This window comes from Chiloscyllium plagiosum, unplaced genomic scaffold (assembly GCF_037043375.1).
Source record: "Chiloscyllium plagiosum isolate Xiang-an unplaced genomic scaffold, Cpla_swu_hap1 HiC_scaffold_11, whole genome shotgun sequence".
NCBI lineage: Eukaryota > Metazoa > Chordata > Chondrichthyes > Orectolobiformes > Hemiscylliidae > Chiloscyllium > Chiloscyllium plagiosum.
In genome coordinates this window covers 74,000,155-74,072,243 of record NW_028270149.1, presented here as the reverse complement: position 1 = coordinate 74,072,243, position 72,089 = coordinate 74,000,155, and the positions used below count along the sequence as shown (strand labels likewise).

The 72,089-nt window shown below is 39.8% G+C and overlaps 1 protein-coding gene across 1 annotated transcript; it reads left to right on the top strand.

Annotated features, from left to right (window-relative positions):
• The first annotated feature begins 32,926 nt into the window (after positions 1–32,926).
• LOC122557117 (integral membrane protein 2A-like) lies at positions 32,927–62,038 on the top strand. Its single transcript, XM_043704443.2, has 6 exons — positions 32,927–33,097; positions 45,406–45,540; positions 50,137–50,334; positions 55,067–55,177; positions 59,099–59,249; positions 59,406–62,038. The coding sequence occupies exons 1-6, from the start codon at positions 33,026–33,028 to the stop codon at positions 59,501–59,503; spliced, it is 765 nt and encodes a 254-aa protein (XP_043560378.1). The 5' UTR covers positions 32,927–33,025; the 3' UTR covers positions 59,504–62,038.
• Positions 62,039–72,089: the final 10,051 nt, after the last annotated feature.

The following is a 72,089-nucleotide window of genomic DNA, read 5'->3' as shown; positions in this document are numbered from 1 at the left end:
AATGCTGGATGACTAAAGAAATTGAGGGTTTGGTTAAGAAAAAGAAGGAAGCATATGTCAGGTATAGACAGGATAGATCGAGTGAGTCCTTAGAAGAGTATAAAGGAAGTATGAGTATACTTAAGAGGGAAATCGGGAGGGCATAAAGGGAACATGACATAGTGTTGGCAAATAGAATTAAGGAGAATCCAAAGGGTTTTTACAAATATATTAAGGACAAAAGGGTAACTAGGGAGAGAATAGGACCCTTCAAAGATCGGCAAGGCAGCCTTTGTGTAGAGCCACAGAAAATGGGGGAGATGCTAAATGAATATTTTGCATCAGTATTTACTGTGGAAAAGGTTATGGAAGATATAGACTGTAGGGAAATAGATGGTGACATCTTGCAAAATGTCCATATTACAGAGGAGGAAATGCTTGATGTCTTGAAACGGTTAAAGGTGGATAAATCCCCAGGACCTAATCAGGTGTACCCAAGAACTCTGTGGGAAGCTAGAGAGGTAATTGCTGGGCCTCTTGCTGAGATATTTGTATCATCAATAGTCATAGGTGAGGTGCTGGAAGACTGGAGATTGGCAAACGTGGTGCCACTGTTTAAGAAGGGCGGTAAAGACAAGCCAGGGAAATATAGACCGGTGAGCCTGACCTCAGTGGTGGGCAAGTTGTTGGAGGGAATCCTGAGGGACAGGATGTACGTGTATTTGGAAAGGCAAGGACTGATTAGGGATAGTCAACATGGCTTTGTGCGTGGGAAATCATGTCTCACAAACTTGATTGAGTTTTTTGAAGAAGTAACAAGGAAGATTGATGAGGGCAGAGCAGCAGATGTGATCTATATGGACTTCAGTAAGGTGTTCGACAATGTTCCCCATGGGAGACTGATTAGCAAGGTTAGATCTCATGGAATAAAGGAGAACTAGCCATTTGGATACAGAACTGGCTCAAAGGTAGAAGACAGAGGGTGGTGGAGGGTTGTTTTTCAGACTGGAGGCCTGTGACCAGTGGAGTGCCACAAGGATCGGAGCTGGGCCCTCTACTTTTTGTCATTTACATAAATGATTTGGATGCGAGCATAAGAGGTACAGTTAGTAAGTTTGCAGATGACACCAAAATTGGAGGTGTAGTGGACAGCGAAGAGGGTTACCTCAGGTTACAACAGGATCTGGACCAGATGGGCCAATGGGCTGAGAAGTGGCAGATGGAGTTTAATTCAGATAAATGTGAGGTGCTGCATTTTGGGAAAGCAAATCTTAGCAGGACTTATACACTTAATGGTAAGGTCCTAGGGAGTGTTGCTGAACAAAGAGACCTTGGAGTGCAAGTTCATAGCTCCTTGAAAGTGGAGTTGCAGGTAGATAGGATAGTGAAGAAGGCGTTTGGTATACTTTCCTTTATTGGTCAAAGTATTAAGTACAATAGTTGGGAGGTCATGTTGTGGCTGTACAGGACATTGGTTAGGCCATTGTTGAAATATTGCGTGCAATTCTGGTCTCCTTCCTATCGGAAAGATGTTGTGAAACTTGAAAGGGTTCAGAAAAGATTTACAAGGATGTTGCCAGGGTTGGAGGATTGGAGCTATAGGGAGAGGCTGAACAGGCTGGGGCTGTTTTCCTTGGATCGTCGGAGGCTGAGGGGTGACCTTATAGAGGTTTACAAAATTATGTGGGGCATGGATAGGATAAATAGACAAAGTCTTTTCCCTGGGATCGGGGAGTCCAGAACTAGAGGGCATAGGTTTAGGGTGAGAGGGGAAAGACATAAGGGGCAACTTTTCACGCAGAGGGTGGTGCGTGTATGGAATGAGCTGATACAATTGCAACGTTTAAGAGGCATTTGGATGGGTATATGAATAGGAAGGGTTTAGAGGGATATGGGCCGGGTGCTGGCAGGTGGGACTAGATTGGGTTGGGATATCTGGTCGGCGCGGACAGGTTGGACCAAAGGGTCTGTTTCCATGCTTTACATCTCTATGACTCTATAATATCATGGATCTACCTATACTAGATAGGATGCAACGATTCAAGATTGCAGTTCATCACTATCTTCTCAACAGCAACTCGGAACAGGCAATAAATGCTGGCCCTGTTTATGATGTCCGTATCCCATGAATGAATAAAGCAAAAGAGACCTAAGATGGAATGTGGTAATTGAAGTGCCAGTGCTTAACATTTTTGGAATGCTTCGAGTCTTGTTTCTGCCAAAATCCAACACCTTCCGTCAGAAACTTGGCACTACTTTTTCTAACCCTTTAGCATTAACTTTGGAATTAAGAAGGGAAGGTAGTGAATTATCATACTTATGATTCTAGGAGCACTGTCAAATCAGGTCTCACCACTAATAGGTTGTGGGCATCGTATAGGACTGTTAACCTGTGAAACCATTAGCAGAAAGAAAGGAATGTGATCTTAAAGTCTTCCCAACTAATATTTTTTATGATTTGTTCCACTGTTGCACTGGGGCATACAAAGTTAAAAATCACACAACACCAGGTTATAGTCCAACAGGTTCAATTGGAAGCACTAGCTTTCGGAGCGCTGCTCCTTCATCAGGTGGTTGTGGAGTACACAATTGTAAGGTACAGAATTTATCACAAAAGTTTATAGTGTGATGTAACTGAAATTATATACAGTAGCACCTCGACTTACGAACTTAATCCGTTCCGGGACCCGTTTCGCAAACCGAAAAGTTTGCGAACTGAATCAATTTTTCCCATTTGAATTAATGTAATTCCAATTGATCCATTTCGCCATGTTGTACTGCTTAGCGAGATCAGATACGCGAGCACCATTCTCGTGTTTAGCTATTATTTCCTTCTTCGTTTCCACAGTAATACATTTAGGCTTCTTAACACCACTTTTCACTTTCTTGGGAGCCATAGTGAGGGCTAATTTAATGCAAAAAACAAAAAAAAGCGTAAGAATGCTTGGACGTAACAATGAACGATGTTCACAGCGCGCGCGCCAAAGACGAACTTAATGAGATCACGCGGGGCCCGAGAGCTTTTGCGTTCAAAGCGCGCGTAGCAAAGCAGAACAATGAAACCACATGGTCGCACACGGGCTTTTTGCATTCATATCTTCGTTCAAACCTTGAATTTCGTACGTACGTTGAAGCAAAATTTTATGTACAATCCTGTTCGTGAACGGGGTCGTTCATATGTTGAGGCGCTACTGTATTGAAAAAGACCATGATTGTTTGTTAAGTCTCTCATCTGTTAGAATGACCATGTTAGTTTTACTTCTTTCATATGTAAATCACAACACCTTTTTTCAAAAGTCACATTCTCAGGTTAACTTTAACAGTTAGTGTCAGCCCAGATAATGGGTTGAAGCTATTAGCCCCCTGTGTGCTGTTGTCTGTGCCATAATGTTTAGACTGATTCTAATTTAAAACATGAATTAACAAGATCTTACATGGATTCATGCAGTTTTTGAGGAAAGTACCATGTAATTCTGCAAGTACAAATTCACCCCACAAACATATACACATGTGTGTGTGTGTGTCTGGGGTGGGGGGTTGTGACCGTCTGTGAGAGAGTGTGTATATTTGTGTGTGTGAGTGTAAAGGGTTACATGTGTGAGTGTGTGTATCTGAAGGAGTTGTGTGTGTACGTCTGGGGTGGGGGGTTGTGAGTGTCTGTGAGAGTGTATATATGTGTGTGTGTGTATATGAGTGTAAAGGGGTTTAAGTCTGTGAGAGGGTGCATGTGAGAGTATGGGAGTGTGTGTGTCTGTAGAGGTGTGTGTGCATGCCTGTGTATAGGATTGTCTGTGTGTGTGTGTGTGTCCAGGACATTCGACCACAGACCTTCGGGTGACCATCCTCCAAGGTGGACTTCAGGACAGGCAGCAGCGAAAAGTGGCCGAGCAGAGGCTGATAGCTAAGTTTGGTACCTATAGGGAGAGCCTCAACTGGGACCTTGGGTTCATGTCACACTATTGGTGACCACCATCACACAATGCACACACACAGGCACTCCTACTCACACACACACATATACACACATACATAGACACTCCTATACACAGACACTCACACATACTTATACAGACACACACACTGCCAAACTCACATATGCACTCTCTTACAGACTTAGACCCCTTTACACTCACACACACACATATACACACTCTCTCACAAACACACACGCACATACATATATGTTTGTGGGGAGAATTTGTACTTGCAGAGTTACATTGTATTTTGCTCAAAGACTGCAAGAATCCATGTAAAACTCTGTTAGCTCATGTTTAAGATTAGAATCAATTTAAACATTATGGCACAGACAACAGCACACAGGGGGCTAAGAGCTTCAACACATTATCTGGGCTGATACCAATTGTTAATGTTAACCTGAGAATGTAACTTTTAAAAAAGGTTTTGTGATTTACATATGAAAGAAACAAAACTAACATGGTCATTCCAACAGATGATGGACTTAACAAACAATCATGGTCTTTTTCAATGTATAATTTCAGTTACATTACACTGTAAACTTTTGCTATAAATTCTGTGTCTTACAATTGTGTCATCCGCAACCACCTGAAGGAGCGGCACTCCGAAAGCTAGTGCTTTCAATTACACCTGTTGGACTATAACCTGGTGTCGTGTGATTTTTAATATTTTTACATTTGTGAGGACAGTTTGTTTCTTTCTAATGATATTGGTGAACATTTCACTATCAAGTGATTGTCACATTGATTGGCTAGTCACTCCTGGTGCTTCATGTAAACTCACAGATAAAAGATGTCTCTCCTCCTTTCAAAACCTTCCAGAAGTAGTAACATGTTATTAAAGGAGGGACCTCAATGCAGGAGTACAGGTTGGTGTTCATTGCGAGCAGCAGCCAAAAATAACCTGCACTGTCAAAAAATCCACAAAAGCCATCCAAAAGGAAAAACCCCTTCAGAGCTTCAACAACATTCTTAAGTACAGCACAAGACAGCAGAAAGCCAGCACAGTCTTTAACACTGCGGTGCAGGAACTTGAGTGCTGGCCTCGATAAGATCTACGCCCTTATTTCTTCACCAGCACAGCAGAATGCTTGAACCATGTTGTAATGCACTTTGCCTAATTTTCATGTGAGACTGCACAGTTCTTTCACAAGAATAATTAAAAAGTTAAGCGACGCATGCATTTTAAAAAGTTTAAATCAAATTTGGTAATAATCATATCAACCTGCTCAATCTTCTGTTCTGTTCTTCACAATTGATAAGTTATTGGAACATCGCTGCTGGTGTTTAGATGCCCATAGATTAAATAAGACCGTGGGTCTCCCTTAGCTTTATCAAGTCAATTTTTAAAGACTATGTTGAATGACTAAAATGAGACAAGAATACTCATACTGAAGGCCTTGAAAGATAACTAAATATGCTTAAGATCAATTGGCAATTTGATGCTTTCTGACATCCCAAGAACACAGGAAAGGGAGTATATAAATGCAAACAACATTCTTTTCTACCCTTAATTTATCTATCATCTTATAAAATTTGCTTAAGTGCAAGTAATCTTGTTCTTCAAAAGCAAAACACAACAGATGTTGGAAATCTGAAGTAAGGGTCTAAACTTCAAAGCGTTCCAAGGCATGGCCTGGGCCTGACAGATTCTGGCCACCATCAACTCCCTTTGATCCACGGTCTATTATCAGTCTTCACTCAGCAAATATTCACCCAGACAATATCTTTAACACTGTACTTTTTTATTTAACAATATAAACTACATTTAATGCTCTACACACAAGGTCAATGCATTGAAAGGAACTGTTACTAGTTTTTGCTTTGTTGTTTCTTTGCCTTCCAGCAAACTAAAATGACATTTGGTTCATAATTTGGCACTGAAGGCATTTCAACCAACTAGCAGGTTAAGTAAACAAATTGTGGTCATTTGTGCCAATCATGATCCCTTCTCTAGAATGCAGTGCATAACAATTTTGTGAGGTAAGTTTGAAGTATATTAGATCAGAAAATTAGGGCACCCCATGAATGGATAGTCAAACACAAGAATTGAAAATCAATCATGTGATGCTTCTATTGATTTTTACGTAAATTAAAAAAAAATAAGTTTCAGTTTAATTGCCATAATTTCCTTTAACATTTGATATTGTAAACTTGTAAAGTGTTGATCAAAACAGTGCAGAACGTTATCTTGACACTTTTCCTGAACTTTTACAGCATATTTAAAGTTATCTTCTTTAACACATTGCACCAAGTTTGAGCAGTCATTGCTGTTTAACAGAAAAAAAATTACAGCAATATTCATAGTAGAATAATTGCTGAACTCTGATCAGTGCCCTGTTAAATCACTTGTGTGTCAAATGCCATTTTCTCTGGGCTTTAAAATTCATTCATGTGCTCCTCTTACAGCAACTACATCTCTGTATAAACTTGCACTCAAAAACATTGACTTAATTAATCAGCTCATTGAATAAAATAACCTTGAATGTAGACAGCTCATAAAAGCTGATGGCCATGTTGTATTAAGGCAAACTGATATGGATTTTTTCCCTGGTATTATCACTATTGTCATGGATTCATACCAATTTACTTTAAGGTTGATACCATAATGCTTTTTATGTTTAATTTTCAATGATATTTCTTTTAATTGTAAATGGAAAACAGCCAGTTAAACTGTCTTAGGCTGCCATCAATGAGTATCTTAAACTGGTTGTTATTAGATGTGAAAGAGTAGCACCTTTTCCAATTCCAGGGACTCAGACTATTGGAATTTGGATTTTCTGACACAGGACATCATGAGGACAAATAGTCAATTCAATATTACTTCAGTCTTGGTCAAGCTTGCTTGCTGATAACCCTGTAGCCATCAGGTTTTGCCTTCTGCATGTGTTTGTCAAATATTTAACTTGTCTTTTTTTCTTTTTTCTTCTTTTAATCTTATTCCAGGAAACTAAATGTCTCAAATTCAGCCAATCCAAAGAATTAGATAATTCCATGGCAAGTCATTATCTGAAATTTACAGTAACTGACTCAGCCATATTTGTAGAACTGGTGAGAGTGTGCCTGTCAGTAAACATGACTCTGAGGTCCCCAGCGCACACAGATAGATTGTAATGTAAAGTGCAGAAGAACAATGAGGGGATCTTTCAAAGGAGAAAGATACAGATTAGCAGCTTGAATAACAAGCGATGTCAAACCAAAAAGTTTGAATTGTATCAGTTAAAGTGACAACCAGCTATTAAAGAACAAAGGGAGATGGGAATAGTTCTCTGTGCAAAGCTGAATGCAGATACCAATTAGATGGCTGTTGTCAAACATTGAGACATTATCAAGTGTCCTGTGGAGAAGGTCTAGTGTTTCTCTCTATGAGTGCTAGCAAGCTACCTTATGCAATTCTCTGCTGGTCACACTTGTTTTATTGTGCGCTCACCACCATCAGAGATACCTACTATTGCTGGGATCTTCAAGGATTTCCCTTGCTGGCACCATATTTAAATCCCAACTGTACTCCGGATCAATTTCTGCGACCAGGAGCAGCCCTTCACAGTACACATAGTGGGAGGGACACAATAAAAAAAACCTTCTAAGGGGAACTCATAGCAAACAGAAGCTACCATTTGTAAGTGTATTACAACTGTATATCATTATTACAATCACATTTACAAGAATGAAACTCCTGAGGCTCCCGACCTTACTGCTGTATCATGGTGGAACACTGTTAAGGGAGTGCTACTCTTTCCTAAATGCTCAACAAAGCATAATATCTGGTCATTGTTCAGGACTGACTGCAGGCTCCCCACCTTACTGACTTTGAAGGACGGCCTCAACTACTGAATGACCAAACCCTTGATTAATCTTTATGCAAGTTCCTGACTGACTTACAACTAATCCCGTTAGTTACACTGGACGCACAGGCCTAACCATGGCCCACTCCCCAGACTATAATGATATAGAACCCTTGACCCTAACTACCCAAAGCAGCTGATTGGCCTCCATTGTCTGAGGACTATTCCCCTTTAACTTTGAGCTGAGGCCATTTGTCTGAAGTACATTTTGTTTATTTGCCATGTGACATTGATATAACGCAATGCTGTACAGCGACATTTCCACACCCTTGACTAATGACTGCTGACAACTTTAACAGGCTTCCTGGCTTTGTCTTTGCACTAAAAGGCAAAACAGAAGTACAGTCAGCCTCCAAGTTCTGAATGGAGTGTCAGAGTAGGAAATGGCAAGATGAAGCAGAGATGCCATGAGCATCCAATAAGACATAAGGAGAGTCGGAGATGTTCCATGATGATGTGGACATGCTTGTGCATGTTTGGCGCCAACCTCCATGGTTGGGGGTTATAGAAAATGTTCAATCGGCAGCAACCGCAAGAGATGTCAGGAACTACTGGCCAAGATATACGCTCAGAGCAGCAAGTCGCAAGCTGAAGCTGTCAGGTACTCTGGGACTTCAATCTCGGAAACTGTCTCCACTCACAATGACTATGCTCCTGTTAACTGTGCAGTGCAAAATATTCACTTCTTCTATGGTTCTGCTCAGAGTCAATTCTTGGCTACAGTTATTCACATTTCATTCAGACAAAGGATTTCAAGTGCTTGAATACTAACTGCCACTACCATGCAACTGCCTCTTTTAATTAAGTTATTTTACTTAAATAGGGGCAGCACGGTGGCTCAGTGGTTAGCACTGTAACCTCACAGCCTCAGGCGACTGTCTGTGTGGAGTTTGCACATTCTCCCTGAGTCTGCATGGGCTTCCTCTGGCTGCTCCGGTTTCCTCCCACAGTCCAAAGATATGCGGGTCAGGTGAATTGGCTGTGCTAAATGGCCCATAGTGTTAGGTGCATTAGTCAGAGGAAAATGGGTCTGGGTGGGTTACTCTTCAGTGGGTTGGTGTGGACTTGTTGGGCCGAAGGGCCTGTTTCTGCACTATAGGGAATCCAATCTGGTCAAAAAAATTACCGTATGAATCTGACTTAATTCTACAACTGAATTTGGAAAATACATGCTAACTGAATTCTCACTTTGAACTACATTCCCAGTTTTACTCATTTGGCTTCATTCACATCGAACTACACTTCTTACTTAAGAGATTTAAGGTAGTGAGAAAGACAGAACGTGGAGTTTGCATGTTCTCCCCGTGTCTGCGTGGGTTTCCTCCGGGTGCTCCGGTTTCCTCCCACCATCCAAAGATGTGCAGGGTCAGGTGAATTGGCCATACTAAATTGCCTGTAGTGTTAGGTAAGGGGTAAATGTAGGGGTATGGGTGAGTTTCGCTTCGGCGGGTCGGTGTGGACTTGTTGGGCCGAAGGGCCTGTTTCCACACTGTAATCTAATCTAATCTAATCTAATCAACCTCCCTGGATTCACATTGTTTCCCTTCAGAACCTGCCAATCAAACATTTAACCCCAGAATCAGAAACAAAATGGAAAGGTCAGGGAAAACAAAGTGTTTTGTCTGCTGCTGCAAAGAAAAATTGGACAGAGGAAGAACTTTCAATTTGGATGAAGCTCAATCTTTATTCAGACAGAAAAGAGTAGCAGGAGCACGTTCTTCCTGGGCAGGAGTATGATGCATGCCTTCACTTGCAAAGAGAATTCAACTATCACTGAGAAATAGAGGGGCTAATTATGTGATTCGCTCCCAAAACCTAAACATCTAGTTTCATTTCCCATCCTCCAAAAATTATGTTCCTTCCAAAGAATAGCAGAGAATAAGAGCCTTTGTGACCTCTGTATTGCTGCACATAATACTAACGTGAGTGTCGAGGGTGATTACTGCTCCTGAAGTAGCAAACAAGGAATACAAATAGGACAGGCCGGCTACTTGCGGAGCGTTTCAGAGAACACCTCTGGGACACCCGGACCAACCAACCCAACCACCCTGTGGCTCAACACTTCAACTCCCCCTCCCACTCCACCAAGGATATGCAGGTCTTTGGACTCCTCCATCGCCAGACCACAACAACACGACGGTTGGAGGAAGAACGCCTCATCTTCTGCCTAGGAACCCTCCAACCACAAGGGATGAACTCGGATTTCACCAGTTTCCTCATTTCCCCTCCCCCCACCTTATCTCAGTCAAATCCATCGAATTCAGCACCGCCTTCCTAACCTGCAATCTTCTTCCTGACCTCTCCGCCCCCACCCCAGTCTGACCTATCACCCTCACCTTGACCTCTTTCCACCTATCACATTTCCGACGCCCCTCCCCCAAGTCCCTCCTCCCTACCTTTTATCTTAGCCTGCTGGAAAACCTTTCCTCATTCCTGAAGAAGGGCTTATGCCCGAAACGTCGATTCTCCTGTTCCCTGGATGCTGCCTAACCTGCTGCGCTTTTCCAGCAACACATTTTCAGCAAGGAATACAAATAGTCAGAAACCTTAACAGATTGAAAGAGATCACATTAGATTCCAAACAAAGTGATGTATTTGTGTCAAGTGTAATGTTATACAAAAGCCTAACACACATGCATGCAAAGTTATTTCAGTGTTCTTTAACCTTTCTTTTCTGAACGCTGTATCTCCTAATTGTTGGTGTGCCACGGCACAATCTAACCAGTTGATGAGATAGGGCACTTCAGACTCTGTCAGCTAGCCAGTAAATGAATACTTCCATAGATTGTGTGAAGGCACAAAGGCCCAATGCGTATCCAGCAGCCACTGATTATTCTGCTGGACATGGCTCTCCATGCCAGCTGCCATCCAGTTCAGGGAAGCAGCCATGGACCCACTAGACCCACAAGACTGACACTCCTCATTTAAAGTGGCTGTTTCTTTCTTCTATATCTGCAGGTCTATGTCAATGCTTGGATCACCAGGACGTGACTGCAAACTTACGCTAGATATATGTTCACCAAAGTGAATGCTTGTGTGTTAGTGGAGGAAGAACCTGATGCTGCATTCCCAGAGATCAAGGAGTGGTTTGGCGGGCTGGTAGAAATACGCCTGGGGCTTGGCCTCTTCCTTTTTTCTCATCCTGGCTTAGGAGTGAGAGCCAGAGGCTGCACAGAAAAATATGAAGTTTTTTTCGTGTGAAAAAAACCCACCATTCTTATACAAGAATTTATTATCTTTGGCAAATTGCATTGATGTGCAGCTGGGAAGAGTAGCTTGGGCACTTTCTCACTAGGTGGTCGTAAATATCGAATCTTCCCATCAGTATAGGATATTCCCCTTGCTAGTCTGCCAGATCAACAGCCTGCCCCTTAAGGTAAACCAGGCTACATATGCCAAACACACCGGCTGTCAACTGCGTGGACACATTCTCACCGTTTTGTATATTCTCCTTTGGAAGGAGAGAAGCATTGAGATTTTGATACAATAATTGTGGAAGTATTGATAGTAGATGGAAATATCAGTTCCCAGAGTTGTAATTGTTATGAGTAAAAAAAATATAGGATGAGGAAAGTAAGGAGTTGAAGGGTTCTGATGGAAAGGTGGTGTCAGCATCATCAAAGAACTTGAGTTGATACAAATCAATAAAGTATTATATGATGTGTTTGCCCGAGAAACGTGAGATGCTCATCTCAAAACCATGTTTTGTGCATTTGTCCCAGCCCCATGAATGCTATTGTGAAAAGCTATCAGGTATGCACACTCCCCTAGTTGTGATGAAATGTCACTGCATGCTGGAAATCCCTAGAGAAAAACACTTCCCACCTCTCCTGCTTAGCCTTCAATACAACCTGTAGGGAGGTCTTATGCTGAAAATTGGCATTGCTTTTTGCCATGTCTCTGACAATGCCAAGGATATGTGTGGATGATGAACAGAGGGCTTAGGAAAGTGAAGTGCTTCCAGATCCTTTAGGAATGGCAACAGAGTATGGAACCCAGAAATCTCTGGAAGGTGACAGAACCTCCTGTATTTCACCTCCCAGAGGAAAGAGTTGATAAAAGGCAATACTTGAAGATGAACATATTGATCATAATCTGATCATACTGGTGTGCCATTTTGAGCTATAAAAGCAGTCAGACCTGTATGCATCACGCGCAAATTTCACTGTTTTCCTTTCCTTAATATGCAATGAGGTAAAACTAATCACCGAAGAAAATCCAACCCAACCCAACTTCCACACAGAGGTACCTCCCAGTTTTATGCCTGCCCACGCACTGAGTCTCAAATAAAAATAAATTAATTAATGCTTGATAAAATTGGGGCAGTCTGCACATGCACACTCGTGCTGACTTCAGTGAGCATGGAACATTGTGACAACAACTGCATAGGCACTGATACATCCTGACATCTGTCATGCCAGCCATCGCAGGTAGATTGGGTAGTGAAGAAGGTGCTTGGTATGCATTTTCTTTACTGGTCAGAGTATTGAGTATATGAGTTAGATTGTCATGTTGCAGCTGTACTGAACATTGGTTAGGTCACTCTTGGAATACTGTGTGCAATTCTGGTCTCCTTCCTATCGGAAGGATGCTGTGAAACTTGAAAGGGTCCAGAAAAGATTTCCAAGGATATTGCCAAGGGTTGGAGAGTTTGAGCTATAGGGAGAGGCTGAATAGGCTAGGGCTATTTTCCCTGGAGCTGAGGGGTGACCTTATTGAGGTTTACAAAATCATGAGGTGCATGGATAGGGTAAATAGACAAGGTCTTTTCCCTGGAGTTGGGGAGTCCAGAACTAGAGAACATAGGTTTAAGGTGAGAGGGGAAAGATTTTAAAAGGGACCTAAGGGACAACTTTTTCACGCAGAGAATGATGTGTGTTTGGAATGAGCTGCGAGAGGAAGTGGTTAGTGCAATTACAACATTTAAAAAGCATCTGGATGGGTATATGCATAGGAAGGGTTTAGACGGATATGGGCCAAGTGTTGGCAAATAAGACTAGATTAATTTAGGATATGTGGTTAGCATGGATGAGTTGGACTGAAGGGTCTGTTTCCATGCTGTACATCTCTATGACTCTATGATGTCACCTGACCAATCTGTGCACGTAACACTATTCTGTGTGACCACTCCATTCATTTATTGACTACCCTCCACTTCTGGGCAGGTTGCCCTGTTGCAGTCACCCTCTACCCATCCCCATTCAGAACTGTCTGGTCATTACGTGGGGGCTAAAACTGAACTATTGAATATGAATGATATATAGCACCAAGACAAAGACTGATAGTTGTACAACTGAGCCCTCTGATTATATGGTTGCTGCGTGTAAATCTGAACTTGTGTAGCTTTGATCAATGCTGAATTAACTTGCTATTTTTAAATCCTGGAGAATGACTTCATTCTCCTAATCTCCTAAATCCAAGTCGTCATTTATCTTAAAATAAATGGATTTGGAATTGCTACAGAAAGTATAAACAAAATGAGCTCAAGGTTTGAAATAAACCCTGAAGATACTGGTGTTGTGTATAATTAAAGACTTCTTTCATTGATGTCTCATTGCTGCTTATTATCAAATGATATGGATTGGAGGTGACCATTTGGTCACTCATGCCTCTGTCAGCTCTTTAAACAAGTTATCAAATTAATACAAAGTCCCTGTTCTTTCCCAATAGGCATTGCCAAAGTTCCCCTTTTGAGTTCTCCCTTGAAAATGACTAGTGCAACCTGATGTGTCAACTGTGACTCAGTTGCTTTGAGTTAAAAAACTGCAGATGCTGGAATCCAAAGTAGACTGGCAGGAGGCTGGAAGAACACAGCAAGCCAGGCAGCATTAAGAGGTGGAGAAGTCAACGTTTTGGGTGTAACCCTTCTTCAGGGTTACACCCAAAAGAGGTGAAGAGGGAACTGCAGATAAAGGGGGTGGTGGGTGCTAGATGGTGAAGTGGGGATAGGTGAAGACAAGTAGAGGGTATGACCTGATTGATCAATGGGAGGAATAAGTCTGGTTGGTGGCAGGGAGGAGTGGAAGGAAGGGGCTAGGATGGAAATCGGGAAATGGGAACGGAATTCTTCAATTTCAAATAACCTCCCTTCCCATTCTCCAAATCCCTTCCCAGCCCCTCCCTTTCCCTTCCACTCCGCCCTGCCACCAACCGGATTCATTCCTCCCATTGACCAAACAGGTCGTACCTTATATCTGTCTTCACCTATCCCCACTTCACCATCCTGCCACCAACCCCACCACCCCACATCCCTTATCTGCAGCTTCTCTTACACCCACGCCCAGTGCTGAAGAGAGGTTACACCCGAAACATTGACTTCTCCACCTCCTAATGCTGCCTGGCTTGCTGTGTTCTTCCAGCCTCTTGCCTGTGATTCAGTTGGTAGCATTCTTATTTTCCATGTAGAATGTTGTGGATTCAAGCCCTAGTCCAAGGTCTGAGTTTAAAAGTCATAAATTAATACTCTGGTGCAATACTGAGAGAATGCTACATTGTTGGAAGTACTGTTTTTTGAATGAGAATTAAGCAAATGTCCTACCAACCCAATCAAGTGAATATAAAAAAGGCTCCCACTATTTCAGACAAGAGCAGAGGGTTCCTCCCTGGTGTGCTGATCAATAAATATTGCAAACTCAGCTAATCTTGTCATTATCACATTGCTGTTTGTGGAAACTTGAAGAATAAAGATTGGTTCTTGTTCTTATTTTACAACAGCCGTTATGCTTAATTGGTGGGAAAGCATTTTTGAATGAAAAGTTCTTCATAAAATCAAAACTTTCTCAACCTTTTCATTGCTGCTTTCATCACCCTTTCAGGCACTATGCTCTACATTACAAACAAAAATTACACAATAAGAAACAAAATCTCTTCATGGCAGGTCTAGTTCTTTTTCCAATTGCCTTAAATTTGTATCCCTGGGTTATCAGTCATTCTGCCATTTTAAAAGTTTCTCCTACTTCACCTAAAGGTATGTGAGACGTAATTGGTGTGGGAAAGAAGGAATTCTTAATAAGGTGGAGGATAGGGTGAATTTGCGGAAGGTAGCAGTGAAAAAGAGAGATAAGAGTAATGGCACAATTGGTGAGAATCTTGCTTTTCTCAGCTCTGAGGGGTAGCCTATGAGTCTAATCAATTTGGCTCATCATGTTTGCACTTAATGTTGATTAGTTGGTATTTATAACCTAAATCATAAAACTGCTTACTTTTATATTTCACAACAACTTCTATTTAAATATTTATTGCTGTAAATGTTGTCTTTCTTAGGTAGATAATAAACAGGTACCAGGCAGTAATATGAAACTTAATGTTGATTAGTTGTTATTTATAACCTAAATCATAAAACTGCTCACTTTTATATTTCACAACAACTTCCATTTAAATATTTATTGCTGTAAATGTTGTCTTCCTTAGGTAGATAATAAACAGGTACCAGACAGTAATATGAAAAAGCGCTGAGGAAAGCAGGAATGGAGACTGACTAAAGTACTATGATCCAAGATGATGGTAATACTGGACTAGTCATTTTCAGAGTGAAACTTGGTTTAATAGACTATACATTTGATTTTTCAAATTTGGTCACTATGGTGGTCAGTCATTGAACATAGTCACAATAGGTGCCACTTTAACAAAAAAAAGATACACTTATGACATAAAAGAATTTCTTTTTAAAAAAAGCTACATCAGACAATTTGGAAAAATCTTATCAAAAACAGCACAAAAAAAATTCAACCCGTTTTTCCAACAATGTTGTTTACATAAGGGCAACCCCATTTAAGAATCTTTCCCATCTTCTCCTTAAAATTTTACTCAACTGAAAACGCCGCAAGTGTTTCCTTTCAGTGCATTTCTGCAAATTCACCAAAAATGATTCTTCCCATTACTGTCTCTCTCTTAGAAACACAGTCACAGACTATACTCATTGACTTTTCTCACAAAATATTAAATATAAAATCAACGCGTTAACTACTTTCAAGTTGCTAAACACACATCTGCTGCTGTTGATCATTTCTTCTGAACACCTGCTTCTAGCTTCTAGCTCTTCTTTCTCTTTCTGTAGGACATTAAATCTCAATTTAATAAACATGTTAGCAATTACCTCATCAGGCAGCTTCTAGTGTCACTCTAGTCACATGATTTCTTGGCAAAGCTGTTTTGACTTGAGCTAAAAAAAGTTTGACCCTTAAAAAATAAGAAAATACCTTCACAGAACTGGAAACCAAAAATCCATTTACCTCTACCTTTATATCCAAGTTTCCAAATGACAATAATGTATTGTAAACCTTTATCACAAATGGGTAAAGAGTAAATTTTGAGGCAGATTTAAGAAAGGAGAAAAAAAGTAAGAAAGGTACCTGTCATGTTCTTAGATACTACACCACAATACACTTTCTGGTCAATGAAATACTTTTGAAGAATAGTAAATATTTGTAATTTAGCAACATGGAGGTATTATGGGAGGTATCCATAGTATGGGGAAACGATGGTTGAAGGATCTTTCATTAAATATTGAATAAGGGACAGATGTCAAGAAAGGCTGTATGAGAAAATAGAATTAAAAGAGGAAAAGGTTAGAATTGTCTTCTCAGATTTGAGCAGATGATAGAAAGGGTGGGGTAAGTCCATAGACATTTACAGAAGATGCCTGACAGCACAGGTGTGGTGAACCTTATGCTCCTTGCATAACATTAGTGGGGTACAAATATTGCAGCAATAAAGACTTGAACTTATACAGTGCTTTTAATACCAACCTGAATGCCTCCAAGTGCTTCACAGAGCCTTAAGTAATAAAAGTGGCTCTTGTCATATTGTAATGTTATTTTCATTAACATAGAATTATGACACTGATTAGTAAGTAGATTAGGTTCAATAAATGTGACAATCTCAAACAGGCCAACTAACTGACAAATTGATAATTTGTATTTCCAGAACAACTTATGTACACATCTTTAGTCCATGATGCTGTTTGGAGTCCTCGTTGCTACTAGTCATGTGGGTTATCTTGGTCAGTAGCTCATTAACATTCAGCTCTGAAAGCAGTAGAACGACACTCCTTCCTTACAAGATAAAATTGCATTCTCATGTACTGAAAATATGGACATATTAGCTCATTTCAAAGCTATTTACACAGAAACAACAATTGTAAAATTGATGAATTTAAGAGTCTGCATAACAAATAGGTGGTTTGACAACTCTTCTGTATCTTGTGATGAAATAACCTTGCTTCATATGTGGGTGTTCTTGACTTGTATGATTGTTGGTCTGTTTTGTGTAGTTAAGAGTGTTGGCAGCTGTCATGATGCTATCACATACATATCTTTATATGTGCTGTATGCACAGTTGAGGTCCTACAGTTCCCTCAGTTGGTTTCTGTTTCTTTTCAGTGCTGCTCTATTAAGTGCTAAGACTTTGTATGACCTAGGCTCACTGCACACTTTGTATATTCCTGCAAGTAACCAGGTTCCTTGGGCATGAATCTTTCTGTCCTCACTACAATTTGGACAGTTCTTCACCTGCATGTTAGTTGTGTACAACCATGTTTTCCCCTCACAGACCTGCTGGGTTTTTCCAGTAATTTGTTTGTGTCAGATCTCCAAAATCAGCAGATCTTTTTATTATTCTCACTTGTCTTAGCAATTCTCTACTTTTGAGAATTTATACAGGTGATGTCTTAGCAGGGTTGGATTTGTTGAGATAATGTGGAAAAGCTGTCATATGATTTAGGCCACATTTGACACACATATCCCTAAAAGATCTATTTGTATATTATGCTCCATTGTCAGGTATGATCTCTTTAGGTGTACCGAACAGTTTGAATTTGGCACTCAATGTGTCTACTACAGCATGCTTGAAGTTTCCTTTAACAATCTGACAATTGGAAATTTGAAAATTAATTGGTGGCTCAGAGAAAATCATAACCACATATGATGAATTAATTTTTTTTTATTTAGACCAATGGACTGATGGAATCTTATGACAGTATAGAGCTTCTTTGGGCTGGTGGTTGGTTACTCTAGAAAGCCTCGCACATCCTGTCTTCTCTGTTACTTTTGATCCTGGCCAATGCACCATATCCCATGTCAGATGACTTATTCATTCTAAGCCCCTATCTTCTTAACATAGCTGTTCACGTGAAGAGTTCTGGGAGCAAGTACTTGCTTCCCTTTAAAAAGTGCTCCTCATAAGATAACAAGTTCATATCTCTACTGCATATCTGGTTCATGGCCAAAAGCATCTGACAGAGTCTGACACTGTACATATCATCGAGGTAAAAACAATGACTGCAGATGCTGGAGACCAGATTCTGGATCAGTGGTGCTGGAAGAGCACAGCAATTCAGGCAGCATCCGAGGACAGGCAAAATCGACGTTTCGGGCAAAAGCCCTTCATATTCCTGATGAAGGGCTTTTGCCCGAAACGTCGATTTTGCCTGTCCTCGGATGCTGCCTGAATTGCTGTGCTCTTCCAGCACCACTGATCCAGAAACTGTACATATCATGCCAGGCTTCCGTTCTGACATCTTTCCACATTATCTCTTCAGTTCTGCATCATTAGCAGTTTCTTCCTGAATTTGACTGCATTTATGCTGACCAAAATTCATCATATAGAACCTTCACCATATCTTCCACCTCAGATTACAATGGGATCTTAATCAGATGGGCCAAGGCCTGAGGAGTGGCAGGTGGAGCTTAATTTAGATAAATGTGAGGTGCTGCATTTTGGGAAAGCAAATTTTAGCAGGATTTATACACTTAATGGTTAGGTCCTAAGGAGTGTTGTTGAACAAATTGACCATGCAGTGCAGGTTCATAGCTCCTTGGAAGTAGAGTTGCAGGTAGATAGAATAGTGAAGAAGGCGTTTGGTATACTTTCCTTTATTGGTCAGGGTATTGAGTACAGGAGTTGGGAGGTCCTGTTGCCACTGTACAGGACATTGGTTAGGCCAATTTTGGAATATTGCATGCAATTCTGGTCTCCTTCCTATCGGAAGGATGCTGCAAAACTTAAATCAGAAAAGATTTACAAGAATGTTGCCAGGGTTAGAGGATCTGAGCTACAGGGAGAGGTTGAATAGGCTAGGGCTGTTTTCCCTGGAGTGTCAGAGGCTGAGAGGTGACCTCATAGAGGTTTATAAAATCATGAGGGGCATGGATAGGATAAACAGACAAAGTCTTTTCCCTGGGGTGGGGAGTCCAGAACTAGAGGGCATAGGTTTACAGTGTGAGGGGAAAGATACATAAGAGACCGAAGATGCAACCTTTTCACGAAGAGGGTGGTACATGTATGGAATGAGCTGCCAGAGGAAGTGGTGGAGGCTGGTACAATTGCAACATTTAAAAGGCATTTGGACGGATTTATGAAAAGGAAGGGTTTGAAGGGATATGGGCTGGGTGCTGGCAAGTGGGACTAGATTACGTTGGGATATCTGGTTCATGGACGAGTTGGACTGAAGGGTCTGTTTCCATGCTGTACATTTCTATGACTCTATGTCCCTATAATTTATTGTCAAATTTCTAGAATCTTTTTCACATTCAGTAATCTGCTCAGTATGTTCAAGTTTACCATTTCAATGCCAAGTTTGTAGATGCGAAAATTGTATTCCTGTACAAAAAGTAGTTATGGTCTAGGTGAATTACTATCAATGATTTGCACCAAACTATTTCCAATAGTTTCTGATTGGTTTACACAATGAATTGCTTACTGATGAGGTACAATTGAAATCTTGTGATAATGAGTACCAAAGTAAGTGTTTCACATTCTATGTTGGAATAATAGAGTACAATTGTGACAGATGTTGGTTTACCATCTTGCATGATGGACACTCCAAGCCCTTTCTGAGAAACACAAACTTTCAGAATTGTCTCCTTTAGATCATAAGTGATTAGAACATGTGTTAATAGTGCTCCATGTATACATTTGTGGTGGCTTTCCTTATGAGTTTTTTACTGACACTTTTTGAGAAACGGGAGTACATACGGTACTAAGAAAATGAAAAATCTAATATCTCTTAAAATTTTCTTGCCTTGGGATGAAAACATGTTTCATACCTCTTTGATTTTGAATGAATCAGGATAGATCCCATAACCAGAAAATGTAGAATCAAAACATTGATCTGCTGTACATTCATCAGCACTACTTGCTCTTGAAGGTAAGTTCTTCAGAATGAACTGCTGCCATCAGATACCGCTGATTTTTGTCATGCTCTTCTTTGATCTTGCCAACATTATAGTAACATCAAAAATGTGTACACATCCAGGAGTACTTTCTGAAATTCTGGCCATACATTGCTGGAACATATTTTGACTGACAGACCAAGAGGTTGACTCTGGAAGCAATATTTTGGAGATGGTGTTTGGAAAGTAGTGATTTCTTGATGTTCCTTTGCAATGTGAACCAACCAATATCACTTTGGCAAAGAGAGTTAAGGAAAATCCAAAGGAATTTTACAAATACATTAAGGACAAAAGGGTAACTAGGGAAAGAATAGGGCCCCTCAAAGATCAGCAAGATGGCCTTTGTGTGGAGCCGCAGAAAATGGGGGAGATACTAAACGAGTTTTTTGCATCAGTACTTACTGTGGAAAAGAACATGGAAGATATAGAATGTGGGGAAATAGATGGTCACATTTTGAAAAATGTCCATATTACAGAGGAGGAAGTGCTGGATGTCTTGAAATGCATAAAAGTGGATAAATCCCCAGGACCTGATCAGGTGTACCCTAGAATTCTGTGGAAAGCTAGGGAAGTGATTGATGGGCCTCTTGCTGAGATATTTGTATCATCAATAGTCACAGGCGAGGTGCCGGAAGACTGGAGGTTGTCTAACGTAGTGCCATTGTTTAAGAAAGGTGGTAAGAACAAGCCAGGGAACTATAGACCAGTGAGCCTGATGTCGGTGGTGGGCAAGTTGTTGGAGGGAATCCTGAGGGACAGGATGTACATGTATTTGGAAAAGCAAGGACTGATTAGGGATAATCAATATGGCTTTGTGTGTGGGAAATCATGTCTCACAAACTTGATTGAGCGTTTTGAAGAATAACAAAGAGGATTGATGAGGACAGAGCAGTAGATATGATCTATATGGCTTCAGTAAGGCATTCGACAAGGTTCCCCATGGGAGACTGATTAGTAAGGTTAGATCTCACGGAATACAGGGAGAACTAGCCATTTGGACACAGAACTGGCTCAAAGATAGATAACAGACGGTGGTGGTGGAGGGTTGTTTTTCAGACTGGAGGCCTGTGACCAGTGGAGTGCCACAAGGATCGGGGCTGGTTCCTCTACTTTTTGTCATTTATATAAATGATTTGGATGTGAGCATAAGAGGTATAGTTAGTAAGTTTGCAGACAGCACCAAAATTGGAGGGGTGTAATGGACAGTGAAGAAGGTTACCTCACATTACAATGGGATCTTGATCAGATGGGCTAATGGGCTGAGAAGTGGCAGATGGAGTTTAAATCGGATAAATGCGAGATGATGCATTTTGGGAAAGCAAATCTTACCAGGACTTATACACTTCATGGTAAGGTCGTAGGGAGTGTTGCAGGTTCATAGCTCCTTGAAAGTGGAATCGCAGTAGAAAGGATAGTGAAGAAGATGTTTGATATGCTTCCCTATATCGGTCAGAGTATCCGAGTACAGAAGTTGGGAGTTTATGTTGCGGTTGTACAGGATATTGGTTAGGTCACTGTTGGAATATTGCGTGCAATTCTGGTCTCCTTCCTATCAGAAAGATGTTGTGAAACTTGAAAGGGTTCAGAAAAGATTTTCTGGATGTTGCCAGGCTTGGAGGATTTGAGTTATAGAGAGAGGCTGAATAGGCTGGGGCTCTTTTCCCTGGAGCATCGGAGGCTGAGGAGGGACCTTATAGAGGTTTACAAAATCTTGAGGGGCATGGATAGGATAAATAGACAAAAGTCTTTTCCCTGGGGTTGGGGAGTCCAGAACTAGAGGGCATAGGTTTAGGGTGAGAGAGGAAAGATATAAAAGAAACCTGAGGGGAAATTTTTTCACACAGAGGGTGGTACGTGTATGGAATGAACTGCCAGAGGAAGTGGTGGAGGCTGGTACAATTGCAACATTTAAAAGGTATTTGGATGGGTTTATGAATAGGAAGAGTTTGGAGGGATATGGGCAGGGTGCTGGCAGGTGGGACTGGATTGGGTTGGGATATCTGGTCGGCATGGACAGGTTGGACCAAAGGGTGTGCTTCCGTGCTGTACATCTCTATGACTCTATAATACTTAGCATCCTGTTTCTGCAATTGTGGAAGGATATTTACTTCAACAAAGCAGTTAAATAAGGTCTCAGAAAACATAAATTATGGAATTCTGAAAGAACCCAGTTTCAAAGGCCCTTTGAGTCAGCAGGATATATATGATCATCTAAATAATGTTAGACAATTTGGTAGTCATCTTGTCTTTTTTTAAATGTTATCAGTACACAGGGGATTACAGTAGCATGACTATTAGGCTAACCTGTATGGAAATGCAGCAATGCTGCAGTACCTCTTTTGTTTTTCACTAAGTCATTTCAAGTTCATATAGCTGCCTTCATTTAATTAAGAAACATCACCACTGATCACCAGGTTGCATTCTTGTATTTTATTACACAGAAAAACCACTGTCATACTGGAATTGTAAATAACATAGGTTCAATATTTTCAAAAATCTCAAATAGGCTTTCTTAATTGATAACTTGCATTTCCAGAGCGATTTACATGCATATTCTTAGTCTATCAAGTTGCTGCTTGGGGTCTTCAATGATGTTGCTCATGTGGTGTAATCCTGGTCATTGGCTCATTAGCGTACTTAACTCCTTAAGCAGTAACACCACATGTACTGTCTGAAATGTGGAGATATTAATCATGTTAACCAAAATTCCGGTTTAAAATGGTATCTTGAAGCTGAAGAGGGAATTAACAAACTGAGATTCAGGGCAGGAGTTCCAGAGTGTGGGGCTTGGTCACTGCAATCAATGCCATGGTGAAGAGAGAAGGATTTGAAGGAGGTCATTGTCTAAGGAACACTACTTTCATGTAGGAGGTGAAGATGCCCTTCAGCATATTTCTGTCACTGTACAATGTCACAGCATATCTGCTCATAAATAGGTAAACAGGTTATATATATCCTTTGTCACTTGAGCAGATATTAGTGAAAATGGTGTATGAGCAAGCATCTGTCAAATTCACTCTTTGAAAAGATTTTTCACATTAATCCACTTGGAGCCAGCATATCTCCAAAGGAAAAAGCTTTCATTCACATGACAGCTTATGTTCATTTCTGTGTATAATCCTTGACTAGTTGACAATTGGGAGAAAGTGAGGACTGCAGATGCTGGAGATCAGAGCTGAAAATGTGTTGCTGGAAAAGCGAAGCAGGTCAGGCAGCATCCAAGGAGCAGGAGAATCGATGTTTCAGGCATGAGCCCTTCTTCAGGAAGTTGACAATTGGCAATCATTGGCTTTTGGTGAATCAGCTCAATGACCTCAGGTTTCCAAGGTTACTAACAACCTCCTTCTGTAAGGCTAGCACTTTGTAACAGGAAACAATTTGCTTCTAACACAAATATTTATTAGAAGAAACTCTTTTCCCAAATAATTGACTTCTAACCATGCAAACAGTCTTCTTCATGAATTTGACATTATTTATCATTGCTGACTTTTGCTCACTGAATACTATTCTTGATTTAGGACAATTAATTTAAAATTGTGCCATGGTCTCTGGCTAAAGACTAATCAAGATTCTTCAAATAATGCTCTGTCATGAGCTATTGGGAATTCTACAAATTTAACATGCCAGCTGGTTTTCTATTAAAGTGGGGAAGCAGAGCTTCAGTCATCTGCCAACACTGGGAGCCATAAAGGGCTTTTACAAAAAGAACAATTTGGATATATACTATGCCTTTAACTCATAACATATTTTAATGTGTTTCTCTGGTCATTAATTGGCAGAATTTGACACCAAGCCACATAAGAAAATAAGAAATCAAATGACCAAAACCTTGCTCAAAAAGTTAGGTTTTAAAGACTGTCTTAAAGAAGAAAAGAGAGGGAGAAAAGTAGATAGGACAAAGCTCACGTCTTAAAGCCACAGCATCTTCACAGTAAATCTAATATCGATATTATTGCATTCTCTCTTACTCTGTCCCCACCTAATAGCCTATTATTTTCTACTCCAGTGAAATCATTTTTCTCAATTATCTTTCACCTTGTTTTTTCTCACCAATATTACCTATTGTTTCCAACACTTCTGCCAAGTTAGTCTGAACATAACATTTGCACAAGTAAATTCTCCTGTAAGGACATTGATCCCAGTTACATTCTGTTTTCTACTATGTTCTGGTTGGTCATTGACCATAATTACTGGCTGTCACTCTCTTCCTCTAACATGACCAGGGAAGCAACACACCACCCTGGACTCATAACTGTGTACACTACTCCCCCTTTAAATGGGAAACTATTTAGAAATGAGGGAGATAGGGTTTTGCAAGAAAGCAGTAGGAAGTATATTGCTGTTGCTTTGGCCTTGCTCCCAGCTCGTTTGCAAATCTATCTTAATCAGCTCTCAACAACTCTTTTTACCAATCCAATTTGAATGCATGTTCCTGCAGTCGCTGGGTGTTGATTTAAGATTAGTGCAAAAATAATTCATCACAAGACTTGCTCAATACTCTGGTGTTGGTCAAATCTATGAATAAACATCCTTTATCATCCATGCCACAGCCCTTTTCTGTATTATTCTCACATAGTTGTTTTGGACTGAATAGCTTCCCAGTGAATTGTCTCAAAATGTCTGTGGTTTAACCAAACACCAAGAGTGTTTTAAAATAGAAATCCATATTTAAAAATGTATTTCTGACTTATGGCACAGCATGTTATTTAAATTAATAAAATTATTAACTTTATCAACTAAACAAATATTAGGCATTGAGTCATAACTTCACCTCCTGCCATTCCTTCCCCGTTGTTGTCCCACCCATGATCTGGTTTGCCATTGATAAAATGTAATGTCCTGCACAGCAGAGGACTTATACTGAAGCAGTAATAATGCTCTTATTTATTTGGAATTAAAGTTATTTTTCTCTTTCAAGCTGAGAATTGGTGTATTTTCATGTTGAAGGAATTGTTATCATGATGAAATGCATTTGGGAAGGGATGGCAGTAAGGAGCAATGTACAGCATTTTGGCTATGCTGCTATATGATGAGAGTATTTCCAATCAGAACAGAGCATTCTTTGACACAAAATAAACAAAATCTAAAATGATGTCAAACAAAAACCGGAAGAACTGTGAATGCTGTAAATCAAACACAAAAACAGAAATTGCAGAAAAAGCTCAGCAGGTCTGACACCATCTGTGAAGAGAAATCAGAGTTAACATTTCAGGTTGGGTGATCTTTCTTCAGAACACTTCTAAAATGGTGCCATTGTTCATAGTATACAAGTTCAAATCAAAAAGGAAACAATAGTATTCCATATTTGCTGTTTTGGGATGATGCCTCATCTTCCATCTCAAAGAAAATGTTAAAACTTACAACACTGTTTGAAAAAGTACCAGGGATTTCCCCCTGATGTTTTGGTCAATACTTACTCTTCAATCAACACCAATGAAACCACTTATCTGGTCTTTCTCTGCCGTATATGTGGGATCCTGATGCATAAATTGACTGTCACAGTTTCTAAATTAAAACAGTTTGGTTCAAGAATACATCACTGATTGTAAAGTGCTTTGGAATTACCTGAGTTTGTGAAAGGCATGACAGAAATAGAACATTTTCTTTGTTTTTAAAAAAAAGACTATGCATGCCTGAAGTTGATGTTCTAATAAATCTGCTGTCATCCATCATGATTGCTGTAACAATATTTAAGAAATCATGCCACAGTTCAGTTGGCAGTGCAGCCTTTTAAATATTTTTCAAACCTAATTTGGAATAGGGCAGTTAGTGCTCGAGATCTACAAATGACCCTTTGGGTGATTTTATCATGTTTGACAACATGTATTAAATGGAAAGCTGAGATGATCAATTTTAAAAGTGATACTCGTACGAGTTTCCTTTTTTCTGTACAACGTAGTGCACATTACTTTCCTCGTAATGCATTAGATTGAAAATTCTTCCTCAATTGTAGACATCTGCAGGGCCCAGAATTTTCCATGAGCTTATCCTGCTCCCTCACTGCAATAATTCCAAAGTGTGACAAAAGACCCATCTACCATCACAAACAGTGTTTTTGCCACTTTTCTAGTAAAACTATAATACTGGGTAAAAATCAGTCCAAAGAAAATTAATACCTCTGTTAGAATTTTTCTCCGCCATTCTAATTTTTGGCTTAAGTCCATCTTATATATTTATTCTTTCGTGGTATGTGATCGTCTCTGACTGGGCCAACATTTGTTGTACCTTCCTACGTGGCCTTGAAGGTGTCCTGTTTAGTATATGTAAATCTACTGTGCTATGATGAAAGGATTTCCAATACTTTCACCCAATCGTACTATCGAGTCAGGATGATGTGTGGTTTGGAGGTTTACTTGCAGATGATTGTGCTCAAATGCATCTGCTGCCCTTTTTTAAATAGTAGAGACGATTGTTTTGAAATTTGCAGTCAAAGAGCCTTGGAAAGTTGCAGCAACACTCTGCTACCCCTCTACACTGGTGCTAGAGGGAATGAATGTTTAAGGTGGTGAATGAAGTACAGTTCAGTGGACTGCTTTTGTCTTGAATGGTGCTAATGGCCGCACCGGCAAGGTAGGCAGGGTACAGGCTCCTGGGCCTGTGCGCTCCAGACTGATGCTTTCTTCTTTTTTCCCTTACCCTTTATATTTTTCTTTTTTCCCTTCCTTTTCTTCCTGTTGGTGGTGGCGGGAAAGATGACATTGAGGAGGAGGGCAGCCAGTGGGACTCTTAGCAGGACGGTGGCCCGGTCTGGCAGTGAAGTCAGGGATTTCAGGTTGTGGTAGGCTTGGAATGGGGACTCAAGGTGACAGCAATGTGGTAGGCTTAGAGTCGGGACTCCAGGCATCAATGAAGCGGCAGCTGCAGCACGCCAAGGACTCCTAGTTGTGGTAGGCCCAGAGTGGGGACTCCAAGCGTTGTCAGGTGGCAGCAGTGTGGTATGCCTAGAATGCAGACTCCAGGCATTAGCGAGGGAGCAGCAGCGGAGCCAGAGATTCCTGCTCGCAGTAGGCCGGAGCAGTGACTCCTGATTATAGATGACTCTGGTTGTGGTAGGCCCGGAGTTGGGTGTCCTGGTTATTGGCGAGGGTATGGCAGCTCCTGGTTGTGGTAGTCCCAGAGCTGGGAGCTTCTGGATATGGAACGAATGTGGGTCTAGCCTGGCACTGGGTCCTGTCGGCAAGGTGGACCCAGCGATGAAGAGGTATTGCATAAAGTGTGGTGACTCTGACATTGGTGGGTTCGTTGCAAGTGGCTTTGGTCAGCCAGCTCAGGACTCATGACAGGTGCATCGGAACCCTCTTTCAGCTATATCTTTTTATTCTTAAACTATTCAAAATGGTGCTGGATTGTGGTGACAGTTGAAGCATTTCACTCTATTTTACTGAGTGGTTCACTGTAGAGTACAAATGATAATAAATCATAATTCATTCTTCATTAGTGTTGGAGAAGCACTCATCCAGGTCAGTGGCAAGTATTTCATCACACTCTTGACTTGAGCCTACTGAATATGTTTTGTGGAGTCAGGAAGTGAGTTACATGTTGCAGAATTACCAGCCTCTGACTTGCTCTTTGTTGCAATGATATATGGGTGGGGAATGGAATTAGATTCTGCTCAATGGTAGCCCCAAGGACGTTAATGCTTAGGGATTCATCAATGGTAATGTTATTGAATGTGCTCAGTGTTGAGAAGCCTTATCATTGCACTTCAAGAGTTAATCATTGCATGTAAAAAGCTTGGAGGTGTTTCTCAGTGGTGTGCTACTTTTTTATATCTATACGTGGGATGTCAGCATCACTGGCTGGTCCAGTATTTATTGTCCATCTTTATTTTTCCTTGACAAAGTGATGGTGAGCCACCTTCTTGAACTGGTTTCAGTAGATCAACAATGTTATTAGGGATGAAGGGAGTTCCAGGATTTTGATCCAGCGACACTAAAGAAACATCAATATATTTCCAAACCAGGATGGTGAGTGGACTGGAATGGAACTTGCAAATGCTGGTGTTCTCATGTATCTGCTGCTCCTTCTAAGTGTTGTGGTCATGGTATTGTCAAACCTCTTGTGTGTTATTGGGGCCACATCCAGTCAGGAAATGGAGAGTATTCCATCACATTTCTGACATATACCTGATAGATGGCTGACTGGCTTTTACGAGTCAGGAGCTGAGTTACTCGCTGCAGGATTCCTAAAGACCACACAACAGTACAGCACAGGATCAGGACCTTTGGCCCACCAAGCCTGCACTGATATATGATACCTTTCTGCTTTTGCCTCATCACAGTCCATTTCCCTCAATTCCATTTCTATTTATGTATCTGTTAAGATGGGATTTAAATGTTGTTATTGTATGTGCTTCTATCACTTCCTGTGGCAGCATACTCCAGGCACTTAATGCCCTCTGCATAAAAAACCTGCCTCTCACATTTAGTCCCTGACCTACTGATGTAGCCACAGTACATATATTGCTGATCCAGCTCAAATTCTGGTCAATGGATCATGTTCTCCAGACGTTGATTGTGGGTATTCAGTGGTGGTAATGCAATTGAATGTCAAGGAGTGATTGTTAGATTTTGTCTTGGCACTTGGCAATTTCCTGGCACTTATAATGGCATGAAAGTTACTGCAGTAAGCTTACAAGGAATACTGCCAAGTTTTAGGACATAATCAGATTGGCCAGGTTTTTCAGATATATCAATGCTATGCCATATAATAGATGCACTGCCCCCAATGCCAATGCCTCACTCGTAGTTTGAAACACAGTTCCTCATGGTTGTTGCCAAGTACATTTGGCAGGAAATGGCAAATATGATTGGTGGCTGCACTATGTTCACCTGGTATGCTGCCTTTCAAGTAGTGCAATTGAGAGCACTACATTCTGTAATTGGTGTATTTCCAGTAAAATACAATGATATGGTTAGTCAGACATTTCCATCAAGACTACTGCCCAAGGTTACTCTGGATAACAGCAGCAGCCACATCTGCTAATAATCTGCCAGAAGAGTTGTATAGTAAAACAATTACAATGGTGCCCAGCTATTTGCAAGGGCAAAACCCTGGTAAAGTGTCAGGATTGTACTTCTAGCCTTTGCAGAGTTGTGAGAGGCAGAACATCCCATCTTGGATGACCTCAGTTTTACAGAAGGTGGAATGTTGGAGGTGTGCTCAAATAATCAAGTATTGAAGTAACAAAGGAACAGAGGGTCTCAACAGAAGAATAAGCAAAGTAAGTTGAGGTTAAGTGATGTTAAGAAGTTGGACACAAGCAGTCTCAAATCATATGACACTGAAGTTGCAAACAGTCTGCATCAACCTGAGACAACTATCAGAGAGAATGAAATCAGGTTCACTTAGGCAGAGTTTGAAGCAGAAGCCATTGATAATGTCTGCTGTTTTCCAAATTTTTAATTGGAAGAAGTTCCTGTTTGTCCATTACTTGAAGTAAGAAAGATAAACTGACAACGTACAAAGTCAGAGGGGCTGAGAGGCATAGAACAGAACATCATCTGTGTATGCAGGAATGATAACATTTTCAGATGGCATGTAGATGAGAAATAGGAGGGAAGTCACAGGATGAAAGTTGATTTGCTCCTGCTCCAATTTGATGGGTTCTGAGAAACAATAAGTCCACATTGGGCTGGTGATTCTTCAAAGATCAGGTGGATGAATTGCTTAGATGTTTCTGTGTTCTCCAATGTCCCGTCCTCACCTCTTCCCTAATTGGATAACAGATTTAGGAGTCATGTTCATTCTTCCAGTCATGCTCAATGTCAATACAAAGTCTAATTAGGCCAGTAATGTCCGTGAGCAGCCAACATGAGCAGAAATCTTGCAATCAGCAAAAGGAACTTTAGCTTCTGCTACACCACTTCCTCTAAACATTTATAACTTTAAACAACAGTGGAAAGTACCACTTACAGAACTGCAGAAGCAGTCAACTAGCAACAACCTGTAAGTCATTAATAGTCCCTTTAGATGGTGATCTTTCCTGCTGCAGAACTGCTTGTGAGGCACGAAGATTCAAAATGACAATGCTTGTGTCAAATCAATGTTGCGTACAGACTAACATCAAAATCTACCAGCTATCCATACTTCGAAGCAGCATTATTGCCCTCACTAATATGGAGTCTGGTGTGATACTTAACAAATGTGCATGTATGCAGTAAACGCTACATCGGTCCCAAATGTCATTGTGGGATTCAAAATACAGGTGCTATCAAGCCCAGTTTTGCATCCAAGGAGTTTGATTTGAGATATTATCTAGACCATAAATTTGGCTCAAGCTTAAATCTTTACCACTCAAAAAAAAATTGGTTTAATTGCCTGAATGTCTGAACAACAAACTCACTTTGAACAAATACAGACACTGTGGAAATGAATTCCCACAAATATTCTGCTGCTAGATCACTGTAACTTTAACAGAAATATGGCAGAAATCTACTCCCTCTTGATTTTACTATCCAAATACCCTCCTGGCTTATTTCCTGCTTCACAAACTTAAGCTCAAAGTCTCAATTGCTCAGTCTAAAATGCACAAGTAGTGTACACCTATGTTTATTTTTAACTTTAACATTTTCATCTTTGTTTTTAGTTGCTTCAAGTTTTCACTTCCTGGCTGTCTCTACAATTTCTTCCCCATGTCTACACTTCTCCTATTCTAATCTCTTAAGCATTCTTAAATCTCTAGACTTCGTTGTGTCTTTGTTCTATCTTTAGCTGCCTGGATGCTAAAGTTTTGGAATTCCCTCCTTAAACCTCTCCACCCTTCTTTCATCCTATAAGTCCCTTCTGAAACCCACCCAAATCACCAAATTTTCTCCATGTCCCAACAGCTCCTTCCATGGTTTGGTGTCAATTGGCTGATTATGCCCATGCGAGGTGTATGACACCCTACTGGGTTTTAATTTCTGTGACATTAAGCCATGATAATTAGTGAGAGGATTAAAATAAAGAAAAGGAACATTGCCTCCAATGTGCTAGATGGGCCTTCAGCCAATTGAGAAAACAAATAAGACCAAGATCTCACACCTGGAACTAAGGTTGTAGTTTACTAGGCAGTGGTTTCAGCGTTCCTACACTTTGGATACTTATACAACAGAGATCTTAAAAGACTAGAGAAATATCACGAGTGGTACTTCCACAACACCTTTCAAATCTGGTGTTAAAAAGGCAGCCGAACAACATTCCTCTCTTAAGTCAGTTTTTTTCCAGCTTCAAGATGCTAATCCCTCAAATCCAGCTCAACTGACCAGAACAAGTTCATAAACCATATGCCAGACCCTTGAAGTGGCTGTTCCACCTGGAACTCCACTATGACAGAAGATTCCCAGGAGGAATGGAAAAACACTTCATGAATGTCCTCAAAACACCCTAAAGAAGTCAACATCCTTGTCAACTCATACAGGTGGCTTGTGACCACTCACAATAAAAAATGTAAATTAAAGAAGACATCAAACACATCAAGAGATGTCACAAGGAACAAACTGTGGCAAAGAGTCAGGTTAGAGAACGCACACAAAGCTCCCAGCTATTCTACAAATCCAACCAACTGCCTCCTGCACTCCATGTGGCAGAGTCTGCAGATCATACTTTAGACTTAGCCACCTTTGAACCCATCAAACATGTTATCCTCAAATCTGACAGACTGCCTGGGAAGATATGTACACATATTTCAATAACATAAAGGGATAGAAGAGCATGAGACAGCTGGAGAGACAGTAGGTGGAAGTGTGAGGGACATAAGCAGGAGAGGAATGGAACTGATCATTACATGTGACCCTATAATCATACCCAGTTCAAAGCAGTATGAATACCCAGTTCAAAGCAATGCTAAACTGAAATATCAGCCTCATTAAGAAAATGACATAAATCAAAATAGCTTCAAAAGAGGTATGTGAAAGTGAGGGCCTACTGTGCTTTGCATTAATACTTGTGCTCCAAAATGGTGCACAACTAACAATTGGGTGAAAGAAACATCTCATCAATCCCAAGTTTCAATAATCTTTGATCTGAAAATCCAAATGATTAGATTGGTTGCTGAAAAAGCTCTCACTTCAGCTTTTTTTTCAAAAAAAATGCTGACAAATTAGCAGACTGTAACTTCATAAATTTGGTCTGCAGGAAATGTGAATTTTAAAAAAACTGAGTACCAGAAATACAATGAATTGCGCTAAAGGGTTGATTGTGAAATACTAGTATCTCTAGTTTCGCAGAGAGGTCTACTTCCATAATGTTACGTCTGGAAAAACAAGGTGTTATAACGTGTGATTGTCTGAAATATCTGCTGAACACCAAAACTGACTACACCCTGTTAGATTTTGAATCACAGCATAGGATAATGCCTAGCATTATGATTTAGCTTCATAAGCAACAATTTTACGAATGAACACTCCCTCAGCAGAAGACAGCTTATCCAGAAGGCAAGTTACGACAAAAAAAGATAAAACAGACCAGCTTTAGCTATGCTTATTGTTTGTCTAAATAAGCCCATTTTGAGACACAGCGAGATTTGATAAAGGGTTTTATGATCGGAGACATCACGTGTATAAATTGCAGGTGGGGGGGGGGGGAGAGCAGACTGTCAACATCAGGGATGTGTTTTGCGTGGGATTTATAATTAAATAGGGTGGGATCGACTTTCCCATCACACAAGGGTGTGTTTGTTTTTTTAAGAGAGTGACACCACATGAAAACAGATGACGTGTTTCTCGCTCACCCCAAGAGTATCTGCGACTCCGACGGTCAAAGATCATTAGCATTTCCTTCCCTCGACGACCGTTTTAAACAATGTTAAGACTGTGACCTTTCACCTTTTGGTTCGGGGGGAATCGGTGAGGGGGAGTCAGCGAGTCAGCGAGTCTGCGCGACCTACGTCAGAGCGTGCGTTTCGGAGCGCGAGAGGGGCTCTGAGTCTGCGCGGCGGCTCCCGGGAGTCAGTGAGTCTGCGCAGCGGCTCGGGTTTTGGAGCGTCCGTTAGAGTGAGTGCGTCACAGCGGCCCAGACTTGGAGCCACTGCGGTCACAGTTCGCTCGCTCGCTCGCCCGACCGACCGCCTGCAGATATGGTCAAGATTGGCTTCAACTCACCCGTCGCACAGAAGGATGGCAAAGGGGCTCTCCTGGTGCCCGAGCCGGTAAGCACCGGCTGGCGAAGCGCGGGGAGGGGAGGGGAGGGTGACGGAAAGAGGCTCCCCGGGATGCGGTGCATCCGCCGGCTCCGAGCCGAGCTGAGCTTCCAACCCTGTGGCGTGAAGCTGCTTCAGGCCGGTTATTTCTCCCCGGTTTGTTTTCCCTGGCGTAGAGAATTGCTGAGGGAGGTATTAGTCGAGTGTACTGCTGTTCCTTTCCTGATGATTTGTCGCTGGGCTTCCGTCCTGTCCTCCAGCAGCTCGTGTGTGTGTGTGTGTCTGTCTGTGATGGAGATTCATGGTTGTAACTAACTGCCCACGAATTTATTCAACTCCCTCTCCCCAGAATGGGAAGGACAGCTTCCGTTGGGGTGGGGGGTTCCTCTGCTGCCCAGTGCCAGTGGTGTTCACCGTCTATCTGCCGAGTTCCCAGCCGCTTTTCAATGTTAACAACTACTCTGTAAACGTTGAGATTTTCTTACCCAAAACAATCAAACCCATAGCCATACAATCTCTGGGTGATCAGAGCAGTTACAACCCAGCGATTGAAAGTCAGTAAGATTAATTTTGTGCTATCTTAGGCCAGTATTCCTGGATAGGTGCAATAGAACGCTTTGAAGAATGTTTTCTGATGGCGTCCCTACTGGAGTGTATAAGAATCTTTCTTTAAAATATTATTTGTTTTGTTATTTGCATTAACTGCTACTTTTAAAACTACAGCAAATAAAATTAGGTGCCAACCAAATGTTTCTAGACTAAGACCTAAGGGCAACTTTTTCACTCCGAGGCTGGTGATATGGGCTGCTGGAGGAAGTGGTGGAGGCTGGTATGATTGCACCATTTAAAAAGCATCAGGATGGGTATATGAGTAGGAAGGGTTTGGAGGGATATGGGCTGGGTGGAACGAGATTGGGTTGGGATATCTGGTCAGCATGGACAAGTTGGACTGAAGGATCTGTTTCGGTGCTGTACATCTCTATGGCTCTGAAGGCAAGATACTGTGGATTCTGGAGATCTGAAATAAAACAATGCTGGCAAGGTACAGTTGGTCTGGAAACATTTGTGGAGCAAATATTAATTAATATTTCAAGTCCAACATAACTGCTCTTGGGGTCAATTTCAGCAAAGACTCATTTGAATTGCAACACTAACTCTGGTAATCCCTGTGGAGAGGGAAACTGATCTGCTGAGTTTCTCCACACTTAATTCTAGAAGTATTTACAATAAAAACTTTGTTCACTTTATTTCCAATAAAGTAATTTGCTCTCAAAAGTGATTGTAAGAAAACCTCTACTGGCCCTCAAATTAATTACATAAATCTTTGGCTTTAGACATTTCAAGAATTTCTAACAAAAGATGTCACCACTTTGAAATATGTTATTATGTTAATGCATCTGTGGAACTCTTGTCAGTGCTCCTGTTGAAATGTATGTTCTACTTTCAATAGTTTACATCATATAATCTTACTCCAGCTTTAAATTTAATGCGAAGCATGTTTTATTATAAATATCCTAGAAATGTGAATGCTTATCTAAATAACTACTTTTTAATGAACAGGACCAGCTTTGACACCCACATACTAGAATTAGTCTTATTAATTATAGCCCAATTAATTAATGCAGTAAGACATCAACAGCTTTCTTATAAAGCTGATGTGTACTTTCTTAATTATTGTTCGAGTTAGCTACTGTTGACAAGTCACAATGTTAGTGTATTTTGATTGAATTTTATTTTCTAAAAACATTGTGAAATTTGCATGAATACTCAATTGTATAATGCAGGTATAATTATATTAAGAGCACACTGGTGAAAATAATTGTTGAATGTGACTTATTTTCCATATTGTTTTGTCACACTCATTTTGATGGAGAAACTCCACGCAACCTATTTATTGTTTTAATGCCTCAAGATAAATAACATTTAGTTTTTTGAGATGTATGTCTAGCTAGAATAATGATGTGGAGGTGCTGGTGTTGGACTGGGGTGGACAAAGTTAAAAATCACAAGACCAGGTTATAGTCCAACAAGTTTATTTGGAAGCAAGAGCTTTTGGAATGGTGCTCCTTCATCAAGTAGAATTGGTCAATATTGAATAAAGTTCTGTATCTTTTCCTTCTTCACTTCTAGACTGAATTTTATTATTTCTCAAAGGAAGATTAGCCCACAGTGTAAATTAATTAAATTGGGTAGTAAGGGAATTGGTTCAATAATAGAATTAATTCCAGTGGGGTGTAATTATGATGGAAATTCTGATAAGATGCCTAAAATGCATGTTATCACTCTTGGTTTTCCAAATAACCTATGTACACAAATTGTTTCAAGAGATGAAGTAATTTTAGCAGGACTCTGAAACTATACGCAGCTTCCTGTTTTTCTAATTACCCTGCACTAAAAATGAGCACGTGATGCAATGTTACAGTTTTTTGATTTGATGAGCAAAATCTATTCTTGTAGCATTTTTTTTTCTTCCTAGTATAGGAATAGTCATTAGCTAGAACAAATGTTATCAATATACAAATATACGCATTAGGAGCAGAAGTAGAGTATTTGTCGCCTTGAACCTGTTCTGACATTTATGACAGATCTTATCTTTGTTTGACTTCCATGTTCCAATACACTCCCATAACCTAAAATTTTTGTTAGGCAAGGGAATTAATCTACCACCAAATTCAAAATGTTCAAAGATTTTACCTTCTAAGGCATGAAGTTCAAAAGTTGCACAGCCCTCAAATTTCAGCTTTTCTAAACCAACAACACCCGAAATTTTAAAACTGCGCCCCCAAGTTATGTACTATTCATAAGAAGATACATCATTTCCATGTTCACCTTGTTAAGACTGTTCAGAATTTTATATTTCAGTCAAGCCACATACTTTTTTTATTAAAACTCCAGTGAATATAAGCCCAGTATATCCAATCTTTCTTCATAAAATAGCTTACTGGTTACCTAGCTTGTAAATCTCCTAAAATGTTTCCAATGCATTTGACCCTTCCTTAAATGATGAATTGCCCCTAAGTTTTGAGGAGTGAGCTCTTCAATACTGTATATAATTGAAGCATAATATTTTTCATTTTATGTTCAGTTCCTCTCTACTAAAGATCTGAAAGTTACTTTAATTGCTTGATGTACCTGCATATTAACCTGTGACGAATGCATAGAACACTGTGTACAGTTCTGAAACCCACAGTAGAGAAGGGATGTCATTGCCTTGTAGAGGATGCAGAAGAGATTTACTGACATATTGGCTGGGCTGAAGAGAGGTCGTTAAAGTAAGGGTCCTTTACCATAGAGCAGAGGAGACTGAGGGGGAGCATGATTGAGATGTATAAAATTTATATGGGCGAATAGATAAGATAGACAGGAAGGATCAATGACCAGAGGATGTAGATTTTCGGTTAAGATTTAGCGGGGATATGAGGAAAAGCTTTTAACCCAGAGTGTGGTGGAAATCTGGAATTCACTGCCTGTAAGGATGGTAAAGGCTAAAACCCTCTAACATTTAAGAATATTTAGGTATGCACTTGAGATGCTGAGGCAAACAAGGCTTATGACCAAATGTTGGAAAATGGGATTAGAATAGTTTGATTTGTATTTGACCAGTATGCACTCAGGCCAATTGGCATTTTTCTATGCTTCAGGCCCCTAATCTGATACCAAGATCTCTATGAACTTCAGAATTCTGCAGTCATTCTGTAATTAGATAATCTGCTTTCTTATTCTACCTGTCAATGAGAATAATTTCACAATGATACACTCAGATCTGTCAGATTTTTGCTTGAATGCTCTCCTCTCTATCTGTCTGCATCCTTGTTATGTCCACTTTGTATTATTGGATTAGATTACCTACAGTTAGGCCATTTGGCCCAATAAGTCCACATTGACCCCGCCCCATTCCCCTACCCTATATTTACCCCTGACTCGTGCACCTAACACTATGGACAATTTAACATGGCCAATTCGCCGAACCTGCACATCTTGTGGTAGGAAAACGAAGCACCGGAGGAAACCCACGCAGACATGGGAAGAATGTGCAACTCCACACAGATAGTCGCCAGACGCGGGAATCGAACTCTGGTCCCTGACGCTGTGAGGCAGCACTGCTAACCACTGAGCCACCGTGCCACCCCGTACATAAATATATTCCTACCTATCTTTGTGTCAACAAACTTAGCTTCAGTCTCTTCATCTAGGCCATTGATATCAATTGTAAAAAGTTTAGGTCCTAGCACAAACCTCTGAGAGATCCCACTCGTCATATTCTGCCAGTCAGAAAAAGACCTGCTTATGTATGCTGTTTACTGCCAACCAGGTAACCACCCAACCATGCCAGCTTTTACCCCTTCATAATGTGCGTATACTATTTGCTATCCTTTTATGTGACACCTTGTCAAATGCTGTCTAAAAATCCAAGTATGTGTGTACGGTCTCCTCTTAACCACAACACATATTACTTATTTCAAGAGCTCCACTAATCTGGAGAAATGTGATTTTCCTTTCACAAATCTATGCTTGACTCTTGCTGAGTTTTGAATTTTTGTGAATGCCCAGCTATTACTTTCTTAGTGATCAGCATTAACCTAAAAAATGTTTGCTCTCTCAAAAGGTTCCTTTCATAACACACTTGAGTTCAAAGAAATGGGATGATGAAAGCTCGAGTAGAATAGTTTCTTCCAATATTGACTGACATTAACTTGCATTTATTTTAGATATTTAGATGTTGGCACCACGCTAAAGCTGCTATTTGTTGCTCATCCTTAATTGTTCTTGAGGTAGTGGTGAGCCCCTTGGTTGAGTCGCTACAGTTCAATTGGTACATCCACTGTGCTTTTAAGAAGGGCATTCCAGCATATCAGTTTTTAGTTAGCATTAAGTTAAAATAATAAATTCATGATAACTGGGCACAATATTTTGGGGTGATCGAATTTTGTGAATGTTCATCTGCTAATAAATACCTACTAGTGGTGAATTCTGATCTTGAGATATTGTCATTTTTATTGTAGCAGCTGTGGATGAAACCAGTATACAGCATTTTAACAGCTATGTTGCAGAGTAATAATGTCAGAAGCAATTGTGAGCAGCATAATGTTTAGAAAGAGTTGGGAAATAAGATAGTATGGTTAATGCAGATTAAAAATTTCCACCCAACAAATCTGTTCATTATTTTTCAATGCACTTGTGTTAATCTTACTAAGTTAATCTTCTGTATGTCGTAACCAATTTAATATATAGATTTTAGTTTAGATCACCAATGTTAGCACTTTGGATTGAATTTCCTTGCAAGGTCAGCAAATCTTGGAAGGATAAAGCATTTAGATATGTAATAAACTTGCAAAAGTTGATTTAATCTAAGTCTGGAATTAATTCTGACATGCTTCTAACTGTCTGGAACTTTTCATTAGTGAATCAGTTTTCTGATTTGGGTATTAACTGCTGTAAATTGTGCATAAACTTGTATATTTACTAAAAAGCAAGCTTAAACATAAACTTTGGTACTGTGCTAAATTCTTAATGATGACTGTTAAGTATAGATTGTTATACCTCATTGGTGTAGCATGTTGGAAATCAAATCTGGTCTTTTTGAGTCGACACCAAGGTTAAATATTCTTTAAAAGTATGCAGAATTCTCCAATTTACCTGTCATTCACTCCCAAGTTGAGATAAGGCACAGATTGGGTTTCTGTACTTAACAATTTATATTCATTGCAAATAAGTAGATCCAACTAGGTAAACAATTATAAATGAACCTAATACCCTTGTAAAATCTCAAAACTACGGACACAAAAAATAGGTGCTGTATGCAAAGGGCAAGACTGGGTAGATATTTCAATTGTCTCTATCCACAGCATTAGCCAAGATGATATGCTGATCAGAAAGTTTCATTTGTTTGCAGGAGGCAGGGTGAATGGGTCCACTTATAAAAGTCTATGACTTATCAATTAAAAGTCATAGCTTACAGCAATTGGAAAGAGGCAATAAACTCATTACCCTAAGGCTTACGAATCTTTTAATGGCAATAAAAAAATAGCTTCTGCCTTTGCAGAAATCCTACTGCTTCTCTTTAGCATTCACACATCAAAGCTGTTCAGCTGCCTGGGAGTTCGTCCCTCAGTTTCTGGGAGGTAGAAAGCCTTTGTTATTGATAACTGGTCACAATTCCACAGGCCAGTCAGCTATTTGTTGTGTGCCAAAGTTCCATTAACCTTTGACTCCAGCTCATCTACAAACCAGGCTTCCTTGTCTACATTAACAAGCATCTGCATAAATGGTACTTATAGTGTGTCAGTTATTTGCTTTTAGACAGTGCAGCAATTCTTCAACAATCTTTGAGTTTTCTGATCCACAATCAAAATACAGAAAAATAAAAGGTGCAGTCTTTATATAATGTCTCGATTCATTAATTTGTGGATTTCAGTAGCAGATCTTTGGCCTTTTTAGCATGGATGCAATTTATTGTATCGATTCTTGAATTAATCTAATTTGACAAGACAAAGTATCCTTCATTCTACACTCAGAATTTAAATGTTGTATTTTAATGTCAGTGTTTTGGAAACTATGTTAACTTGACCTGAAAATATGTTTTCTCTCTCATTCCTCTCGCTCACTCTCACTCTTAAAATATTTGAATAATTCCTGGGAAGAAGGCAGTTTTGTTTTTGACTCATTACCTGAATAGTTTTCTTTATAAAGATCTGAAAATGCAAAGCTATCTTGAACTTACAAATTAATGTGAATTGTGTAACTAATGCTTTTCTCCTTGTCAACCTCATCTCTTGCCTGAGGCATGATGACCCTCAAGTTAAACCACCACTATTTGCCCCTCTCTCATGAAAGAGCAGCCCTATGGTCTGGTAAGATTATAGCAACTTTACCTTTCAAATAACAATGCACAAAAGTATGATGTTCTTAAAAGCATTTGTGTCCTCCTGGTGATAACACAACTTTGTTGTCAAATTAGAATTGTTAGTTGCTAAAATTGTGAAATTAGTGAAGTAAATGTATTTCTGTCTGGATGTTTCAGGTTTTGCAGTATACTCTTGTTCAGATATTTTATATTTAGTGTTTGATGTAGATAGGTCTGAACAGCAGTTTGATTAGAAATGCTGTTACACACTGAACCTGGGCCACCTGGCTCCAAGCCATGAATGTTATCTGTACCAAAAGGGCCCTCAAATGTTTCACATCAACAGAATTGGAAGGAATGTTTTCTTTCCTGATGTCAACTCATTCAGGGAAGCTGTTGTACATGTCTGGAGCAAGTGTAATTGAACCCAAGACTCCCTGATTCTGGGAGGGAAACTATCACTGGACCATGTATATATACATGGTTTGTGTTTATTCATCTATTTTTCTGATCAGCCTGTTCAGAGATGTTATTACACACCTCTAGAGCAGGTGGGACTTGAACCTGGGCCTCCCTGTTCTGGGGTACAGACATTACCACTGCACCACAAAACAGTTTCCCTCTTTGTCTTTCTCTGCCCCCCCCCCCCCCAAAATAGTCCTTATGTGCTCATTTACCCCAGGCCAAGAGACCCAGGTTCAAGTCTCACCAGCTTCAGAAGTGTGTATTAACATTTCTGAATGGATTAATTAGGCACAATGTTAATTTTTACAAAAATGCTCTTGTTCAAAGTGAAGTGCTTAATTTTGAAAACTGGTGGTGTCAGTACTTGAGCCAAGATTAACATGGTTAGATTCCTTTATTTCACTCTAGTTTCAAAATATCTCCCCATGGTGAAGTACAATGATATTTTCCATCTTGTTTGTGTTATTCTGAAATAAATTGATAATTTACTGCCGAGAAAGTTCAAGTATTCTATTCTGGGTTCATCTGTGCCAAGTTTGATTGTCCACATTATCTCAATTCAGATCATGTTGCAATGAGAGAATGGGACTCTTTCCTTTGACCTAAGTTGGATTTTAATGGAAATGGAAGATCAGTTTATAATCTGCAATATCCAGTTATATTTCCAATTGCTATTCAAAGCTTTTCTTAAATACTGTGATCTAAGCAGTGTGTTGGAGAAATAAATTCCGCTTAGTACAGCATACGGTTTTGCTTAAAGAGAGACTTAACTTGTGTTGAAACATTCAGAGAATATTCACTGCGTAAGTTCATCTGGTGAAGGAATTATCATATGAAGAAAGGTTGGGCTTATCATTATTGGGACAGAAGGTTGAGGGATGATTTACAGGATAAATGCAAAGAAAATGTTTCCCCTGAAGGGAGGAATCAGGCAACAGTTTCACAATGAGGAGTCGCCCAATCAAGACAGAGAGATTAGCAGAAATTCCTTCCTCAAGGTTGTTAATGTTGGGAAATGTCTTTCCTAGTGATCAGTGTAGTGTGCATATTCATGGCTGAGTTAGATGGATTTTTGATGAATAAGGGAGCTGAGGGTCAGACAGCAAAGTAGATTTAAGACCACAATCAAATCAACCATAATAGGGAATGGCAAAGTCAGCTTTGGGACTGAACAGCATACTGCTATAGCTTATTTTTGTTTTTGTTAGAAATGACATCTTCCAATTAAAAAACAGAATTCTGTAGATGCTTGAAAATTTCCACACATTAGATCTGTGTAAAGATTGAAATACATTTTGCATTTCCGGTCTGAATGGCTCAGCTGGCTGGTTAATGATGCAGTGATGCCAGCAGCATGGGTTCAATTCCCACACCAGCAACGGTTACAGTGAAAGTCCTACCTTCTAAACCTTGCCCCTTGCCTAAGGCATTGCGACACTAAGTCGAATTCATCACCAGTTATGTCTCTCAGAGCAGTCCTGTGGTCCTCTGGGATCATAGTGTCTTTATTTCTACCTTTTACCTTCCACCTCTGGTTTACCACATTCACTCAAAAGATTCTGGTACTCTAGAAACTGTCCTCAAAGATATTTCCCTGGATGATTTGTCATCTCCTTCTACTTGAAACTGTTTCCACTTATTGAGTTGAAGACTTATAAAAAGGTTACATAAAAATGTAACAGTGCAAATAAAGATTGATGTAGGTGGTCGAATGTTTTGTGGACTGGGTCTTCAGAATTCAAAGTACCTTTTAGAATATTCACTAGGAGCAGGAGTAAGTCTCTCAAGCATGTTCTGCCATTTAATAAGATTATGGTCAAACTGCATTAATTACTGTTCAATTTTGATATCAGAGTGTCCCTTGATTCCATTAGTGTCCAGGAATCTGTCATGTGTTGTCTTTAATGTGCTCCATAACTGAACATTCATAGCCCTCTCAAGCACTCAATCACTTCTCATAGGATAATTATTCCATTCTATAAATCAGGTTACAAGGAAGATTTACTGTGTTAAGGAAAAGAGAAAAACTGCACACAGTACGACAAGTGTGGGCTCACCAAAACTGTATGTAATTGCAGAAGATTTTGCTCCTCTTAGACTCTAACTGAAGCATAATGTATCATTTGCCTGTGTAGTCGCTGTACCTCCACATTAATCTTTTGCATATACGAGTATTACATACTCTCTGAACACCACTCTAGATTCTGAATCCCTTTGTTTTAAACAAAAACATTGTTTCACTTACAAAAGAAGTGAATAATTTCAAGGGCTTTTTTTTTGTACCTTGTATTCTCTGTTAACCTTGGTTTGAGTTTTTTTTACTTTGGGGCTAAGATGATCTGAGTGGCTTGTTAGAGTTTGCACGTTTGTAGTCGGGCTACACTACTAAAACCTTTTAATTGTTTTCTATCTGGACTATGTCTGATATCCTTTTAGATTGTTACTATTAAGGTTTAAGGTTATCTTTTTAATGTTTCTTATCTGCAGATGTATATTGTTGTATCTGGGCACTTGGAAACTTCTAAAAATCAACAAAACCCATGTTTAATATTTCAATTGGGAAGTGTACTCCTTTCTCTCTGTCTTATGGTCTTATTCCTATTGCAAGAAAGTTCTTGTAGTACTGTTAAATGGTGTATTTGCGTTATTTCAAGTCTAGATGTGCAAACTGTTGTAAACTTTGAAAAGTTCGGTATGATCTACCAGTTTAGCTGAATTATAAGTTGAGTTTAGTGCTTAACCTGCAACTGGTAATTGCACACAAGTTCAGTAAAAGTTCTGCAGTAGTTTTGTTTATAAAACTTGTCTGTGCAGAATTTTGTCTCAAATTGGTGTATATAACACGTGTGTTAACTACAAATAGTTTTCTACTTTAATTAGTATATGCCTTTTAAATAGAATTCCTGTCAGTGTCTGTGCTGTGGAAGAATACCACATCCTTGCTCTTGATAGAGGAAGCAGGTGTAGCCTATAGTTAAAACAGACTGCATAAGCAAAAACAATAGTTAATTTTTAAAAATCTGTTTTACTCCTGATCAGACAAAGACTCTTTTAGATTACTCAGCACAGCACAAGATCTGCAGCAATGTTATTTGTACATTTAAAATTCTTTTATTTTTGAACTATTTTGAAATATGGTACCCTCTCTCACTAGTATCCTCACATACGGATGAGGAAGGACACCACTTCGACTGGGACAATACATCCATCCTAGGACTAGCCAAACTAAGACATGCACGAGAATTCCTAGAAGCATGGCATTCCAACCAGAACTCTTATCAACAAACACATCGAGTTAAACACCATCTACCACCCCCTGAGAAAAGGAACAGGAAGTGACTTCACCACAGGAAATAACATCACCAAAGGAAATGACATCAACCCAAAGAAACCCAAACATATAAATAGAAAGCAGGAAGTTTCGGCATTGCTTTGCATAAAGTCCACTGAAGATGTTACCTAGTAAGGTGATGAAACGTCTGGAAATGAACCTTTCAGCTCAGCCTGAGCTACAAATCTCCTCAAAAATCACTATGATCAGATTATGATTGTAAAAAAGAAGTATCCAGGAATAAATATTGGACAACATAATGGGGACAAATTCCTATTGCTGCTCAGAGCTAGTGCTATTGTGCTTTGGAGTTGTTTATAGGTTAACCAGGCAATAATGGTACGTTGGACATGGTATAATTTAGAGATGCATGGACAATGCAGCAATAATAGACTACTACAGTTACATATTGGTAAATTTAACTACCACTAATGTTGTCAAAGGTGAATTCTTGAAGTGTGCACAAGATGCGTTTCTAGAATAGTAAGTGTAATAGAGGATCACACCATTTTGAATCTTGTATTATTGTGATGAGAAAGAGTTTATTAATAACATTGCTGCAAAGCAGGCATTGGGAAATAGTAGTCAAAGTAGGATTATATGATGTTTGATATTTTCAGTATGAACAATATGATCTTGAGTCAGAACAAAGGGAACTGTTTGTATGTTGGACTGGAACAATACCGTATATGAAAAGGCATGTGGTTGATAGAAGAATCATATACATGAGCTATATACTCTTTTTAAGAGACAAATACTTAAAGGGAAGGGTGAGTTAACTGTGTCTAACAAAATAAGTTTGAATTTTCTCCAAGTATGACCAAAAGTAGTAAGCCTGACAATTGGGAGCAATTTAGAACCCAGCAAAGGAACAAGAAGAAATTGATGACCAAAGTGAAACAAGAGTATGAATGCAAGACAGTAAGGAACATAAAGGCTGACTCTAGTTTATTTAGGTATATGTAAAATATGTAAAATGTCTCATTATAGGAGAAGTTATAGTGAAGAACATGGAAAAAGCAAGAAAAACTGATCACTGCTGTTGTGATACCTGGCCCTTTCCAGATGCCCAGTGTTCTGTCTGCTGGCTAACCTTATTTCTGTCGTTTGTTCATCCAGCACAATTTCATAGTTATCTGCTTGCTTTTTCTGCCTGGAAACTAACCTAGGCTATTTGGACCAGATGGTATTTTTTTTAAACCGTACTTTTGTGTAGCAATTGTTAATTGTTAACAGAGTTCATATATGAGTATGACTTACTGCTAATGTAGTTTCTATCTATTTTCTTGGAAATGGTTTCTGAGGTGATGTTAAAGTAAACTGTCTGGTTGTGAGTAGAAGTACCTTGCATTTGAAGTTGCTTCCAACTTTGCTACTTGATGTTTAATAAACTGCGAAGTGCCTATATTAGGCAGTGTTTAATTTTAAACATTGCTGAGTATTTGGATTATAGATTAAAACAATCTTAATTTGTCTTTTTTTTTTAGGAACTGCTTGATTCCAGAATTATTTTAACTTGATCAAACCAGGTTCTGTTGTAGCAAGTGGAATCTTATTTGTGGTGTAAAAACTTAGTATTTATTATTCCACTTACAAATATTTTTGTAATGTATTACAAACTGTAATGTATTACAGTTAGTTAATTTTAAGTAACACTTTATCTTTTTGTACATGTAGGATCCAGAAGCTGCTGCAGTGTCTGGAGGAGAAAATTCCACTGGAAGATGTTTATTTACCCTTCTTGGATTGGCTTTCATACTATCTGGATTGATCATTGGAGGAGCTTGCCTGTATCGATTCATTGTGCCAAAGGTAATTTATAGAGTCATAGAGATGTACAATATGGAAACAGACCCTTCGGTCCAAATTATCCATGTCGACCAGATATCATAAATTAATCTAGTCCTTTTACCAGCATTTGGCCCATATCCCTCTCAATCCTTCCTTTTTCATAGACCCATCCAGATGCCTTTTCAAATAGTGTAACTATACCAGCCTCTGTCAGTTCATTCTGTTCATGTACCAACCTCAGAAAAAGTTGGTATCTTTCCCCTCTTAAACTTACGCCTTCTAGTTTTAGACTCTTCTACCCTGGAGAAAAGACCTTGACTAGTCACTCTATCCACGCACGTCATGATTTTATAAACCTCTCTACAGCCACCCCTCGGCCTCCGATGCTCCAGGGAAAATAGCCCAAGCTTGTTCCCTATACCTCAAATCCTCCAACCCTGGCAACTTGTAAATCTTTTATTGAACCCTTTCAAGTTTAGCCACCTCTTTTCCCCCTCCCTCCCTCCTATTTGTATGATATTTCATCTTACATAATAACAAATTCTTGAGACTTCAAAGTTTCTATTCTTAATCACCTGATGGAAGTTTATAGTAATTCCCTTCCTTCAATGTAGGGTTTTTTGAGCATACGAAAACTGTTTGCAATGAACAGAGGAATCCTGATTATCTGAACGGGCACTGTTCCTTTGGATAATTGATAATATTCGGTTAACTGGTTTAATGCCTTTCCTCTGGGGCTCAGAGTTTTCTATTAGGTCTGCTCCCTGTTCAGGAGACTAGACAGCAACACATCCCGCACAAGGTCCCGCTACTGCCCACAAACCCATCCAACACTGCCCCCAACCAACACCGCACCCCTGACAGGCCCCCCAACTCTGTCCAACACCGCCCCCTGTCCGCCCACACCCCCCTCTCCGGGGCAGCCGGACTAGACACCCAACTACAGGACTGCTGCTACTGCCTTTTGGGGAGTGAGTCTCTAGCACACATTTTACAGCAATGTTTTGATAGGTTCGACCTTTGCCCTGTACAAGACTGTTGGAGAGATTATCTGGGGAAGGGGGGACTTCGAACTCAAGGAAAAGGGTGGGAAGAGAGAGACGGGGCAGGAGGTCAGTCATTTAGAGACGGTGCCTGTGCTTTCATCAGTCCAGGAATATTCTCGGCAGCACTTTTAATCATTGTAAACAAAAGATAACGATCAGTGTTAAAAACACGTCTTTGATGTAATGTTCCTGTCGGGACCTCGAGATCTCCTTCCAATAATCTGAGTTCAGATAATTGATATTCAGATAATTGAGGTTCCTCTGTATTCCCCTCATTTTCAGGTGGGCTGCAATTTGTTTTGCTCTGTGCCACTAGGTGGAGCATCATGTGCACTTGTACATAATCACATTTATTGTGCAAAGATCAGTAAACGGTTGACTAACCAACAGCTAGTCGAAACTGCCAGTCGAAAACAACTTTATTCTGAAGTTGGCAGGGTTAATTCCAAATTATTGTGACAATTTACTTTGTGTTGTAAACAAATAGTTAAGCTTTAAGTACTTGGACAAGGAAAATAACCTCATTATACTTAATAGTATAGCTGCCAAAGTTGATTTAGAATCAGTAGGTTTCAGTGGGCCCATTGCACACCTACTATGCAAGTTAAAACATGTTGTTGCTTGTCCAAGTTTTGATATTTTAAGTGTAGAACTAGCTTCACCAGTACAGTGTTAGTGTCTTGGATTCATCCCACTTCAGGTACAGATTGTTTGTAGCTAAGCAAATACTTCAGAAGTTGGTATTCTTTGGTAGAAAAATTCGCCACCGCATTTCTCAAATTGCTTGCAGGTGCATAGAGATGGCTGTAGGTTGTCAAGTTGAATGGCAGCTTGCATTCACATTAGGAACAGAAACTTGTTTCTGGTGTGTTGATCTTAATGAAATGCTTCTGGTGGATCCTCCTCTGGTGTATAAATCTTGTCAAAATCTGATTTAAGTAATCTAATGAAGAATCTTCAGTACGAATTTCATTGATTACTTGTATTTTTTAAAAATGTGAAAATTGGTTCGTTTGAAATTCTGAAGTATGGACTTTTATTGAAAATTAGTTTTAAATGACATTAAGTCACATGTCTTGATTGGACTTACTTCCAAGATGTCATGTGTCTAAATCATTGCTATTTGGCGTTGCTTTAAGTTGATGTGCAACCAGTCTGCTGAGAGAGCTTAATCTTGCTCCTGTTTTGTAAAATCTTCTAAGTCCAGTATAAGAGCTGAAAATTTGTACTGTAATTCTTCAGAAAAAAGTCTGGAAGACTTTGTCTTGCCATATGATTGAATTGCTTCTGAAAGTATACAAGTGACCACCAGTTAGATGTTGTGACACTTGACCATGTGCGTCAGGCTGCCAGACTGAAAGCCATCTGGAACATTTCGTATTTTATCCCTTTTTTTAATTCTTCACAAACTAAGAACTATTTTGGATCTTTTTTCTACAGTCAATCTCTGCAGCAAAGTTTTTTTTTTATTTTTCTTTAACTGATATCCATTTAATTATAAATAAAAACTATTTTTAGTAAATGAATCTGGTTGATAGATTTTTAGCCAGAAACAGACTAGCAAATGCAGTTATAACCAACTCCCAGGTTAAGTTTCCCAAATTTTTAACCTCAAATTGTACCGTGGAGGTACATAATTCTTTGAAGTTTGCATTGCATATGGATAAGATAGTTAAGAAGGCGTTTAGCATGCTTACCTTCATTGCTCAGACCTTTCAATATAGGTGTTGGAACGTTATGTTGAAGTTGTACAGGATGTTGTTGCGGCCTCTTCTGAAGTGCTGTGTCCAGTTCTGGTCACCCTGTTATAGGAATGATATTAAGCTGTAGTGGTTCAGAAGACATTTATCAGGATATTGCTGAAAATGGAGGTTTTGACTTATAAGGATAGGCTGGGACTTCTTTCACTGGAGCATTGGAGGTTTATAAAATAATGAGGGGTATAAGGTGAATGGCATATGTCCTCCCCCTAGGTTGTGGGATTTCAAGGCTGGGGGCATATTTTTAAGGTGAATGGAGAAAGATTTAAAGACATGAGGCAATTTTGTTTTGTGTAGTTCGTGTGTGGGATAAACGTCCAGAGGAAGTGATGGATGCAGCTATAGTTACAATTTTTAAAAGATGTTTAGATTGGTACATGAATAAGGAATGTTCAGAGGGATATGAACCAAGTCAGGCAGGTGTGACTAGTTTAGTTTGGGATTATGGCCAGCGTGAACTGGTTAGATCAAAAGGTCTGTTTCTGTGCTTTATGATCCAATAATGCTGAATGAAGGACTGGCTCTGCTTATTCTGCTTTGATTTGAAACAGGCTTTTTATTCCTTGTGCTTGATTAGTCTTGAAAGGGGAATCACTAACATTTCTTTTGCCCAGGCTGCTATCTTTGCTCCTACCATGCTGTCACACTCTCAGAAAATGCAATTTGCAGTGCATTTTTGGCTTTGAAATCCATCAATTTGAACCTTGCTGGACATCCATTATGTGTGACATTCCAGGGTTTACCTTGGTGTTGAAGATAATCTACAGAAGCCTTCGAGGCAGTCACTGAATTGCATTGTTCAGTATTTACATTGTCATTTTTAGTTGACCTTTTTATTTAATATATGCATTAAAAGTTCAATAAATCCATAAGAAATCTGGGGTTATCATGACAGAACAGTTGGCTATTTTGATATCACATATTTGCATGTTTTGGTGAGTTATGACCAGTAGAGTAATGGAACGCAAGAGATAATGCACTTCTCCTAGCTCGGTCACAATGATTACAATTGTGTTCTTTCTTTTGTAGAAAACAACCTTTCCATTTTTTCACTTTCCAATCTTATTGGAAGATTACCTGTACATGGAAAACTAACAAATGTTAATCTCTAATGGGTTCTTAGTTTTGGTTAATATTAATAGTAGCAAATAATCGATGTTTAAATGGTATGAATTCTTTTATGATTAAATACAACCAAATTATTCAATGTTTGAAACTTAGAATTTTGAATCTTTGTAAAACTTTTAGCCAGCAAATAGTTGCTAAAATGACCTGCGAGGCATGGACGTTCCTCAATTTAATGTCTCCATAATATCTTCAACTCCTTTGAATGTTCTACTCCTTTGTTTTCAGAAATAACAGTCCAACATTTTGTCTCAGAATAGATGTGAAAATTGAATTGATTCCCAAGTCAAATTTAGATGAACCTGACTTGTCCTGTCATCTAAGTCTGATCTTAAAAGACAATGATCACCTTAGTACAAACCAGTGTTGTGTTAAGTATCACCTAATGAGGCTCAGGGGTGACATGCTGCCATGGCAGTCATGATCACATTTGCTGCAGAGATAGAAGTGCAGTGAGAGCAAGGCATGGCTCATTGATTTATGTTTTCCCTGTTTCCTCTTCTCAGCCAGTTGAGCTTTTCATTTTTGTTCTCCTCTTCCAATGATTTTCCAAAACAGTCAGTCTTCAGAGGCAGTCAGTGATTTTCCTAGTCGCAAACCACATTCGTATCTCACTTGCAATTGTCTTGAAATTTTACTAAAGTAATATTATAATAAACTGATTTTTGTTTTTGCTTTTCTATTAGAACAAAGTGTTCCATGGTCGCATGCAGTACTTGGATTCTCATATCCTATCAGATGACCCGGAAACAGAGGCTCCTTATTCTTTTGCTACAGAAGATGTCCAGTTCTTGGGAGATAATGGGAATGTGGCATTTATTGATGTTCCAGTTCCAGAATTTGATGATGCTGATCCAGCAGTCATCATTCATGATTTTGAATTGGTAAGCTTATATATTAAAATTGTAATTCTGAAAGTGACTAGAAAGTGAGAGATTCTCAAGTCAAAGGAGAATACAGTAAAAATCCTAATGTTTTAATTTCAAGAATTTTTTCTTCATAATCTATTGTTTAGAGGGGAACATGAAGCTGATGCTGTTCCCATGTGTGTGCTGCCCTAGGTGATAGAGGTGACAGGTTTGCAAAGTGCCATCACAGGAGCACTGGTGAATTGAACAGTGCATTACATAGATTTGTATGCCGTGCATTACATAGATTTGTATGCCGTGCATTACATAGATTTGTATGCCGTGCATTACATAGATTTGTATGCCGTGCATTACATAGATTTGTATGCCGTGCATTACATAGATTTGTATGCCGTGCATTACATAGATTTGTATGCCGTGCATTACATAGATTTGTATGCCGTGCATTACATAGATTTGTATGCCGTGCATTACATAGATTTGTATGCCGTGCATTACATAGATTTGTATGCCGTGCATTACATAGATTTGGATGCCGTGCATTACATAGATTTGTATGCCGTGCATTACATAGATTTGTATGCCGTGCATTACATAGATTTGTATGCCGTGCATTACATAGATTTGTATGCCGTGCATCCTTTGCCCATCGATGATGGAGGGAATGAATGGTCAAGATGTCGGATGGGATCCTTTTAAGCTGCTTGAATAAATATTTTTGAAGCTCTGCTCATCCAGGCAAGTTCGGAGGATTGCATCACACTCCTGACTTGTTGATTCTGAATGGTGGGCAGTTTTTGCGGGGGAAGGTAATCAAGTGACTTAATTACCTGATTGAGTGCATTATAATGATTAAAATGTTTTGCTTCTTCCTAGTAATTTCTAACAATTTCACAATAATAGATATTAGCCTAATTCTACAGTTTTCTATTTATCTCTTCCCTTGACTAGAAGTAACATATTTGCAGTTTTACAATCCTCTGCAACCCTTTCAGCATCTAGTAAAGCAGGAAAATTGCAGGGCATCCAAGTCCAAGACCCTGTCATGCAGGTCGTTAGGTTAAAGAAACTTGTCAACCTCTTTCAGTCCATTAGTTTATTTGATACTTTTTCTTGGATGATAATTGTTTGAAGCTACCACCTCACGTCTCTCAGTATTTTACTATTAATGGGGGTTTTGTTTTGTCTTCTGAAGACTAATAAAAGTATTTGTTCAAAATCTGGTGTTTCCTTCTTTCCCTTTATTAATTCCTCAATGTTCTCTGCTGTGGGACCAATTTTTATGACTGAATTGTGAAGTAATCCTTAAATATGTCTGCTGTTGCTGATCAACTGTCATCTTAATTTATGTACCCAATCCAAATGCTTGTCCTCAGTGTTTCCAATTTCCTTTATTCTTAATTTTGCACCTAGGTTTCTAATCCTCAAACTGAGTTTGAAGTTTAAGCGAAATGCTCCCTTTTCCCTAGAGGATATACTAATATAAGATCAATAATCCTATCTCAGTTGACGTTATCAGATCTAACAGTCTGTTCTCAAGTTTGTTCCACAATCTATTGTTCTAATAAACTGTTCCAAATACTCGTTGTGTACAGTTTTTAAGACTATTTTGATTTGTCCAGTCTATATTATGAAGATTAAAGTTCTAACCATCATTGCAGCAGTGTACTTAGGTGCCCCACATATTTCTTGGTTTTATTCTGTCCTAAGTATAGCTACTGTTGAGAATGGATGCTAAGTACTATTCTCACCAGTTATTATTTTTCCGTGCTAGTTCTTTCTTACACCCAAGCTGGTTCTATATCTTGTGGCTGAAGTTCCTGAGCTGGGGTCGCCTGCTCCTGCCCCACCGAACTCATCTCTGCGTACCTTGACACCGTCCTGTCCCCCTTAGTCCAAGAAATCCCCACCTACGTTCGGGACACCACCCATGCCCTCCACCTGCTCCATGATTTTCGCTTCCCTGGTCCCCAACGCCTTATTTTCACCATGGACATCCAGTCCCTGTACACCTCCATCCCCCATCACGAAGGACTCAAAGCCCTCCGCTTCTTTCTTTCCCGCCGTACCGACCAGTACCTTTCCACTGACACCCTCCTTCGACTGACTGAACTGGTCCTCACCCTGAACAACTTCTCTTTCCTATCCTCCCACTTCCTCCAAACGAAAGGAGTAGCCATGGGCACCCGCATGGGCCCCAGCTATGCCTGCCTCTTAGGATATGTGGAACAATCCATCTTCCGCAACTACACTGGCCCCACCCCCCACCTTTTCCTCCACTACATCGATGACTGTATCAGCGCCGCCTCGTGCTCCCACGAGGAAGTTGAACAGTTCATCCACTTCACCAACACCTTCCACCCCGACCTCAAATTCACCTGGACAGTCTCAGATTCCTCCCTCCCCTTCCTCGACCTTTCTATTTCTATCTCAGGCGACCGAATCAACACGGACATCTACTACAAACCGACCGACTCCCACAGCTACCTGGACTACACCTCCTCCCATCCTGCCCCCTGTAAAAACGCCATCCCATTCTCCCAATTCCTTCGACTCCGCCGCATCTGCTCCCAGGAGGACCAGTTCCAAAAACGCACAACCCAGATGGCCTCCTCCTTCAAGGACCACAATTTCCCCCCCGACGTGGTCGACGATGCCCTCCACCGCATCTCTTCCACTTCCCGCTCCTCCGCCCTTGAACCCCGCCCCTCCAACCGCCACCAGGACAGAACCCCACTGGTCCTCACCTACCACCCCACCAATCTCCATGTACAGCGCATCATCCGCCGTCATTTCCGCTACCTCCAAACGGACCCCACCACCAAGGATATATTTCCCTCCCCTCCCCTATCAGCATTCCATAAAGACCACTCCCTCCGTGACTCCCTCGTCAGATCCACACCCCCCACCAACCCAACCTCCACTCCCGGCACCTTCCCCTGCAACCGCAGGAGGTGCAAGACTTGCGCCCACACCTCCCCCCTCACCTCCCTCCAAGGCCCCAAAGGAAACTTCCATATCTGCCACAGATTCACCTGCACCTCCACACATATCATCTATTGCATCCTCTGCACCCGATCTGGCCTCCTCTATATTGGGGAGACAGGCCGGTTACTTGCGGAGCGTTTCAGAGAACACCTCTGGGACACCCGGACCAACCAACCCAACCACCCTGTAGCTCAACATTTCAATTCCCCCTCCCACTCCACCAAGGATATGCAGGTCTTTGGACTCCTCCATCGTCAGACCACAACAAAACAATGGTTGGAGGAAGAACGCCTCATCTTCCGGCTAGGAACCCTCCAACCACAAGGGATGAACTCGGATTTCACCAGTTTCCTCATTTCCCCTCCCCCCACCCTGTCTCAGTCAAATCCATCAAATTCAGCACCGCCTTCCTAACCTGAGATCCTCTTCCCGACCTCTCCGCCCCCACCCCAGTCTGACCTATCACCCTCACCTTGACCTCTTTCCACCTATCACATTTCCGACGCCCCTCCCCCAAGTCCCTCCTCCCTACCTTTTATCTTAGCCTGCTGGACAAACTTTCCTCATTCCTGAAGAAGGGCTTATGCCCGAAACGTCGATTCTCCTGTTCCCTGGATGCTGCCTGACCTGCTGCGCTTTTCCAGCAACACATTTCCGGTTCTATATCTTGACCCTTTTAGTTCCGAGTAAAGTTTAATGAATTCAATGTTTGTGACTGTTAACAACTGGATCCTTGAGTGTCTGCTCTGAAGCTCCATTTGAAATTTCTGCAAAAATAGCATTTTTCTCATGGAGATAAATTAATATTTTGGTTCAGTGCCAGATGTTAAATTAGGTATCACAAGTTGCATATTTTAAAAATTAGGTCAGTGAACTCCCTGGATATGGTTGCTCTTGGGATTTTCAATAATTGAGATCATACTTGAATGCTACAGAATTATTTTGGTATTGAATATTAACTTGCACCTTGAATGCAAAGGATGCGTAATGACCAGTGATCTCCTGAATGGTGCTTTACTTGTGTAGTAATAATTCTGTGGTTTTGGAACAGAATCTCCAAGTAATGATGTGGTCAGCATGTGCAATGCATATCGGATTCCTGTAGCAGAACTCACTTGGACAATCAGAATGTTAGATTATTTGTTTAAAGGTGGACAGGTGGTTTTGACTATCCCCAGGGCTGACCACACTAATTATTCATTCTATACAGTGATCCAATTTTGTTGCTTGATTAATGTTTTGAATAATAGTGGCAGAAAGTTTTTGACCTTCAGCCAGCCTGTGACAGAAGGATCAGTATCCCCAAACTGTCGTCTGAAATCTTGGCAATGTTAGGCACAAGTCATAATCATTATAATTTTACTAAGGTAATAAATAAGCAGCAAGACTTGCAAATAAAGTTCTTAAATATTTGCCTCATTAGATAACAAATCTTAATACATAGATTTTTATACACACGTTTTCAAATGTATGTAAACAAGTTTTATTAGCTAAGAATGATTTGCATTTAGACTGTATAGCAGCAGTCTTTAACATAAACTCTATGCTTCTGGATGGGATTTTCTGCTAAGAATTTAAAGTAATGTTTGAGTTTTGTTTTGACTCTTACGAAGTAGTCACAGCATTGAGTTTACTCTAATTTAAAAAGGTAATTAAATGAGTTAAATTTTATATTTGTTGTAACTAAGCCTGTTTTAAAAGGATTCATGATGTTTATGTTTAAGTTTTCTGTTATAAAAGTATTTGAATCTACTTCTAGATCCTGACTGCTTATCTTGATCTGAAATTGGATAACTGCTATGTGATTACGTTGAATACTTCTGTCGTCATGCCTCCACGTAATCTGCTTGAACTATTCATGAGACTTGCAGTACGTATCAGTAAATGTTGTTTCAATATTGTCTGAAGAAAACTATACTTAAGTTATTTGTTTACCTCAGCCCAATCGATGCAGGATTCTTTTTTTCTCTCTCTTTTCATCCTGATTTTCAGTTGTTAGTGTTCATGAGATGTAGAAAGGGCAACTATTAAATATTACTGGGTTGCCATCGAATAGCCTGTCATTCAAGTTAAAGTCAAACAAGTTTAAATTTGAGTGAGCAAAAGGAACTGAGCTGAAAATATTGAATCAGTCTTGATCCTGATTAGTGAGATGATAAAAGCAAAGTTTATTTGAATGTATATTGTAGTTGGGTTCGGGACAAATGGATTATGTCACCTTGCATGCAATAAAATATTCCAAAAGAGAAAGTAATAATGGCAATAAATTATATGTTGATAATTTTACAAGTATCTTTCACTGCCATTTAATGTTGATTAGGAAAAGTAACTTAATTATTTTTAATAGTTTCACTTTTGTAGAAATACTTATCAAAAGATTGACAAGGATGTTGCCGGGATTGGAGGGTTTGAGCTATAGAGAGGCCAGATAAACTGGAGCTATTTTCCCGAAAGCATTCGAAGTTGAGGGGTGACCTTATGGAGGTTTAGAAAATGATGAGGACGCTAAATAGGGTGAATAGCCAAGGTCTTGTTTTTTCCAGAATAAGGGAGTCAAAAATAGAAGGCATATTTTAAGGCGAGAGGGGAAAGATTAAAAAGGAACCTCGGGGGCAACTTTTTTGTGCAGAGGATGGTGCATGTATGGAATGAGCTGCTAGAGGAGGTGGTGGAGGTTGGTACAATTATAACATATAAAGGCATTTGGATGGGTGCAGGAGTTGTAAGGGTTTAAAGGGTTATGGGCCAAATGGTGGCAAATGGGACAAGATCAATTTAGGATTTCTGATCAGCACTGATGAGTTGGACTGAAGGGTCTGTTTCTGTCCTGTACAGCTCTATGGTTATAACAAAAATACACAAAAGGCTTAATAGAGCTAGTACAAGTCATGGTCAGGAATTGCGGCATTGTGGAACAAGTTGTTTTTTCTGAACTATTCATTATAAGTTGAGGATCTGGTTTGTTTCATGTAGATGCAAATTTTCTCCTAAGTAAGTTTACATACCTGACTGCCAGACATTTCAGTGTAGTTTAAATGGATGTGTAGCTAATTAGTGTGGACTTTGAGGAAATTCGTAAATTTTCTAAATTTACTTTTTAATGACATCTTTTAGAAATCAAAGCTGAAGCCTGTACGTTTTACTCCATTACAGGGTTTCATGGGTTCTGGTAATATTGAGTACCTCACTCTCATATTCGTCATGCTCACTTTCTGCCTTGTCCAAGTGTATTGAATGTTGACAATGATATCTGTGAAGATAACGCTATACATCCCATTATTTGGAAGGTCAGGTAAGAGAGGGGATGCCAACTTCCAGAGCAGATATTAAATACATGAAAGCCCAGATCGTGTGTCTTCAATCATGACCTTGAACCTTCCTGGGGAAGGAAATGCATCATATTAGGTGTACCTGATGAGGTCTCTTTTAATTAGCTAATGTTTTGAAAAGTTACTTCTATGTAAAGTTTTACCTATAAATTGTAAGTATAGAACTAAAGGTTATAAACAGTCTTGATACATCTTTAGTCTTTTTCCAAATAAATCATAGCTTGATGAAAGGACCAAAGACATTTGTTTTGCTCTTGACGGTGTTTAATTAGCTTATCCAGTGCTAGCTTTCAGTTAAGCATCTGATAATTTATAGACGACAGAGGAATCAAGAGAAAGCTGGGTGTCATCAGTGTGTGTGAAATGACTTTACTCGAACATCACAGGAAATAGAGTGCAAGGACGTAGTTTTGGAGCAGCAATACAGGGAATGGGATTAGAAGCTATTGCAACCTACACTCTGACTGCAATTAGATACCTAAGAGCAAAGCCAGGTGTATCCAGCCCTCTCAGTTGGACAGCATTGGGAGGTGTTCTAACAAGGTGAAATGATCAATCATGTGCTTGGCAGTCAGTCTGCACCAGCTACAATGTCTGAGAAGCAGCAAGCAGGCAGGTTTTTTTTATTTATCAATCGCATACATTGATTAGCTATTTTGGTATTGCTGCCAGGGCAGAAACTTAATGGAAGTATTCAAAGTGGAGCTCCAGGAAAGGTACCCATGGATGACATCACCCTCCGGGATTTAGGAGGAAAGGGATAGTAAGATGGGATGGTGAGTGTTGTATAAGTTAATGGTTCTAAAGTGGCTAATATTCACGTTACAAAAGCTTCAGCCAGTCTACTGATTCTCTCCATCAGTGAGTGGAGACAGAGTTCCACTCTAGCTTTTAAAGAGAAACTGATGTAGCTGTACCAGTTCCCCGAGGTCCTAATAAGTATCCATGAAATAAACCTTCTTGTTATCCAAGAACAGTGTATCTTCTGTGGTGGTCATGCATCTCCTATTACTAATCACTGGACACACCCAAGATAAAGGAGAATTAGTAGCAGCGAATTACCTAAACCATTATCAAGAGTCACAAAATGATAGCAATGACAGATATCGCAAGAAGTCGCAAATGGTCAAATGATTTTATTGAGACGCATAATTAAGGCAGCATTGAAGAAGAGCAGGACAGAACCTAGGGACAAAAATTTCCAACAATCCCAACTGAGAGTTAGGTCATTGATCAGTTGGAACTAGGGCCATGGACCCAGAAGGAAAATATAAACATTGTTGACTCGGAAGATGTGGGTGAAAGGAGAGAAACCAGTAAAGGTCTGAGCTTACAGCTAGGAGAGACATGAACGTTAGGAGAATCTTGGTCCAGTGGACAAAGGAAAGAGGCTGAAGCAGGAATGACAGCTGAACATTTGGCCTCAATTAAGGCATGAGTTCCTTGCATTATTTGAACACACATAAGTTAAGATGATGGATTTTCAAAAATTAAAAAAAAAACTTTGGTTACCTTTACAATCCAGGATGCTCCTTGAGTAGTTAGCAGGATCCACTAGTACTCTGATTCAACCAAATGTGATGTTGATTAATTAGATCAGTTGTCAATCATATCCTTTCAAATTTTCATCCTTTTGGAGTCAAGAGAGGGCAGAGGAAGGTTGCATTTTAATATATGGTCCAGGATGAAGAGATGATGGTTTGAGAACTAAAGGCAATTGTGGTGGTGAGGATGTGATATAAGAGATGAGTAGCATTAGAGTTATGGTGAATGAGGGACAAAAGGTTTACCGGTAAAATTGTACTGTTGGTGGCCATCAAACTCCTGTACAAGGATAAAACAAACTTCATTTAATTGTAGCACTAGTAATTGCCTTGCCAGAATAACTACTACATAACGGCAAGAGCGATATTTAAAAACAAACTTATTTCTGGTGGTATCTCCCATCTCTGCACACAGATGAAAAAATGCAGCAGTGCCAAAGTACCAGATTCTCTTAAAGGCTGAAAGTATTCACCAATCTTTTAGCAAGCTGCTTTACGAAGTTATATTTATGAAGATTTGATCCCTGTATGAGATGAGCTGACTGGTAGCCACTATTAATTGCCTCTCTTAATTGCATTCCCTCTCTTAATTGACCATTTGTTGTAATACTGGAAATTTTGTACAAGAGTTGTGAGTTTGAAATTTTTTATAGCACTGATCAGTTTTGTTGCTTTTAGTTGCTTTCTTTTATTCCATGAATGTTCCTGATTGACATTCCAATAGCTTGAGTAATTGAGTTTTCACAACTCAAGGATAAATTGAACTTCTGAACAATCTTATGTTTTAAGCAGGAAGTTATTAATAAATTACTTGTTCATCCAACAAGGGATAATCTTTTTGAATTTCATTGTATAGTTGTTATTTTTTTTTTAAATGAGATCTCGTGACATTTTGGAAATGTCTTATTTTCTCAACAGACAGGTGACTACTTGCCTCAGACCTACCTTGTTCATGAAGATCTGCTGGTGACTGAACGTATTGACAATGTTGATCAGCTGGGTTATTTCATCTACCGTCTCTGTTCCGGGAAGAAGACCTATAGATTGCAGCACAGAAATATGGTGAAAGGTACAATTTCTGCTGTTAAAATGACCAAATTTTATAAAGAATGATAAGCAAAGGTCAAAGCTATAAATTCATTAATTTGAACTATCATAAACCAATGAACTTCTATTCTGTTGTTTTTAATTGTTCAGTAATTAAAGCTTTTTTTAATTTCAATAGGTATCCAGAAACGCTCAACAGAAAACTGCCACAGAATCAAGCACTTTGCAAATAACTTTGTGGTTGATTCCTTGATCTGTGAACCATATGGAATTTAAATGAGGGATGCTATTTTTACCCAGCTGACTGTAGAAGCTTTCCACGTGCAGTACACGTAACCTATAAGTAATATGTGACAATCAAAAGCCTTATTAGCTTTGCTTTGCAGTTTGTATTCCAGTGCAAATACTGTTGCTTCACTAAAAGGCTTTTCGGATGCAGCTTTTGTTTGCACTGTTTATTCAATAGATTTATTGACATCTGTCCTTACAAATTTGCGATATAGTTTTTATTCTTGATGTAATCAGACTACTCTAAGGAAATTAAGAAACGTACTGATGTCAGCGAATGGAAAGTCCATTTTTTCTTTATGGTAATATCTTTCAAAGTGTAATTCGAAGGATTGGCATTCACTTGGAAAGCAGGATTAGAATTTGTGCGCCTACTGTATTGAAATTGTTTTGTAATGTAAACATTTGAAAGTGAGATTTACCTTGTTTTTGTGATGTATCATGGAGTAGTTTGGTGTTTGCACAATTGTATAACAGCCTTGCATAACAGTGGAGAATCCACTCAACAAAAAAAAATTCAAGGTGATTTTAGACATTCAACTGTGGTTAATTCTAATTCTTACGATTCATTAAGTAAATTCTGCACCCTGTATGTTGCTAGGGTTTCACTTGGATTTCATCTTGATTTGACATAAAGGTGGAAAAATGCAGAACAAGTCAAATGGGAAGATATATCTATTTTCCAGCGATTTTATTGAACACAGGACTACGTTACAGTTGAGGTTAAATTTGAATTACTTACCCTGTGGACTATGTAATGTATTTTCTCAGTATTGTAACATTTATTAAATGTCCTTAAAATTATTGCAGCTTCTTGTTTTCCTATTCAGTGTTAACCAGAAAAGCTAGTGTGCCAGAATAGAGTTGTACAACTATTAGTTCTGAGATATGTACTGTAAATGCAGTTCATTTGGAATTGCACTGCATTTGCGCTATATGTAACTTTTAACAAACAATATTCTCAATTGTTGAAAGTTCTGCCCCGTATCTTGGTTGATACAAAGATGGAAAAGAAATTTTAGTATTGGCTTTGCACCTTTTAAGAGTCAAGAACAAGAAAGTAGATTTCTGGACACCAGTCAAACCCTTAATAAGGTTATTACAGTTTAAGTATATCCCGTCAATTTCGATAATGTCTCATTGCGGTGGCAATGCACCTGAGAATAATTAGGAACCAATAGTGAGATTTTTTTAATGCAATCTGGTCTGTTAAAATTCTCTTTAGATATCAGTAGTCAGTAGTTGACTGATTCATAGCTTTTCAATTAGTTTATTTATCACCTTCAAAGAATAGGAGTGATTTTGTCAACTACAGCTTTCTCTAGAGATATACAGATGTGCTCCACATCTGGAGAGATGACCACTGTTCATTAAATGAATAGAAATACATTAAAATGAACATATCCTGTATTCCAGTATTTCTCACATTAATGAAATCTCATGTTGTATCTTGTTTATTCAGAGCCCACTCCTGGACATGCAGTTTATTCAAGTGAAATAAGCTTTATACCTTCCAATTGTTATTGACCTAAAGCTCAAAACAATTGATCTTTTAATATTTTTCTATTGAACTACAGTATCAGTCTGCAATTGCTACCTGAATAACATGTTCGAACTTTGGAAAGTATTCAAAATCATGAGTGGTCTAAGTGGAGTGGTTAAATGCTCGCTAATGGTAGAAGTTTGGAGAAATATAGGACACTGATTTAATGTGGGCTGAAGAATGAACAGTGATGGGAGTTTTTTTTAGACACTGGGAACAGTTAGACTCAGGAATGCATTGTGGTGGAAGCAGATAGTTATGACTTTCAGATGAAGTTGGATAAGCATCTGAAGAGAGAATTTGCATGGCCATGCGGCCATGAGATGGAAACAAGATTAGCTGATCTGCATCCCGTCGATGCAATGACCAAAATGAACACTGCCTGTTTTTAAATGTTGAATAATTTTATGCCTTGAATAGAAAATATAGTTTAACATGCACACTGCACATGCAATGTATTCTGAGTACATTAATAGCCAACTTTTGTGAGCGCAGGGCTTATGATTTCAATCCTCTTTCTATAAATGCAGTAACATTAACAAAGATTAGAATGGTAGTTTGAAATAGTCCAACGTTTCTCTTTTTCTAGTGTCTAATACCAGACCAACAATATGTGCAGGAGTGTTCCTCCGATGATCTCATTTGGTGGCATACTATTCAGAGAAAGTTGAAGTAAATTCCTGGGAGAATGCTGATGCCTCTTTTGCTTAAGATGTTTAAGTATATTTCAAATAGACTTTGATCAGCATTAAGTGTGGATTCACAGTTGCTGTAGTTCTGTGAGCAGTTTAAAGATTTATCTTCAAAGCTTAATGAATGATTAAGAGCAAGTAGCAACAGGTGGTGTCATGTTTTTCTAAATTTGCATTAACTGGCAAACCCTCATACGAGATTGTATTCTGTAAATGGTGGCGTTGTTTTTAAAGGAGCAAACAAATGGACTGACACTTGAGCAACTTTCAATAAAACAGTTGAGTTAACTTTTGCAATTTTTGTGAGTTATTCAAATGTGGAGTCAAGATTCTCTACCTACAAGCCAGTGTCCCTCGTACATCGGGTGTCAACAAAGCATTGTATGTACAGTGTGAATTGGGAAGTTTTATGTAATTCAATGAAACGTCTCCTCTAAGTGGAAACCCAACACCATCATTAAAATCTTCAAATTGCTAAGAAAGCTATACCCTCTTTAGGCAGTTCCTTGGTATTGAGTAAGGGAACATTCTGTGAGCAAGACTTTGCCTAAGTAAGAGAAAAAAGTGAGTTTCTGGGATTTTAGTTCATAGTGGAATTTTGGGCCTTCAGGGAACAAGCGTTGTTCCAAGAAATTGGAAGTTTGGTAAGTGATTCAGTGAAGGGGGGGAAGGTGCAAATGGGTTTTTCCATATTTTCAGCCTTGTGCATTTGATTTTTAATTTATGCAGCAGAAGAAGCAGGTAAATTTAGTTGGAATTATTAGAAACTAATTTTTACCAGAATTTTACAGACAGGTCGTTCTGCTATATAGAGTGTTTTGTTAACGCGAATTCACTAATGCAATTGACAAAATGGGCACTGTTTATAAAGCGCAAACTTTTAAAGCTTGTTGAATGTATCACGATTACAGTTCTAACACTTTAAGCACTTTTTAAAATGCGATTTTTCTATAATGCAGGGTTACACATTAAAGAAGTGCCTGTATATTTTTTCATTCTTATTGTAAAGTTTACTGGCAGTGCTGATACATTTTGGAGGTGTAGCTGTATTAATTATAAATGAACAATTACTAATGCATTTGCACAATTGGAGATGGCAAAGAAAGTGTAATGCTGCAGTTTTCAGAATTTAGGCACTTCTGCATGCCAGTGTGATCCAAGGCAAATGTATCTGCAAGTGTTTGAGGCTGTAAGGTTTTCGGATCAGTTACCGGGGTGGAGGCAGAGCTGCAGACACTGGACATATCAAGGAGGGAAAAAGCTACCTGGGTGCTTTATTCCAGGAGATGGTCACATCTCTTAGCATTTTCTGATTGGCTCAGTGTTTGGGGAAAGCTGAGTGTGACTGGAGGCAAGACAGCTAAGGGTACCAAGAGAGCAAGAGCATAAGAGAACTTTGCAGTTGTTCAAGTTTGAGCTTATCATGTTTGGTAGGGTAGAGGACCTAACTGTTAGCATGGCACCAAGATACAGGAAGCCCTTCAAGAGTAGGGAGTAAGAAGGAATGCTGTAGTTGTAAGGACAGCCTGGTGAGTGGAATTGATCTTGAAACAGAGTGTAAGTGTAGACAGTTGTGTTGTCTGTCCAATTACATGGTTCTGGATAACTGTGCTGGCAGAGAATTTGGAAGGGGAAAGGGAGGGTCCAGTGGTACTGCTTCATATCATTGACATTTAGAAATGGGGCTCTGTTGATAAATTCAAAGCAAAAAACTGTGATCTCTGGTATACTATATAAGGAAACTACAAATTGTGTAAGGTGAATGAGAGAAGTGAATACTGACTCAGTTTGTGGAAGGGGTGGTTTTTGGTTTGCAAGGAACTGGCGTCAGTACTGGAGTAAGTGGGATCTGTAGTATTGATACAGTCTCTACCTGAACGGTGATGGATCTGATCTCGCGTCCCATTAATGTGGAACGTAAGTTTTAATTGGGGGTGAGAAATCAAACTTATTTAAACGTAGCATCAAGTGTGAGCTGAAATAGCAACAAAAATACTAATATGGAAAATGAAGTTTGGACGAGGACAGGATGAGATAAAAGAAAACAAAAATATATTAGCAATCAAACAACTTGTTACAAAAATAACAAAACAAAAGGTTCTGTATCAATGTGTAGCATTTGAAACAGTAAATAAATTGATAGGGCACTTTGAAATTAATACATAATCTGATAGCCAGCTTGGAGATGTGGCTGCAAGTTAAGGGCTAGGTTCCAGATATTGAGGGGTATATGACATCGGAAAAGAAATTTAGGTAAGGATGGCAGGACAGCTTCAATTATGTTGGAAAGTAATCTCTATTCAAGGGAGGCAGAAAACAGGAAACTATAGGTTAATTGGCTTTGTCAGCTGTGAAGAAAGATGTGATCATTAATGAAGTTCTTTTTGGGCACTTAAAAACAAAACTCAAAGTTGTCAGGAAAAATCCTCGTGGCCTTTTTTATTCATTTCATGGGGTGAAGATACCACTGGCTAGGCCAGCATCTATTGACCTTGCCTAATTACCTGGGGGTGGGGGGGGATTGTTTGTAATTTGAGTCAACCACATTGCTGTTAGTCTGGAATCACATGTAGGCCAGACCAGGTAAGGATTCCCTAAAGGACATTAGTGAACCAGATGGATTTTTACAACAATTGACAATGGCTTCATGGTCATCGTTGCGGATTTTTAAAAAAAATTGAATCCACGTACCACCATCTGCCATGGTGAGTTTCAAATCCAGATCCCCAGAACATTATTTGTGTTTCTGGATTAATAGTTTTATCAATAATATTACTAGACCATCACCTCCCCTAAAGGAAAGTCATGTTTCATTATTTTACTGAAAGTCTTTGAGGCAATAACAAGCTGTGACCAAGGGGAGCACATTGTTCTTGAAGTGAAAGTTCTGGATAAAAGGTCATTATGTAAAGTAGCAGCTCATTGTGTAACGCATAACATACAATCATGGAAGATTGACTGACTGAAAATAGAGTATGCATAAATGGCTCTTTTCCTGATTGAAAGGATGTGAATGGTGTCCCATAGGGGTCTGTGCTGGATCTTCCAATTTTTCAATTTGTCAGATGAGAGGATTGAAGACATGGTTGGAAAATATGTTGTGAAGGTAACTCATTGGGGTAATGCACTGGAGCAGGAGCAGACCATTCAGCCCCTCAAGCCAATCAATAGCATCATAGCTAATTTGCTGAAACCCTCAACAACTCTGTGCTAGCTCAGCATGACTGTCAACTCCCTGATATTTCAAAAATCCACCTACCACCTCTTTAAATGCTTTTACTGCAATAACCTCCACAACTCTGGAGCAGAGATATCCAGCCATTCACTATCCTCTGAGAACAAATTCCTCTATATTTGAGTATAAAATGAGTATCTCCTTAATCTGTAACTATATTCCCTAGTTCAACATTTACCACTAGTTGAAATGTTCATGTCAAAATCCTGTCAAGTCCCTTCAGAATCTTACATGTCTCTAAAAGACCACCCCACAAACTCGAATGAAAAAAAGGCCTAAACTGTTTCGCCATTCTTGATAATTCAGTCCCTTCATACCAGGAATGAATCTAGTGAATCGCTCTTGACCTGTGTCAAATGCTTGTAAATCCTAGTTTAAATTCAAGGAGTAAAACTATACACATTACTGCAGATGCAGCACACCAGGTCGAGGTGCTTATTGATTGAATTGACCTAAACCCAATATACCGACCACTGCAATGGACAGCTGGAACTGACAACTGGAAGTGGCAGATTCAAACCACTACAAATGCTGGAGGAAAGATCACAGAAGCACTTCACAAGAGGCTCCCAAGCACTGAGGATGATACCTAGACGGGGGACAAAACGTCTGCAACACAAATTTCCAGCTCGGTGAACAGAACCACAACAACGAGCACCCGAGCTACAAATCTTCTCAAACTTTGAGTTGAGAAAGATGTAATCAGACACAACTTTGTCTTCTGTGTTTTACGCAATCTGCAATCCATGCTAATATATTTCTCTAATACCATGAGCTCCTAAAATCCCAATTGTTACTGCTTTATTATTATTATATTTCTCTGAAATTTAATTGCACATTTGATCCTTTATCCTGACTATTGGCTGATAGTGCACATGCAACTTATCTTTTCATTTATTTTACTTTGCACGTTTGACCTCATTTGATGATCTTTCCAAAATAATATCCTTTCTCACTGCTATAATTGATTCTTAGATCAATGTTGTGACTGTGCCTTTATCCGCTATCCCCCTCTTTCAATTCTGAATACTTGATAATCTTAACTGCCAATTTTTAGCCAGATTTTGGTCATAGTTGTATCATTCTCTCACATACTTATCTGTGCTCTAGCTCATCTATTTCATTTGTCAGGCTCCTAGCTTTGGGTTATAGAGTCATAGAGATGTACAGCACAGAAACAGACCCTTTGGTCCAACCCGTCCTCGCCGATTAGATATTCCAACCCCATCTAATTCCACCTGCCAGCACCTGACCCATATCCCTCCAAACCCTTCCTATTCATATACCCATCCAAATGCCTTTTAAATGTTGCAATTGTACTAGCCTCCACCACTTCCTCTGACAGCTCATTCTAGATACGTACCCTCTGCATGAAAAAGTTGACTCTTGGGTCTCTTTTATATCTTTCCCTTCTCACCCTAAACCTGTGCCCTCTAGTTGTGGACTCCCCCACCCCAGGGAAAAGACTTTGTCTATTTATCCTATCTATGCCCCTCATGATTTTGTAAACCGCTATAAGGTCACCCCTCAGCCTCTGCTCCAGGGAAAACAGCCCCAGCCTGTTCCGCCTCTCCCTATAGCTCAAACCCTTCAACCCTGGCAACATCCTTGTAAATCTTTTCTGAACCGTTTCAAGTTTCACAACATCTTTCCGATAGGAAGGAGACCAGAATTTCATGCAGTATTCCAACAGTGGCCTAACCAATGTCCTGTACAGCCACAACATGACCTCCCAACTCCTGTACCCGATATGCTGACCAATAAAAGAAAGCATATCAAATGCCTTCTTCACTATCCTATCTACTTACAACTCCACTTTCAAGGAGCTATGAACCTGCACACCAAGGTCTCTTTGTTCAGCAACACTCCCTAGGACCTTACCATTAAATGTATAAGTCCTGCTAAAATTTGCTTTCCAAAAATGCAGCACCTCGCATTTATCTGAATTAAACTCCATCTGCCACTTCTCAGTCCATTGGCCCATCTGATCAAGATCCTGTTGTAAGCTGAGGTAACCTTCGCTGTTCACTACACCTCCAATTTTGCTATCATCTGCAAACTTACTAACTGTACCTCTTATGCTCACACCCAAATCATTTATATAAATGACAAAAAAATAGAGGACCCAGCACCGATCCTTGTGGCACTCCACGATCACAGGCCTCCAGTCTGAAAAACAACCCTCCACCACCACAGTCGGTTATCTACCTTTGAGCCAGTTCTGTATCCAAATGGCTAGTTCTCCCGTATTCCGTGAGATCGAACCTTGCTAACCAGTCTCCCATGGGGAACCTTGTCAAACGCCTTACTGAAGCCATATAGATCATATCTACTGCTCTGCCCTCATCAATCCTCTTTGTTATTCTTCAAAAAGCTCAATCAAGTTTGTGAGACAGAATTTCCCCCACACAAAGCCATATTGATTATCCCTAATCAGTCCTTGCTTTTCCAAATACATGTACATCCTGTCCCTCAGGATTCCCTCCAACAACTTGCCCACCATCAACGTCAGGCTCACTGGTCTATAGTTCCCTGGCTTGTCCTTATTACCTTTCCTAAACAGTGGCACCACGTTAGCCAACCTCCAGTCTTCTGGCACCTCACCTGTGACTACCGATGATACAAATATTTCAGTTGGAGGCCCAGCAATCAGCTCCCTAGCTTCCCACAGAGTTCTAGGGTACACCTGATCAGGTCCTGGGGATTTATCTACTTTTATGCGTTTCAAGACACCCAGCACTTCCTCCTCTGTAATATGGACATTTTTCAAGATGTCACCATTTATTTCCCTTTAAAATTGATTCTGTTTAGTCTTCCTTCTTATTTGGTTAATATTTTCCCTTGTGCTTTTGCTTTTAATTCCATCCCACCTTCTACCTTCCTGAACTACTTGTTAGGATTAGCATCATTAAACCTTCTCATGAGGATGTCGACCCTGTTCCTATTGAGATGTAACCCATCCAACCTGTATGGGTTCCACCTCCTTCAGGAATCTCAAGACCCCTACATTTTGTCTCCAGTCATACACACATCTGCTCTATTTTTCTATTCCTATACTCATTGCTGCATAGCACTGGTAATAATTGGGAGATTACTATTTTTGAGGTTTTGCTTTTCAATTTCTTATAAACTTCCCAAAGTCTTCACAGGACCTAATTTCTCTTTCTTCCTATCACATTGGTCCCAACATGGACCAAAATGATCTCTGGCTGTTCACTGTCCACCTTCAGAATATTCTGATGCAATTCCATGACATTCTTGATCCTGGCATCCAGATGGCAACATACCATCCTGCAGTCATGTGTTTGGCTTCAAAAGTACTGGTATACTTCCTTCATTTAATATCACTATTGCCTTTTCACGCATCTCTCCCACCAACCCTCCCGCAAAACAAAGCTGCTAGACCATCCCACAGTGCCATGGCCTTGGCTCTGACTGGCCTACAGAAACAAGCTCTTGCCATCTTCCAAGGCTAAAAAATGGTTTGTGAGCAAGATGCACTTGGGTTGTTACTTCTCTATTCGCCAGCTCTCCCTTTTCAGTCCAGGGGTCACCTATTTCCTCTCTGCCTGATCTTCCTACAGCCTTGTGAATAGATCATAGTGTCCCAGCTGCCCTGAAGCTCCAATTCCTAAGCTTGAGTTTCTCTAGCCATAAGCACCTACTGTACACATGTTTATCCAAACTGCCAGTCCCACACAAGTATCTCCCTGTTCTGTCTGCTTCTGGGATCGCTCCTTGTTCTTAGCTCCTTTAAACCTTGCTGCCACCACTCTTGAGACTTGCACAGACCTTTTGCCCAAGTGTCTGACCTCTCCTGTTCCTCTTGGTGGTGCTTATTGCCTGTGTCAGGGCCTCAGCTCTCCCATTCCTCTTAGTGATGCTGACTACCTGTCTTCGGGTCCTCACCTTGCCTGCTCCCTTCTCTCCTACGAGATGTCCAAGGTAGGTTACCCTTGCTTTTGTGAATTCACTTGGTCACATTTATTACTCAGCTAACTGCAATTGCTTAAACAGTTAAACAGTTCACATTTGTTATTGTATATTACACATTATTTAAATAAACTACACAGTTAATATTTCAGCTACAACTTGATTCAGAAGGCTTGGGGGTGGGAGGGGTTTAAATTCAAATGTCATAATTCAACACTGATAAAGCATATTTAGTCTAACAAAGGCAGAGGTTTCTTTAGCTTTTGATGTTAGTGATATTTGACAGTATCCCTTTAATAGACCAGGAACCAACATCACTGGTGACCTCCAACTGTTTTGGCTAGGTTCAATCAAGTGATTTTCCAGCATGTATTTAATCTCTGTTTCCACCCTAGCTTGTTTCTCTAAACTCAACCAAAACAGATATTGTTTTATTGGCACAGGGTCTCTTGCAGCAGCTTCATGTTCAATTAGTTCTATCCTTTTTTTGCTTACTCAAGTGCTATCATGCACAATTGAGCGACTTTCACACCACCAAATCACTGTGACTTTGTTTCTTTTGTAAACTACTAACCACCACTAGTAATCACCCATGCGGCCAATTAAATATTTACAAGCAAAGCTCAATATGGGCAACGCAAACCATCAAAAGTGAAGAGAGAGAGAGACGGAAGGGGCACGTTCTGTTTGTTAGGGTAGAGTGGTGCTGGAAAAGCACAGCAGTTCAGGCAGCATCCGAGGAGCAGTAAAATCTATGTTTCAGGCAAAAGCCCTTATCAGGAATACCTATGTTCTGTTTGTTAGCTCTGCTAGGCAAGTCCACTTAAATTTACTTAGTAATTCAATTAATCTGACCTTTGTGATCTAGTTTAAGTTCATTAGGGACAGTTTATCCACCTACAGAAGAACAAAGAACAATACAGCACAGGAACAGGCCCTTTGGCCTACTAAGCCTGTGCTTGGTGAAGGCTTTAACTGCTTCTAATGCCATTTCATTTTTATTTAGTACAAATCCTAGTGTTGTGGGGAAAATCACCAGTCGAAGCCAGAATCGGGGTTCAATGGCAGAGTTTATTGCACAAGGAAATACAGGATCTCTGGGGGAGAGAAAGACACCAACAGCATAGAAGTCAGTTGCGAGTCTTCTCTTGACCCGGATCACATGTTGAGAAATTTTTATACATCTTGTGATACAATAGGTCAGTGATATGAGTGTTGTCTTTGTACATGGTTTGTTTATAGTAATCGTTACAGAATCACTGATAGATTCGATACAGTATTTGTCAGTCCCAGCGCAGCCTTTGTTAATTTCCGTGCGGCCATTGTCAGTTCAAATGTAAACAATGTCAGTTTCACTGCCTGCACGGAAATCCATTGCTGTAGTAATGAATGCTAATTGCTCTTCCTGAGAAGGGCGATTACTGCAGTCCTGGCCATTAACATTTCGTGTTGAGTCTGTATCAATCTGTTAGCATTTCTATAAGAGGTGCTGGCTGGACCCAGACACTTCGTGCAGTGTTCGTTACTCGTGTATTCTCTCCCCCACCCGCCTTAAACTAATCAAGTGCAATGTGATGGAATTCTGGTGGCCTCAGGCAGTGTCTATATTTGCTCTGCTGTTTCTCTCCATGTTGTGATCCGGTGGCCATCTTATGTGTCAAGTCGGCCAACTGATTTCTCAGCGGCCATTTTGTGTGTCCATGTGCCTAGTGTCACCCTGCCCTGTGCCATCTCCCTCTTCACTAGTGTCAACCATTTTATCCTTTAGCACTCCTCTGACTCCATGCCTAATCTCACTTTGTATTTGCAACAATATCCAGCCAAAGAGCTCCCAAATATGGTCACAATTCACCAGGGTAGTGCATTTAGCCTGAATTGAGTATATAGTTTGGGTATTTGGAGGCAACATGGAAGTAGGACAGCTAAATCTTTTGCCATTTTAAAACGTTCAAAAGTCTAGTGAAAAGATTAATATGATAGCTGACTGATGGAAGTTATGTCTATCACCTGAAGCTGAATAGGGCCTCAGTGGGTGTTAGGTACTATTGAAGCCTAACTAGTGAGACTCAGTTCTATTTAAGACAGGGTCACAATCAGTAAACTTTGCAAGAACATTTTTTTAACAGAATAAATTGACGACCAGGATAGGGGTCCAGCGCAAAACAGTGACATCACCAGTAAGCCATAAGTTCATTAGTTGGTGAAAAGTTACTAATTTGACTATCTTAATAGGTTAATTTTAGATTGATTAAAGTAGATTCCCTACAGTGTGGAAACAGGCCCTTTGGCCCAACAAGTCCAAATCGACCCTCTGAAGAGCAACCCATCCAGACCCATTCCCCTAATGCACCTAACACTACAGGCAATTTAGCATGGCCAATTCACCTGACCTGCAGATCTTTGGACTGTAGGAGGAAACCGGAGCATCTGGAGGAAACCCACGTAGACATGGGGAGAATGTGCAAACTCCACACAGACAGTTGCCCAAGGCAATAATTGAACCAAAGTCTCTGGCACTGTGAGAATGGTATATGGGAGAAATATTTACAGGCTACAAACTAAAAGACCAGTACAAAATTTTACAAAACCAAATTAAGAATGAAGTATTTGAAGATATCAGGCAAGGCCATGTGTTCTAACTGAATGATACGAGAACTGATGGGTCCCATTGTGGTTCATAGTGACCTTATCTGTAGCAATTGTTGGTTGTTTGAGGAACTCCGACTCAGAGTTGATCAGCTGGATTCTGAACTTTGAAAACTGTGACACATTGCGGGAAGAGGAGAGTTACCTGGCTGCTGCAAACAAGGGCAGGATTTATATAATTAAAAGAAAGGCCTTGGTTAGTGTTATAGAACAGCGAGACCTGGGGGTTCAGGTACATAATTCTTCAAAATTTGCGTCACATATAAACAGGACGGTTAAGAAGGTGTTTACCACGCTTGCCTTCATTGCTCAGACCTCAGAGTACAAGGTGTTGGTGAGGCCTCTTCTGAAGTACTGTGTCCAGTTCTGGTTACCAGTTATAGGAAGGATAAAATTGAGCAGGAGAGATTTACCAGGATGTTGCTGGGAGTAGAGGGTTTGAGTTATGAGGAGAGTCTGTAACTTTTTTTTCACTGGAGCATAGGAGATTGAGGGGGGGCGACTTTATAGAGCTTTATAAAATAA

What these genes read in the sequence shown, in the direction of transcription:
- LOC122557117 (XM_043704443.2), top strand. Translation starts at nt 33,026, where the DNA reads ATGGTCAAGATTGGCTTCAACTCACCCGTCGCACAGAAGGATGGCAAA. An exon ending in CTCTCCTGGTGCCCGAGCCG is followed by an intron (nt 33,098 to 45,405) that starts GTAAGCACCGGC and finishes TTGTACATGTAG; the next exon opens with GATCCAGAAGCTGCTGCAGT. An exon ending in GCACAGAAATATGGTGAAAG is followed by an intron (nt 59,250 to 59,405) that starts GTACAATTTCTG and finishes TAATTTCAATAG; the next exon opens with GTATCCAGAAACGCTCAACA.